Below are 69,193 nucleotides of genomic sequence, written 5' to 3' on the forward strand. Positions count from 1 at the left end.
CTGCAGCTCACTTATTCTAGTGCTAAGCTCACCACCACATAAAAGCTGAATCTGGGACACCCTGCAGCAGCCTACCTCTTAAGCAATAAAGGCCCATCAGACATATTACATCTGTGTTCTGACTCCATTTGCTCCACACATTTAAAAAACCTGGTCATAATGTACAAGGACCGTAATATGTTGGGGCCTAGGTACCTCAGAGATGACCTCATTATATGCTCTCCAGTGGGATGCTACAGCTGGAGGGACCCAAAATAAGACTCTCAGATGTAGGAGACAGAGCATTCTTAGCACTGGACCCATGGTTATGGAATCCCTTTCTTGTCACAGGAGAGTTGACTGAGACAAAGCCTGAACTTTCAGACTGAAATGTAAGATTAACTTTTAAAGTATTCCCCAAGTAATAATTTTCTTAAAAAAAAAAAAAAGAAAGAAAGAGGGACACTAACCAAACAACACTCCCTGAAACCAGGAGACTCGTGTGGGAGACTTGTGCTTTTTACAGAACTTCTTTTCAGTGCTTAGGTACCGAGGTGAAAGGCACCTTCGAAATAAAATAGATAAGCAGACAGGCCCTTGTCACCGCCATGTGTGACCCCTTTTAACTCCAGCCCAACACTGCACCTCTGGAGAAAGTGCATGCATCCTGAGAATAAGGTATTCTGGGATATTCAGGGTAGCGATGAAAAGCTGCTAATGCAAAAGGGTTAGTTCAACAAAAACTGGGCCTGCATCATCATTTATTTTCATAATAAAATAGCTTCTCCAAGACACCAGACCAAGAACATACCATTCCACTGCAGGCTGCAGGTTTGGGGGATTAATTCCCACTATCCCTGAAACATTCTAAAATACAATACAAGGAAAATATATCCTCCCCAGGAGAATCCTTAGGTCTTAGGTCCAAAGGGTTTTATCTGAAATCAGATTGCTGATTGCAATAGTTCTAAATACACTGTGTTTTTGGCTGAGCAAAGTGAGGCCCTACATTCAAGTTGCACAGAGACCTGGGAATGTGGGGGAAGGGTGGAATGGGGGTCACACAGAGCCCCTGACATGTGGGAAAGGGAGAAATGGGATGGAAGTGGGGAATGGGGAGGCACACAGAGGTGAATAAAGGGAACCTGGGGGTCATGGGAGAAGGAATGGGGAAGCAATTGGGGAAATGGGAGGCACACAGAGCCCCAGCCATGGAGAAGGGGAAATGTGGGACAATGGAATGGGTGCAGGGCGGTGTGGGGAATACACTGAGCCTCTGACATGTGGCAGAAGGGGTATGGAGGAATAGGGGGGCACAGAGAACTGCTGCCCTGGGGGAGGGGAATGAGGAGTTGCAGGGAGTCACTGAAATAGACAGGAATGGGAGAGTGACACAGGCAGCTTGCAGGAGGTGAAATGGAGGGATACAAGGAGCCCCTGGTGAATGCAGTGAGCTCGTCCTATCCAAACTAGGAAATGTGTGACTGCCCCCCACAAGCCCCAGTGTGAAGAAGACAGCTTAGGTCCTTTTTCCAGTAAGATACCCTCCCCTACAGGGTCCCCTCTCTGATGCTGCCTTGCAAAACCTCCTTTGAGGGATGCTCACAGTTCAAGGAATGAAGCCTCGGGAAAACAAAAGGACAAAACTTTGTGGCTGGAATCAAACTGAGGCTGAATTAGTTCTACTCTTGCAGGAAACGCTGGCACATTTCATTGGCCCCTTTCAGTGAAGCTGCAGCCCGGCCCCACCCCTCCCACTCCCCGAGTAGGTCACTTCTCAGTAACAAAAAGAGACATGCTTTCCAGGAAAGTGAAGGCTGCTTGCACACCACCCACAGTGCAGTGACCCAGGAAAGGATGCCAGCACATGCTGTGCACTTCCATTCTCACGCTGCAAGCACTGGGCAAGAGGTAATTCTGTCTATGAATGTAAGGCAGTGCTGAACAGCATCATAGAGCATCCAGGATCACTTACAAGCTGGGTTAGGAAGAAGGAGAAACATTAAGGGGCTGTACAACAGGTAATGGGGGAGGCTGCTCTTCTAAAGTCTCCTACATGGCAAGCACTACCAATTCATCTCGTTTCTATCCTGCAATAACCCCTGCTAGCCCACTCTTCCCCCTAGTCCCAGCATACAGCTCTGCCAAGGCATCTCATCCCTTTCCTAGAGCACCCCCTGCTTTTCCAGTCTGGACCCCATGCATGCATATGGGGCTCCTTTAATGGACTTCAATCCTGATCTGCAGCACCCGCTTTCATATGGAATGGCAGAGAGTGAAGACTTGTCTTCAGCGAAGGGTGAGCTTGAAGTAGAACTCATATGTTGCCCCAACCTGACTCCTATCCACACACACATTCTCTAGGTCAAGTTAAATGGTGCTTTAAACTCAAACTAGCTGGCTTGCCAGGGGATATATTTTGAAGCTCAAGTGTTCCTTACATCCAAACTAGTGATGCAGTAGGACTCAGCCAATCTGTGCTCCTAATCCAATTGCTCTGTGCTGCTGGATGTTATTTTTCACCATGGCCATTCTCAAGATAGGCTAACTTGAGTGTGGGTAACTCAAGATGACTCTGCAGTGAAGACATAGCCTGAGAGAGTTACCAAAGTGGGTACTGACTGGAGCTGTGTACATCTTATGGATTGCAGTTCACATGAATTTCAATTAATAGATTTTATTGCGCGAACTGGATAATCTAAGCCTCACACCCCTTATCAGGCAGTCACCCAGGATGCCCCTTTTAGAGATATAGTTTTAAACAAGAAGGGATTAAAATCTGTGGGGAGGTTCTCAGTCCTCTGTTATACAGATCAGACTCAATGATCTGGTCCCTTCTGGCCTGGGAATCTATGTGGTCTTCCATTTAGGAACTTTTACATGACATACAGACACAGTCATTCAGAGGAGTGCTAAGCAAATCTAATTAGGGCCTTTTATAAAATGTGACATTTCCTCATTTTTAAAATATAGCCACATGATATTTTTTTAAAATGAAAGTTTAGATTCTGGAACACAATTAAGTCTCTTGTCCTGTCAGTTGCAAAAAACTGAAGGTAAAATGATCTAGTGATATATGTCTGAGTGTGCAGACAGCCTGAAACACTAGCTCAGAAATGTTAACTGCTCCAATCCATGTAAACAAGCTGTTGATTCTAAAACCTAGTGATGACTATTTAAATGTCAATATTGTTAACTATTTCACTGCTGATCATTTCAGCAGAAATGTCAGGCTAATATGCTTAGTTGTTATTCCTGGATATAGCGACAGATATTTGGGGAGGGCACAGTGTGACACCCTGAGGTCTTTTTTTTAAATTATTATTATTTATCTTGGGGCCAGGCAGGCTCCCAGACAACCACAAAACAAAGGAGGCACAAAGCTGGCATAAAGCCACCTTTGCCTCCACCTCCATTCTTGTGCTGAGTGGAGCTTGGTTAGAATGGAAAATTGGGGCCTTTTTTTGCGTTATATTTCAGACTAATATAGACCCAAAGTGCTTTACACAAAGAGAATCATACAGCCCTAAGAATTCTCCCAGAAGAACCACAGAAGAAAACCCACCAAAAAACTCACAAGGTGCATTTTATATTTACTAATATGTCTAAACCCAAATTAATTAACAAAATATACTAAAGGAAAATGGTGTCACCAGAACGTTCTTACATGTTAAAAACAATATAAAACCAGGTAATTCCACTCTTCCCTAACTGCTTCTGTTCTAAAGCAACATTTCTGAAAACTGTCTCTGCACTTTGGTTTACACTAAAATAGCTTGTTGATAGAGGGAAACAAAATACGGGGACAGGCACTAGACTTTCTTAAGTGGCAGACAAAGGAATTGTATGCAGACTTCAAAAAAATATTCACAAGTTTTAAGTGGAATACAGAACAGATCAGTTTTCCATGTGAGTTGCATAGGCACTGTACTTTTATATTAATATTAAATAATCCCCCCTGCACTTGTGGGATTTTATTGACACTCACATTTGTACAGGTTATCATCAATTCTGTTACACTACCGTGAGTATGTAGCAATAAAACTACCATCACAGTCAATCTTCGGCATGAAGCAAATAGATTGACTTCAGCACAAGCCAAATTTGCTCTTTTTAGACTCAAACATACTGGGAATCGGGGGAGGGAGCAGGGAAAATTCTTGCACACACATTAAAAGTGAGAGGTCAAAGGTCCAAATAGTATCAATCAAATCAGAACAAGGGCAGGTTACTGCTAATCACAAAGAGATCAATGATAAATTTTTGAAATTCTACTGGGCTCTTTACAATAATGATTTACCACCTGACGCAGAAGAACTGAATAATTTTGTTAAAACTCTTAACCTCCCACAAATCTCAGAAGAGCAGCAGCCAGGCTGGCCTCTCCATTGCAATCAGAGGGAATAAACAAGGCCATGGAGAAAATTAGTCCAGGCAAGACCCTGAGCCCTGATGACTACTGATAGAAGTTGATCAAAGTCTCAAAGGAATTCTGGTCCCTAAGCTGTTCTACATTTACAAAGATGCCTTAAAGAAATGTATCTTACCTCCAGTTATGAGGGAAGCCCTAAATTACTATGCTACTTAAACTGGGTAAGGATGCACAAAAAAGTCTACTAGCTACAGACTCACCTCTTTTGTCAATATGGATATAAAAACATTTTAAAAAATACTGGCACAGAGGCTTGAAAAAGTAACAAGTGATACGGTTCACCCCAGTCAAGTGTCATTTATTAAAAGAAAGGCATGGTTCAGATAACACGTCAGTTTATTAATGTTATGGCATTCCACCAACATTCTAGAAATTCCCATGCAATCATTTCACTCATGCAAAGAAAGCCTTATCTAGCAATATTTGTTCCTTACCCTGGATAAATTTGGGTTGGGGAAATCATGGATTCATCTGTTAATATCCAACCCCACCTCCCCTATCCTAAAGGATAGCACAATATCTCCCACCTTTGATCTGTTTTGCAGAACTAGACTGGAATGCCCTCTGCCCACTTCTGTTCAATCTAGCATTAGAACTACTTGCACTACTAAGCCCTGGTCTACACTAGGAGTTGAGGTTGAATTTAGCAGTGTTAAATCGATTTAACCCTGCACCCGTCCACACGACAAAGCCCTTTTTTTCAACTTAAAGGACTCTTAAAATCGATTTCCTTACTCCACCCCCGACAAGGGGATTAGCGCTGAAATCGGCCTTGCTGGGTCAAATTTGGGGTACTGTGGACGCAATTAGACGGTATTGGCCTTCGGGAGCTATCCCAGAGTGCTCCATTCCTGCAGCTTTTGAAACAGACCAGAGTTTCTGAAGATGCGAGCTTCATATACCTTTCCCGGCCATCCGACGTTGATGTTGGTGAAACGTCCCTTGTGATCCACCAGTGCTGGCAGCACTATTGAAAACTATTGCGGTTTATGTACTCGCTGGCTTGGTGCTCCAGTGCCAAGATAGGGATATGGGTTCCATCTATGGCCCCACCAGAGTTAGGGAATCCCATTGCAGCAAAGCCATCCACTATGACCTGCACATTTCCCAGGGTCACTACCCTTGATATCAGTAGATCTTTGATTGCATTGGCTACTTGCATCACAGCAGCCCCCACAGTAGATTTGCCCACTCCAAATTGATTCCCAACTGACCGGTAGCTGTCTGGCATTGCAAGCTTCCACAGGGCTATTGCCACTCGCTTCTCAACTGTGAGGGCTGCTCTCATCTTGGCATTCATGCGCTTCAGGGCAGGGGAAAGCAAGTCACAAAGTTCCATGAAAGTGCCCTTACGCATGCAAAAGTTTCACAGCCACTGGGAATCGTCCCAGACCTGCAACACTATGCGGTCCCACCAGTCTGTGCTTGTTTCCTGGGTCCAGAATCAGCGTTCCATGGCATGAACCTGCCCCATTAGCACCATGATGCCTGCATTGCCAGGGCCCATACTTTGAGAGAAGTCTGTGTCCATGTCCTCATCACTTTTGTCACTGCGCTGACGTCGCCTCCTCGCCCGGTTTCGCTTTGCCAGGTTCTGGTGCTGCATATACTGCTGGATAATGCGCGTGGTGTTTAATGTGTTCCTAATTGCCAAAGCGATCTGAGCGGGCTCCATGCTTGCCGTGGTATGGCGTCTGCACAGAAAAAAGGCGCGGAACGATTGTCTGCCGTTGCTCTGACGGAGGGAGGGGCGACTGACGACATGGTTTACAGGGTTGGCTTACAGGGAATTAAAATCAACAAAGGGGGAGGCTTTATATCAAGGAGAAACAAAAACAACTGTCACACAGAATGGCCCCCTCAAGGATTAAATTCAAACCCCTGTGTTTAGCAGGCCAATGCTCAACCCACTAAGCTATCCCTCCCTCTAGTATTTCAGGCAGGACTTCATGGAGGGAGGGAGGGAGGGGGGAGCAAATGAATACAAAACAAATCTGGTCTATTTCTTGTTTTGATCCACTCCATCTATCTTTTACATCTTTGGCTGGCAGCAGACGGTGCAGAAGGACTGCAAGCCATCCACATCTCCTGGCTGCTCGGCAGAAGATGGTACAATAGGACTGCCTGCAGGACTAAAGAGAATGACCTGGTTGAGTCACTCCTAATTTAGTCCCTGCACCCATATCTGCTCAGGCGCTCCTGACCGACCTCACCGAGGCAGCCAGGAGCATCTCAGACATGATAAGGATGGTTTTCAGGCCTATTGTACTGTCTGCTGCCACAAGGCAATGGGTTGCTGCTGCTATGTAGCAATGCAGTACCACATCTGCCAGCACCTAGGAGACATACGGTGACGGTTAGCTGAGCAGGCTCCATGCTTGCCGTGGTGTGGCGTCTGCACAGGTAACTCAGGAAAAAAGGCGCAAAACGATCGTCTGCCCTTGCTTTCACGGAGGGAGGGAGGGAACGGGGGCCTGACGATATGTACCCAGAACCACCCGCGACAATGTTTTAGCCCCATCAGGCACTGGGATTTCTACCCAGAATTCAAATGGACGGCGGAGACTGCAGGAACTGTGGGATAGCCACCCATGGTGCAATGCTCCAGAAGTCGACGGTGGCCTTGGTACTGTGGACACTCTCCGCCGACTACAGGCACTTAGAGCATTTGTGTGGGGACGCACACAATCGACTGTATAAAACCGCTTTCTACAAAACCGACTTCTATAAATTCAACCTAATTTTGTAGTGTAGACATACCCTAATTAGGGAACACCAAGGTATTCAAGGGATCAAATCAGGCACTCAGGAAACAAAAATCCTTCTATATGCAGATGACATCCTCCTATATATTAAAAATCTAGATCAATCTATTCTGAATATCCTACCAACAGTAGATAACTTTGGTAAATTCTCTGGCTACAAGATAAATTGTGATATGTCAGAAGCAATGAAGATCTCAATGGATCTAGTTGGAAGTGGCTCTCCTATAGGGATATTTAGATGGCAACAGACAAACCTCAGATATCTTGGCATCTCTGTTCCTTAAGGAAATTAAGAACATAGTCAAGGTCAGGGGTGGCCAACCTGTGGCTCCGGAGCCACATGGGGCTCTTCAGAAGTTAACATGCAGCTCCTTGTACACGCACTGACTCTGGAGCTGGAGCTACAGGCGCCATCGTTCCAGTGTGCGGGGGGTGCTCACTGCTCAACTGCCACAGGCCCTGCCCCCACTCCACCCCTTCCTGCCCCCTCCCCTGAGCCTGCTATGCCCTTGCTCTTCCCCCTCCTCCCCAGAGCCTCCTGCACACCATGAAACATGATTGGGAGGTGTGGGGAGGGAGGGGGAGGTGCTGATTGGCAGGGCTGCCGGTGGGTGGGAGGCACTGGGAGTGGCGGGGAGCTGATGGGGGCCTGCTGACATATTACTGTGGCTCTTTGGCAATGTACATTGGTAAATTCTGGCTACTTCTCTGGCTCAGGTTGGCCACCCCTGGTCAAGGTTAACTTAGCCCCATTAATCATGCAGTCAGAAAATGATTTAAACAAATGGAAGGCACTACCCCCCTCCCTTTGGGGAAAAACAAAATGAATGCCCTTCCCAGGATCCTTTGTATTCTAAATTCACTTCCCATCCATGTTCCTTCCTTTTATTTTGCTGAAATCGACATGTTCAGGTCTTTCTTGGGGGCTGCTGGTAACAAGCCCAGAACATCCTTACAAAGATTACAGCCCCGTCAATACAGGTGGGTTAAAATTTCCCAACTTCAAACTTTACCATTAGGCAATAATTTTTAACCAAACAGCACAATGGCTTGTTACCTCATGCTGGAGCCTTGGATTGAATCCAGCGGGAAGCAGAATTGGTTGCTCCTTAACCCCTCTCCATTGCAATGCACTCAGATTAATACAGATTCCCTAAAGAACAATTTCCAGTTATTGTGGCAGCCAAAAATATTTGGAGTACAATGATTATTAAATTTAACAACCATCCCCTTCTACATATCAAGGCCTCTATCTAGGGGTAATTTGAAACTCTGTATAACAGGAAACCCCATAATTTGGCCAGATAGGATTAGGAGGGATAGAATACAGAAGGACCTAGACAAATTGGAGGATTGGGCCAAAAGAAATCTGATGAGGTTCAATAAGGATAAGTGCAGGGTCCTGCACTTAGGATGGAAGAACCCAATGCACAGCTACAGACTAGGGACCGAATGGCTAGGCAGCAGTTCTGCGGAAAAGGACCTAGGGGTGACAGTGGACGAGAAGCTGGATATGAGTCAGCAGTGTGCCCTTGTTGCCAAGAAGGCCAATGGCATTTTGGGATGTATAAGTAGGGGCATAGCGAGCAGATCGAGGGACGTGATCGTTCCCCTCTATTCGACATTGGTGAGGCCTCATCTGGAGTACTGTGTCCAGTTTTGGGCCCCACACTTCAAGAAGGATGTGGATAAATTGGAGAGAGTCCAGCGAAGGGCAACACAAATGATTAGGGGACTGGAACACATGAGTTATGAGGAGAGGCTGAGGGAGCTGGGATTGTTTAGCCTGCAGAAGAGAAGAATGAGGGGGGATTTGATAGCTGCTTTCAACTACCTGAAAGGGGGTTCCAAAGAGGATGGCTCTAGACTGTTCTCAATGGTAGCAGATGACAGAACGAGGAGTAATGGTCTCAAGTTGCAGTGGGGGAGGTTTAGATTGGATATTAGGAAAAACTTTTTCACTAAGAGGGTGGTGAAACACTGGAATGCGTTACCTAGGGAGGTGGTAGAATCTCCTTCCTTAGAGGTTTTTAAGGTCAGGCTTGACAAAGCCCTGGCTGGGATGATTTAACTGGGAATTGGTCCTGCTTTGAGCAGGGGGTTGGACTAGATGACCTTCTGGGGTCCCTTCCAACCCTGATATTCTATGATTCTATGAAAGGGATTTTGACCATCAGTCAATTTATTGCTTACATTGTCCAACTCCTGATGGCACTTCCTAGGCTGGTCAGGGAAAATCATGTTCTCCCTCTCAGTCCCTCTTGGTCATCCTTACTCTGGCTCCCAGCCCTATTACTCCATTCCTAGTCTGCCCCAGACCCCTCCCCCGCTGGTCTTGGGCTGGTGTCCTAGCCCCTCTTGCAGGAGGTCTGAGAAACCCACTCAGTCTCTCCCCAGAACTATGGGCCAAGGCAAGCCCTTGGCTACCCTGACATGCAGTTGAGCTCTCCAACCACATGCCTCCACATCAACTTCTGCAGTGGGATAGATGCGGGTCTCGACATGAATACAGGAGACAAGAACTGGGAGGTAGGTGTCAATCCAGACTATTCAACCTCCCCAGGTCTTCCTGAACCAGAGTACACTCGCAACCTGAGTCTATGAGTCCCTTAACTACAGTTCCTCTCACCCTAACTGCTACTACCCACAGCAGAGCCCTCTGATTTTTGGAGCTGACCCCCACCGCTTGGGCCCATTGTAGTAACAATTGCGGTATCACATTCCATAATCAGGCAATTTTTTTTTTAATATGCCCAGATTGACCGCAACTGAAGCAAACCACAGGGCCCCGTGGTCCACTTCCACCAGTATTTCCAGTAGACCGCAGGGCTCCCCGGGTCCTTTGTAGGTGCTGTGCACCCCTCCCCCCCACACACAATGTTTAGGACGCTTGGGGTCTTTCCCCTTGAGGACTTCCATGGGTCACCCCTGGTGAACTCCACTCGGTTTACCATACTTCCCTGGCCGCTTGTCTCCTTCAGCCTCAAAGAAGGCTTCAGCTTGCTCCATGGCTTCCCCCCATGAGGCCAGCTGGAAGTGCCCCACCCAGCTCTGCACCCCCAGGTAGAACCTTCAGGAACTGTTCCAGGACACCTGATCCAGAACTTTCTCCACTGAACTGGTCTCTGGGCAGAGCGCCCACGTCACGAGGTCCCGTGGTTTCTGGGCCACTACCCACGGTCGTGCCCCTTGCAGGAACAGTTCTACCTGGACCCTGCGCCCATAAGCCCCCGGAGTCGGCCCTAACCGGTCTAGGATGGCTGCCCTCACCACTGGATAGGAGTCTGCCTGTTCATCGCTCACTGCCTGGTTAGCCGCCTGTGCCTCACCTGTCAGGAGCGGTGCTATGCAGGCTGCCCAAGTCAAATCCTCCCAGTCCGCTGCCTTTACCACCCACTCAAGTGTCCAGAGAAAACCCTGGGGATCATCCTCTGGTCTGAGCTTCGCCAGGCCCAGAGCCAACTGGCCCCCAGTCCCATCACCAACTGCATTACCAGGCATGGCACGGCCCAACCGCTTCTGTATCCACACCTACTGTTTGGAGTGAACTTCTTGCCAATGGGCCTCCTGCTGTTTCTGTTGATTCTCCTTCAACTGCATCAGCAGGGCCTGGGTCAGCTGCTGCAGTTGCCCTGCCACTAACAGGCACATCACCTCCTCCATCTCTCCCCTTAGTCTAGGGGTGGGCTGAGATCCCACTTTTGGTACCAGGGGTCAGAGGCAGCCACCACTGCCCAACTCCAAGCATGCACTGCCAGGCCCAGTCTCACGGGGGTTTATTATTCCTTTATCACAAAGGTTAGCAAACAAGCAGAATGCCATCTTAATTCAATACCTGGCCCCAGGCTTCAGGGCCATCCTTCCCAAGAGGCTCTGGTAGGGTTTCCAACTTTCTAATTGCACCAAACCGAATACTCTAGCCCCACCCCTTCCCCAAAGCCCTGCCCTCTGCTCACAACATTCCCCCTCCCTCGGTGGCTTGCTCTCCCCAACCCTCACTCATTTACACTGGGCTGGGGCAGGGGGTTGAGGTGCGGGAGAGGGTGCGGGCTCCAGGGTGGGGCCAGAAATGAGGGGTTGAGGGTGCAGGAGAGGGCTCCAGGCTGGGCAGGGGGTTGGGGGGCAGAGGGGTGAGGGCTCTGTCTGGGGGTGCAGGCTCTGGGGTGGGGCCAGGGATAAGGGGTTTGAGGCGTATGAGGGGGTTCTAGGCTGTGGGGTGGAGCAGAGGGGTTCACGGTGTGGGAGGGGGCTGTGGGCTGGGGCAGGAGGTTGGAGTGCCGGGGGCGGTGAGGGCTCCATCTGGGGGTGCAGGCTCTGGGGTGGGGCCAGGGAGGAGGGATTTGGGGTGCAGGAGGGTGCTCCAGGTTTGGGGGGGGCTCAGGGCTGGGGCAGAGGGTTGGGTCAGGGGCTTACCTTGGGTGGCTCCCAGTCAGCAGCACAGCAGGGCTAAGGCAGGCCCCCTGCTTGTCTTGGCTCCATGCTGCACCCCAAAAGCAGCCAGCAGGTCTGGCTCCTAGGTGGAGGCGCGGCAGGTGGGTGTGCATGCTGCTCTCACCCAGAGGCACCACCCCTGCAGTTCCCATTGGCCATGGTTCCCAGCCACTGGGAGTGCAGAGCCGGTGCTCGGGGCAGGGACAGTGTGCGGAGTCCCATGCCCCCTCCTCCTAGGAGCCAGAGCTGCTGGCTGCTTCCAGGGTGCAGCACGGAGCCAGGACAGGTAGGGACTTGCCTGCCTTAGCACCACTGACTGGACTTTTAATGGCCCAGTTGGCAGTGCTGACCGGAGCCGCCAGGGTCCCTTTTTGACCGGGTGTTCTGGTCGAAAACCGGACACCTGGTCACCCTAAGGCAGCTTATGTCAACCTAACCATGTAGCGTAGACCAGGCCACAGTCTCCTGCTGTCAAAGTGCAGACATTTCTGAAAAAAGAAAAGGAGGACTTGTGGCACCTTGGAGACTAACCAATTTATTTGAGCATAAGCTTTTGTGAGCTACAGCTCACTTCATGGGATGCATAAAGTGGAAAATACAGTGAGGAGATTTATATACACACAGACCATGAAAAAATACACATTGTAAGGAGAGTGATCACTTAAGATGCGCTATTACCAGCAGGAGAGTGGGGTGGGGGGAGAGAAAACCTTTTGAAGCGATAATCAAGGTGGGCCATTTCCAGGAGTTAACAAGAACGTCTGAGGAGGGAGGAATAAACAAGGGGAAATAGTTTTACTTAGTAGAATGACTCAACCATGTCTGAGCCGTGAAGCTGCAGGTCTCAGGTGTGTCCTAGAGGGGGTGCTGCAGGCCAGGCTGTCCTTTGGCTGCCATTGTGCTTCTAGTCACCAGGGGTGGCTGTTCCTGGGCGATGGGGCGCGCTCCTGGGAAGAGTTTAAAATCAGAACACAGCGATACACACGCCGCGCGGCTGCTCCCTTGCAGTCACGAGCGGGCTAATTACGGAGCACAGGGGGGGGTGAGGTAATCTCCTTTACTTCCCGGGCTAACTGCTGCTGGTGAGCGGGAAAGGCGTCCACGCTTACCCGGAGCTCTTCACCCGCAGCAGCAGCTGGTCGCATGAAAGATATCCCCTCACCCGCCCGGTCTCGCGCATGTCCTGGGGCTGGCCCAGCGCCAACAACGCTGCATAAGAGGGATCGTGTTACTGAGCCCGGGGGCCTTACTGCTGCCCGGGCTCGGTTCTTGTTCGGGCGGGGGCCGCCTCCCCTGAAGCGGGCGCGGGCTGCGGCAGGCTTCCCTCGCGCCCTGCCCGGCGCTCGCGGCGCGCTCCTCAAGAGCAGCGGCCGCAGCCCGGAGCCGCGGTGGCCGCGTTTCAGCAGCGGGAGAAACGCCCCCGTTCGACGACGCGGGGCACAGAGAAGCAGGCTCCCTTCTGCAAGGACGGGGCCACAGCAATGTAAGGCCCGGTTATCACCGCGCCTGCTGTACATCACTTTTACATCCTGGAGGAGCGCTGGAGAAGGGGCAGGGTTAGGTCCCTTTAAGCGTTGCATCCACAGGGGGAGGGCACCGTCTGTGTGGTTCCGGCTGCAACTACTAGGAAGCGGCTGTCTCAGTCCTCCCCTCTCTGCACCGAGCCGACTCAGGCCTCGGCCTGTGCAGCTGCTTGTGGCTTTGACGCAGCTGTGCGGACTCCTGGAGGTATGTGAGCAGCCGCTGCACAGGTGCCTTCTGATCTCCTTCCCCCTTGGTGTGGTTCTTACCTAGCTTCCTCCTTTTAGAAATCTCCTCTTTGTACTGACTGAGTGAGGCTAGTGCTGGGGAGGATGCCAGAGGGGAAGCCTGGCTTCTGGTTTCCAGGATAAATACGGGCTGGGTGGGTAGCAACGGAGTTTCCCACTGTGCCTCAGCCCAGGGGGACCACGGCTAAGGGGTCAGTTCATTCTCCCTGGCGCTCTCAGTCCTTGGCCTGTTTGCGGAGACTGCAAAGGCAGGGGACGGATGGGCAGGATGCTGGGGTTTGTTATTTGGACTCGTCCTGCTGGGAATCAGACCAGATCCTACCAGAGAGCTTTTGTGAAACAAATTGGGAATGACTTTGGCCTAATCTGCATTAGAAAAGGTTTGCCACTACTAGAGTTACGCCAGCAAACCCTCCTCGCACAGACCTAGCTTATATTGGCCGGGAGCGTTTTTTGCCAGGCGAGTGTATGCCGCTGGCACTAATGAAATCAGCTATCCTGGTAAAGTCACTTTTTGCCAATATAACTGATTCTACACTAGGGCTTTTGGTGGAATAGAAATGTTGCAAAAAAAAATCCCACCCCTAACTGACATTGCTGTACTGACAAAAGTTTCTAGTACAGCCCTGGTCAAGGACGCATCCAACCAGGGGCTGGAACTGGACCAACACCCTAGTGCTGAGAGGCTGTGTGTCCCTTGTCTCAAGCGGTCTGGCTTCTTGAAGCTTAAGGGCCATGTCTGCAGTGAGGGTAAACTTGCATGTTTGCTTTATACCAGCAAATGTTCTGGCCTTAAGTGTCTTACTCTAGGGGCAGTTCTACACTAGGGACTTCTACCAGCACAGCTGTTAGTCTGGAGTGTGAAGAGCTGTGATCTGACATAGCTGGGTTGGGAGAAGTCCCTAGGCTAGGGGCAGCTATGCCAGCAAAGATGTGCCTTGCCCAGTATAGCTTGTTTCGCTCATGGGGCGATTTTATTATGCCGGTAACAGCTTTGCCAGTAGAGCTACTGCCACACTAGGAGCGCTTTGCTGGTACGGTGTGCCGGTATCTCTATACCAGTAAGCTTTCCTTCTCCTCGCAAGAATATTATAGAATATTTTGTTTGCTGGTAAGTGGGGCTGAACCACTCTCTGACTTCTCAGACTGAAGATATGTCTACACTGTGGAGACTATGCCAATGTAATGATGTCAGCATAGTCCACTAGCGCAGATGCAGCCTACACCGACAGAAGAAGTTTTTCCATCAGTGTAGGAACACCGCCGCCCTGAATGACATTAGCTCCATTGACAGAGGCCCTCTTCTGTCAACATAGCTGCATCTATACTGGGGGTGTTGTCGGTATAGCTATGTTGGTCAGGGTGTGGTTTTTCCAGACCCCCTGACCAGTGTAGCTATGCCAATATCACTTTTCTGCGTGGGGCCTGGGCTAAGCCTAAAAGGCCTGGGCTCCTCACGCAAGTGCAGCCTCTGCTCCGATATGCTCTTGAATGGGTGGAGAGAGCAGAAAGCCTCTTCCCAGCCCACACATAGAGCCCAGATGAGGTGGCAGCAATGGGGGAGCAACAATGATCAGGGGATCCTGAGAGCAGAGGTAATAGAGCCTCTGAAATTAATGGAGATTACCATGCCGAGTCAGATAGTCTGGTCCCATAGCCTCTCTCTGACTGGCCAATACCAGCCTTGGCTCTGTCAATACCCCTCAATCCTTACAGGCACTACTTCCTGCTATTCTAGTTGTGGGATTTCTTCATGCAGCAGCTCTGACATTTCTCATGATCTTCAGCATCTCCAGCCATTTCGCAGAAGCAGCTGATTGAATTCAATTAAATGAGACTTCATTGGCATGGCAAGCTATTCAAGTATCCTACATTGTGTCCAGAGGTGTGATGATTTTGCCATGGCGGATAGGGTCTATGGTAGAGGAGCCCACGGTGGATGATGAATAGGGAGCTGTTTCCTTGGAGATGCTAATAAGCACTGTGTGACAGGAGTGTCTTCTGTGACAAGGTCCATGAGGGAGGTGGAACAGACTCCAGCAATCTGGCATCAGGTTCTGGAGCAACTATAGTGCTGAAGGAGAAAGGTCTGGGTCTGCCTCCCCTTGCTCACTGTTTCTAGTAGGCTGTGTTCCCCTTTTCTTCTAAGGCTCCAGGAGACAGAGAAGACGAGATGCCCTCAGTGCTGAAATGGTCTTCTCTGCCAGTGGCAGGTAGGTCTCTGTGTTGCTAACCAAGGGGAATCTACTGCTGAGATCCAGGTTTGATTCCCACTCCAGATCTTCTGTGTCTGTGGCCAGCTGGGTTAGCAGGTGCTGCAGAGCCAGGAGAGGACTGGGAGAGGGGAATTCCTTCTGTTGCTTTATCGTGAACCCCTCCCCTTCCTGGCAGTTAAGGAGCATCACTGGCATGTTGCCCTGGAAGGTGCAGTTGTGCTGATGGTGCTAGCTATCAGACAGGGCAGCTGCTACTGACCTAGAGGAGGGGGAATCCCAAAGGAAAGGCCTCTGGGGGTCAGAACTTACCAGAAAGAAACTCCAAAATAGCTCAGGAAATAACCTCTGTGATTAAAAGGAGTAAGATCCTGGCTCCAGCTCATCACTCACTGGACAGCTGGTGGAACTGGGGGAGCTGGGATGTGGGAGGAAGAGGAGGGACATGAGTGCAAGGCGGTACATGCACTGGGTGGGGCAAGGACTAGTGAGAGGCCAAGAGCTCATGGGGTGGGGGTGGCAAACAGTTTTAAAAATTGTATTAAGATGATGATTTTAAAAAGTGAACAGTACAGAGTTTAAGCATAGAAGTTTCTGGTTATCAAGGAATAACGTACAGATTATCAAGGGGTGCAAAGTTCCGTTTAAGATCGGATGGGGTAAGGAATACATAATCTGCAGTATCCCTGATTTAGGGTAAAAGGTTAACGGGTCAAAGTACAGACATTAAGATATGAGGGTATGTTGTTCATATAATGGCTATGTTCAGGTGTGGAGTATAAGCAAAGGCTGGAGTTTGCTAGGTGACTAACAGCTGGCACCTGTGTAACTCTTTACCTGTTCTGAGTGCTGAGTGATGACTCTCACAGCACCCAAACTGAGCAATGAGGCTGCAGCGTTCGGGTGATGTAATTTGCTGTTGTATGTTGTATTTCAGGCATGGTCTCGGAGATGAAGTTCCCAGTTCCTTGGGGCCACATTGCAGCCAAGGCCTGGGGATCCCCGCAAGGCCATCCCATGCTCTGCTTGCATGGCTGGCTGGACAATGCCAACACCTTCAACAGACTCATCCCATTGCTCCCTAAAGGTGGGGCAGATCAGCCTCTGGTTCGCTGTTGTGGGGAGGGAGGCTACTCTGTGACTTACTGTCTCGCCTGCCTCTCTTTCAGATTACTGTTACATGGCCATGGATTTTGGGGGCCATGGCCTGTCATCCCATCGGCCCGCAGGCTTTCCTTACCACTTCCTGGACTATGTGAGCGAGGTCCGCAGGGTGACAGCAGGTGAGCAGGCTGGGAGGACTCGCAGGGCAGGGAGCTTCGTGTTCCTGGCTCCATATCCAAAAAGGACTCCCCTTCCCCTCCCCCTTCCTGTCCCCTCCTCCCCAGGCACCCTAGCAGTGACCAGTTATCCTCTGCTTCCTCCTGGCCTCACCATGATCCATCCTCTGGATAGTCCCCTAGGCCAGACTCCTTCTTGACTTTGGCTTTAGCCAGACTGAGCCCCAGGCTCCCTCAAAGAGCACTTCATCCAGAAAGTGCACTAGGTGCAGAGGGGGGATAATGCTGCTTATCTGGGCTCCAGGTACCATGGGACCCCAGTCAGGAGCTGAGTTTTGACTGCAGCAGGAGCCAGACCCCTCAGCAACCAAGGTGCAGGCACAAGAGGGTCCCTTCTCAAGAGCTGGAGGTCCACCAGCACCCAAGAGTGGCGCTCTGCACCCGCAGCCTGGATGAAGAGCCCAGTTTCTGACACTTTCTCCAGAGTGAGAAACATGAAACCATGTGATAGAAATAAAACCCCGTAAGAGCAGCAGTTACTGACCTGCTGATGTGTCCGATGGATCTGTGTACTTACTGCCAGGCTCACTCCCTCTTACCAACCCGCCCCCAGGCTTCAACAGTTTGTGCTCTGCTCCCCGGCTCAGACCAGTGTTAGAAGAGTCTCTAAATTCTTCCTACCATACCTTTCTCTGTGGCTCATCAGTGGGTGCATGGAGTCCGTTTTTGTGTGTTACAACAGGGTCAGCCATAAACAAAAGCAGGCGTGACCAGGACTCTGCAAATCCTCCGCGCCACCTGGTCCAATTTCCTGCCTGGTAGTGGAACTGGAAAAGCAGCTGTCTGCTGCTCAGTGCCACCATCCATCTCCCCAGAGACGAAGGAGCACACACCACTTTCCTTTGAAGTGCTGCAATGCAAACCCTGTCTTGAACATGCCAGGGCACATTTCTAGGAGCAGGATGGATGGGGCTGTAACTTCCAGGCTGATTTCCACAAACCTAAAGGGCTGTTATGAAAATGCATCATGTGATTTAGGATCCTGGCATGCTGAATTATGCCATGGAATTTCACTAAGAGTAATAGTCCTTCCCCTGTACCACGGCCCCATCTGCCCTGTTCCCTATGAATACTCCACAGGAGAGCATTCAGAGGCTCGTTTTTCCTACAGTGCAGAACACAGCCAGGCTCCTTTGTCTGATTGATGGTCCCAAGGACTTGCCCCGAATGGGAACAGCTGTGGCAGCTGAGATCTGTGAGCCAAAGGGAACTGCCTGGTACCAGCTCACAGGCAGTGAGAAGCTGAGGCAGGAGGAGGTTGGTCCCTCTAAACCTGGCCTATTAATCCATCCTATTTCCTGACGAGGAAGCAAAACATCAGAAAGGCTCTCTTTAGGTCCCTGTGTGTAGAGAAGTGGTGAGTTGCAAAACATCACTGCTGCTGTATTTAATCCAGCATCACTTGCCCCATAACCTCAGCCGTGCAGAACACAATGCCATCCACAGCCTCAGAAACAACTCTGACATCATAATCAAAAAGGCTGACAAAGGAGGTGCTGTCGTCATCGTGAATAGGTCGGAATATGAACAAGAGGCTGTTAGGCAGCTCTCCAAGACCACTTTCTACAAGCCATTACCCTCTGATCCCACTGAGGGTTACCAAAAGAAACTACAGCATGTGCTCAAGAAACTCCCTGAAAAAGCACAAGAACAAACCCACACAGACACCCCTGGAAACCCGACCCGGGGTATTGTATCTGCTACCCAAAATCCATAAACCTGGAAATCCTGGACGCCCCATCATCTCAGGCATTGGCACCCTGACAGCAGGATTGTCTGGCTATGTAGACTTCCTCCTCAGGCCCTACACTACCAGCACTCCCAGCTATCTTTGAGACACCACTGACTTCCTGAGGAAACTACAATCCATCGGTGATCTTCCTGATAACAACATCCTGGCCACTATGGATGTAGAAGCCCTCTACACCAACATTCCACACAAAGATGGACTACAAGCCGTCAAGAACTGTGGCGGTTCAACGACAAGACAGAACACAGCTTTTAGCAAGCAAACGGCTCGTCTGCTAACAGGCTTCTGCCTGTCAGCTTTCCACCTTCCCCTTTATTCTTTCTCTCCCCCCGCGCATTACATTCTCCAACAGATAAAAGGACAGTCTCTACGTAAAAGAATAAATGGACACAAATCTGATGTCAAGAATTATAACATTCATAAACCAGTCGGAGAACACTTCAATCTCTCTGGTCACGCGATTACAGACATGAAAGTTGCGATATTACAACAAAAAAAACTTCAAATCCAAACTCCAGCGAGAGACTGCTGAATTGGAATTCATTTGCAAATTGGATACAATTAACTTAGGCTTGAATAGAGACTGAGAGTGGCTAAGTCATTATGCAAGGTAACCTATTTCCCCTTGTTTTTTCCTCCCCCCGCCCGACGTTCTTGTTAAACCCTGGATTTGTGCTGGAAATGGCCCACCTTGATTATCATACACATTGTAAGGAGAGTGATCACTTTAGATAAGCTATTACCAGCAGGAGAGTGGGGTGGGGGGAGGTATTTTTTCATGCTTTGTGTGTATAATAAGATCTTCTAAACTTTCCACAGTATGCATCCGATGAAGTGAGCTGTAGCTCATGAAAGCTTATGCTCAAATAAATTGGTTAGTCTAAGGTGCCACAAGTACTCCTTTTCTTCTGGCTCTGTCAATCTGTTTCTTCACTTCAGCAGGTGGGTATTGTAGTTGTAAGAATGCTTGATAGAGATCCTGTAGGTATCTGTCTCTGTCTGAGGGGTTGGAGCAAATGCGGTTGTATCGCAGAGCTTGGCTGTAGACAATGGATCGTGTGGTGTGGTCTGGATGAAAGCTGGAGGCATGTAGGTAGGAATAGCGGTCAGTAGGTTTCCGGCATAGGGTGGTGTTTATGTGACCATTGCCTATTAGCACCTTAGTGTCCAGGAAATGGATCTCTTGTGTGGACTGGTCCAGGCTGAGGTTGATGGTTGGATGGAAATTGTTGAAATCATGGTGGAATTCCTCAAGGGCTTCTTTTCCATGGGTCCAGATGATGAAGATGTCATCAGTGTAGCGCAAGTAGAGTAGGGGCATTAGGGGACGAGAGCTGAGGAAGCATTGTTCTAAGTCAGCCATAAAAATGTTGGTATACTGTGGGGCCATGCGGGTACCCATAGCAGTGCCGCTGATTTGAAGGTATACATTGTCTCCAAATGTGAAATAGTTACGGGTGAGGACAAAATCATAAAGTTTAGCCACCAGGTTAGCCGTGACATTATCGGGGATAGTCTAGAGCCAGAAGAGTACCCAGAAGTCGCAACAAAGAAAATGTTTGTTTGTTCGCCCCTCTGCCATGTACATTGGTCGAACTGGACAGTCTCTACGTAAAAGAATAAATGGACACAAATCAGACGTCAAGAATTATAACATTCAAAAACCAGTTGGAGAACACTTCAATCTCTCTGGTCACTCGATTACAGACCTAAAAGTGGCAATACTTCAACAAAAAAACTTCAAAAACAGACTCCAACGAGAGACTGCTGAATTGGAATTCATTTGCAAACTGGATACAATTAACTTAGGCTTGAATAGAGACTGGGAGTGGATGGGTCATTACATAAAGTAAAACTATTTCCCCATGTTTATCCACCCCCACCCCGCACTGTTCCTCAGAGGTTCTTGTCAACTGCTGGAAAGGCCCACCTTGATTATCACTACAAAAGGATTCCCCTCCCCCCACTCTCCTGCTGGTAATAGCTCACCTTAAGTGATCACTCTGGTTACAGTGTGTATGTAACACCCATTGTTTCATGTTCTCTATGTATATAAATCTCCCCACTGTATTTTCCACTGAATGCAGCCGATGAAGTGAGCTGTAGCTCATGAAAGCTTATACTCAAATAAATTTGTTAGTCTCTAAGGTGCCAAAAGTACTCCTTTTCTTTTTGCGAATACAGACTAACAGGGCTGCTACTCTGAAACCAATGTTTTATCTTTTTAGCCTTGAAGTGGAGTCGATTTACTCTGATGGGCCACAGTTTGGGTAAGTGACTCTTGTGCCAATGGCAGTTTGACACCAGCAAACATTGGTGAATGATTAACTTGCATCACTTTCTTTTGGGAGAGAATAGACTGCAGTATTTTCTCTTAAAATGCCGAGCACCCCCCCCACTTGATGCAATTATGTGGCAAACACCCCATTCGAATTACACACGATCATCTAAGCACTCCTTTAAAAAGAACTAAATGACTAAAAAGAACTCTAGGCCTCTTGAGTACAAGAAAAACAGTCAAAATGCAAAGTGGGTTTTGATCAACACAGTGCTGTCTTCCTGAGTTGGCAGAGAGCCTGAAACAACGGCTCTGTGAGGTGTAACCTCCTGGAACCCTCTTATTGATCTCATCAGGATGTTAACTTTAAATCCTAAGGATGACACTTTACATATCACTAACTCTTTAGTTGCTCATCACTTTGGGCTTGTCTACACTGACACTTGACTGTGCTGCAACTTTCTCGCTCAGGGCTGTGAAAAAACACCACCCTGAGCGCAGCAAGTTTCAGCGCTGTACAGCGCCGGTGTAGACAGTGCCCCAGCGCTGGGAGCTGCGCCTTCCATGGAGGTTGTTTTTTTTTTTTCGAGCTCTCTCCCAGCGCTCTGCTGCGACCATACAAGGCACATTAAAGTGCTGCTGCGTTGCCAGTGTAGACTAGCCCTTTGTCAGATGGGATGGGAAATGGGGTGGGTATGAAGTTCATGGGGGAACTGAGACATGCTGCAGGAAAGGAACGGCTCCTTCTTCTCCCTCCTTCTCATTTTTCCTCTGGAGAAAGAAGGGGAGATACAAAGGGAAGGAGAACAGGAAAGGGAAGGAACACGAAGGAAGCATGGAGGCATAAAGGTGACAGTATTCTCCCCCTGAGTGATGCTGAACGTAACTAACAGGACTTCCTGATATCCTCACTGTTATGACATACAGTCCATATTCTATCCTTGATTGCCATCGGTGGGAGAAATGCTGTGAATTGAGGGGATCAAGTATCCCATAACTTATCCCTCAGGCCACGGACCATAATTAAAAATGTTCCTCTCCCCAGTGGGTTTGACACCCCAGATCTGATCTATCCCTTCTGTGACCACATCTCCCTGGTCCCAAAGCACTGTACCATTTTTGCTGGCAGCTCCCCACTAGCCCGGGCTTCCCGCTGAGGCAGACTGGGTGTGGTGTCTGAAGGGAACTCCCCCACAGCCAGTATCCCTGCCCTACTTCCTACAGTGCCCCCTGCTGGGAGACTCACTGACCTGTGGCTTGGGATTCAAACCTCAGGTGAGATTGTTGCCTCCTTGTCAAGTGAGCGCTTCTAGGCCACCCCACCAAATCTCCCAGGCACCCTCCTGGTAGCTGTCACTCTGGGGAAGGGTGTTGCCCTGTATTGTCTTTACTGTATATAAGCCAAGTGTGGTCCTCTCTCTCACAGGTGGAAGTGTCGCAGGAATGGTGAGTACAGCAGCCTTTATTCATGGGGTTGACTCAGCTGGAAGGGTGATGACTCCTATAGGCTGGGGGAATTAAGGGGCAGCCTGCATGGGACAGAAACAAATTTGTGTCAAAGATGAGAGGAAGCCCCTCCCGATACAGGACACTTAAGAGAATTGTGTACATTCTGGGCCAGCTAAGAACGTGACCCTTCTCTCTTCCTCCTTCTCACAATATTTCTGACTCTTTCCAGTTCTCCTGCATTTTCCCTGAGATGGTAGATAAGCTGATCCTGGTGGAATCTTATGGCTTCTTCCCAGCTCCTCAGGTTAGATTTTTCCCTTTGGCAGACACAGAAGAGAGAAACGACACGGTAAAGCAAACCCCCTCAGAAGGCTCATTCCTTGTACTGCCACTGGGGGAGCATGTTTCTCAGTGGTCTTCCCTTCAGGAGGTCATGGGCCCATTTCCGATTGCAGCGGGTAAAGGAACAAGAGGTTGAGAGATGTAAGACAACTAGAAGAGTTCCCATCTTTTCCCCAGGCACAGTGCTGGTCAGAACAGATCTAAATGAACAATAAATGTCTGGAGCCGCCTGGGGCTTCAGGAGTTCATAGTGAAAAAACAATGCTCTTGTTTGTTATTCGTAATCATGTTCCTTAGGGTAGTACCTAAGGGCTAACCAGAAATGGGGCCCCATTGTGCTAGGCCCTGGACAAACACAGTAGCAGACTGTCCCAGGGCTGGATGGCTCAGGGAACTGATGATGGGGCATGAAGACTTTCATTTCTAGTTCAGTGGTTCCAATCTGATCAGATTCAGTATTGCCAACCCCAAATGTTCAAAAATCACAAGTCACCAAAAACCATGAGGTTGGCTTTAGAATCATGGGATGATGTAAAATAATAGATTTGGTGTTTTTTATTTGCCTTTTGCTTTCTGAGTTTTTAGGCTGCACTGGGTGTGTGTGTGTGTGTGTGTGTGTCACATTTTGAAGCTTTCTCCACAACCACAAGGGCTAGAAACTTTTCTTTAAGAACAAAGACTGAAATCTTCACATAGCCACTTGGCTCCAGGAGCTGGGGCTTTAAGGAAAACAAGAATTATCACAAGACTCTTGACAAAACCGTGAGAGTTGGCAACACTTTTGAAACATAGCCTCTCTCCGGGTATGTCTATAGTACAGAGCCTATGTCAGCACAGCCACTTAGTGTAGGCGTAGCATACGCCAATGGGAGTTTGTCTTTCAGAGTAGGAACACCAGCTCCCTGACAACATTAGCCATGTTGACAGAAGCCCTCTTCTATCGACATAGTTATGTCCACACTGGGAGGTTTGTTGGCATAGCTATGCTAATCAGGGGTATCATTTTTTTCACACCCCAACTGATGTAGCTTTGCCAACATCACTTTTAAGTGAAGACCAAGCCTCTGCGCACACAATCCCTTGCATGCTCAAATTTCACAGTCAGTTGTGCCAGGGCAGAATTTACTTGTTCCAAACCCATCTGGACACAACAGTGAAGTGCAGGTTAATCGCAAATGGGCTCTGAAGGTGTAAATTCTCCACTTGTCTATACATGCACGAAGTTGTACAGATGGGGACCATTCTGAGGCCCTTTGACAATGTCACCTTAGGGCCATTCCTTTCACATAGGTCACCAAAATAGTCATTGGAAAGGATTTGGTGGATCTCATTCCAGTTCCTAGTGGGACAGGCATTCACCTCACACCAATGACCATCACCACTAATTGGCTCTCTTGCTGGCAGGGTCAGGACAAAGGCCCAGGATTAGGGAGGGAAAGGACGTTGAACTCTCCTCTTCCCTCTAGAGATGAGCCATCCAAGTCAGAGGTGAGATACTAAAGAATTCATAGTATTTTGTTCGTAAGAGGAGTAGTGTCCTTGGCAATAATTTGTCCTTCCCTGATCACCACTTCCACTGCTGTATAGTGCTGCCATTCACTCCACCCCAGCATCCATGGTTGTTCAGATGAGCTGTATGTAGTTGGTAAAGTGCTTTGAGATCTTTCAGGGTGAAAGGTGCTATAGAAACATAAAATCACTTCTGTTGCCCCCATCTCTGATTTCTAGGAAAGTGGTACATGGTTGGACTCTAAGAGGAAGGTGATTGAAAGTCTCCTGAGTCTGGAGGAGAACAAGCCCCAGCCCCCTAAAGTACGCAGTCCCCAAGAAGCGCTGCAGAGGTGGGTGTCCCCCCCCCCGCCCCATCTTTGGTCTCTGTTGGAGATGGTGCCACCTCTGCTCTCACAGAGCTCTTGCAGTAGGTGGGTGTTCTCCTGGACAGAATTCTTGGGGGCCAGAACCATGAGATGCAGCTGACCCCTTTGTACTTTCCCCTCCCTTCAAAATCCATAATTCATTTTCTTCCAGAATCTGAGCAGGGGCTTGTACCCCACTGCCAGCCTCCTGCTTCCTGTGGGACTGGAATATGTTGGCTAATGTGCAAGAGCTGAACTACTGTCACTTGTCCTAGTTAGGTTTCAGAGTAGCAGCCGTGTTAGTCTGTATTCGCAAAAAGAAAAGGGGGACTTGTGGCACCTTAGAGACTAACCAGTTTATTTGAGCATAAGCTTTCGTGAGCTACAGCTCACTTCATCGGATGCTCACGAAAGCTTATGCTCAAATAAACTGGTTAGTCTTTAAGGTGCCACAAGTACTCCTTTTCTTCTTCCTAGTTAGGTTGTTTGCCTCCCACCTCGTCTCTCTCTATCATCCTCTCTGTTGATGCCTTCCACCCCCTACTTCTCCAACAGCACATGCTGTGTCTTCCCCAGGCTATTACAAGCCAACAGTCACCTGACAGAGGAGAGTGGGAGGATCTTACTGCAGCGAGGAGCGACTGAGGTGCTGGGAGGTGAGATGCCTCAGCTGCTCAGGGAAGTGATGGCCAGCTGGCTACAGAGCCATGCTGCCTTTGGGCTTCAAGGCATGGGGAGTGCCATCTGCTCCCTGGCCTACGCCCAAGGCCTGGGGTAGCCTGGGTGTGAAGAGCCCCTGAGGTTTGAAAGAGTGACTACATTTGGAGGGTGGAGCTTCCTGTACCTGACAACTGAGGTCCAAGCCCACCTTTCCCTTCAGGCCATGGAGCTTGATTCATTTAACACTTGAGAAAAAAGAAGAAACCTCCAATCCATCGTTCCTCCCCTTCCCCCTAGATATGATCCTGGGTAGCTAAAAAGCAGAGGGGGAGCTGGAACCCCGTGTGAATTCCTACCCTATGGGGTGTAAATAACACTCTCTCCTTTCTTCCCAGGCCTGGTGTATAACAGAGACATGAGAGTCCTTAAGGTGAGTGCTGACGTTCTCTCTTGCCCCTTACTCTGACGGGGCCCTTTGCTGAGAGGGAAAAGACCTTCCCGTTTTAGGTCACATTGCATCTGGGTTCCATTTACCACCACCCTAAACCCCAAGCCATAGGTGCTGGAACTAGGGGTATGGTTTCTATTATATCCAGGGTTTACAGTTTGATTCAATGGCTCTCAGCACCCCCACTATACAAATTGTTCCAGCACCCCTGCCCCAGGCTTGTTCAGTGCTTTCCCCCCAGTTTTAAGTTATATAAGTGGCAAAGTTTCCTTGGAGAGACTGGCTTGTACAGCCTGCGCCACTGTCTGTGTCATAGAATCATAGAATATCAGGGTTGGAAGGGACCTCAGGAGGTCATCTAGTCCAACCCCCTGCTCAAAGCAGGACCGATTCCCAATTAAATCATCCCAGCCAGGGCTTTGTCAAGCCTGACCTTAAAAACTTCTAAGGAAGGAGATTCCACCACCTCCCTAGGTAACGCATTCCAGTGTTTCACCACCCTCCTAGTGAAAAAGTTTTTCCTAATATCCATCCTAAATCTCCCCCACTGCAACTTGAGAATAGTCTAGATCCAGCCACATCTTCCCTGCATTTTTAGTCACACTAGCTAGATTAAAGTTAGTGTGCATGTCAGTATGTGCCCTGCAATCTAGACCCACACTGCAAAACCCTGTTGCACTGATGGTAAGCCCCACCCAGGCCCCAGCATAGCCAATAGGGTGTAGTGTCAAATGTCAGATTCCCTGCCAACCGGGGAGTGCATTGCCCCCCAACCCCGCCCCCCTGGAATTTACTGATGGCTGTGTCTCCATTTGTCTTTGCATCTGCAGCACAATCTAGACCCCCTGACTCTGGAGCAATTTGTGAGCTTCTTGAGAAAAATCCAGGCCAGTGTCCTAATGATCATGTGAGTGAAGCACAAGCATAATCAATACCTACCATCGGCCCCTTTCCATTTGCCGACGCCCAGGGTGCGTGTGCACTTCAGGGAAGGTGTGAATAAAAACCCTTTCCATGTGTGGATAGTAGAGTTAAGGATTTAATACTGATAGGAATTAAATAAGCTTGGTGTATAACAGCTCCATGACACCCTGCCAAACACAAACAAAGCTAGCCCCCTGCTCAGCTGCTTTTGACAGGGCGGTAGTCTCACTTCCTGGAGCAAGCCTCATTCCCCTTCCATGGGTTCCTTCACCTACTCCACGGCAGGTGTGTGTTCACCTACAGAAAAGTGCATGGACACCAGTTCTCTCTTGCTTGCTGATCCCTCATAATTAAGGCTACGTTTTAGTCATGGGTATTTTTAGTAAAAGTCATGGACAGTCACAGGGAGTAAACAAAAATTCACAGGCCGTGACCTGTCCATAACTTTTACTATATACCGCTAACTAAAACTTGGGCCAGGGGCCCGTGGGGGCTCTGGGGGAAGGGGGGTCCGGGGCACTGCTGGGGGTGGTGGCCCAGGACCCCCACTGGGTGGGGTGGGGGTGGGGGGGCACGGCAGGCAGTGGCACACAGTCCAGGGCCCCTACTGGGGGCGGGTTGGCTGGGCTCACAGGCTCCCTACCTGGCTCCCCATGTCCCTGCAGTTTCTAGGCGGTGGAGGGGCCAGGGGGCTCTGTGCACTGCTCCCACCACAAGTGCCGGCTACGCAGCTCCCATTGGCTGGGAACAGCAGCCAATGGGAGTTGCGGGGGCAGGGTCTGCGGGCACGGGCAGAGCCCCCTGGCCCCTCTGGCTAGGAGCTGCAGGGCCATGCCAGCGGGAGCTGGGGAGCCTCCGACCCCGAGGTAAGCACCCCCCACTTCCCAACCCCCTGCCCCTAGTCTGGAGCCCCCTCCCACACACCCAAACTGCTGCTGGCCCAGAGGCTGCCTGGCTCAGGCAGCCCCTGAACCAGCACCAGCTGCTGCAGAAATCACGAAAGTGATGGAGTCCGTGACCTCCATGACAGACTTACAGCCTTACTCATTACTAACAGGAAGAAGCTGAGTCAAGGAGCCCTTCACAACTGGCTAGCACTGCTGGACACTCAGGGAGGGAGAGTTTCTAGACTGTCAGAGAGAACCCCCAGTGTAGTATTCATGCTTCTTCTGATCATCTACCCCACGGGAAGCCTGCACTTCCCAACCCATGCAAGGGGCTGCCACCATCACTCCTGTTAAAGGTGGATTTTCTTATCCTTTGTCCCAAGGCTCAGGCTTTCTTCCCCTTCTGCAGGATTCTCCCCACTTTCTTGGAGACTCCTGCTCACTGGGTCTTTCAAAGCTTGTATTGTGCACTTGTGTGCACAGGCTCCCAAGGGGTCACTAATGTGGGCCCTATGCTGTAACCTTTGTTACCCTGCTCAGAAATGGGAGCGAGAGAGAGAAATACTTGTAGTGGAAAGACCCATTGTATAACATTGCTCAATTCCTGTGGTGTGTATGTTTCACTCCCACCTGCTGCTCTCTGCTGCCAGCTTGCTCCTCCTCTCAATCCAACCCAACCCAACTCCCAGTTCACCCTGGCACCGCATGAGTGGGCTGGAATAACAGTGGGAGAAGCCTGATTTATAAAAGAGCAGGTGTGTGTGTGTGTGTGTGTGTGTGTGTGAAATGACCAAAGATTCTAAAATGGCTGAGTAGGAGAGCTGCTTTCTGGAGTCTGCCTTTAACAAGAAAAATAAGCACACAGCTCTCATCCAGTCTGGATTGCATGCATCCTAGAGCATTATGGCAATGAACTATCAACTTTACTCTAGGCACTACCGTAATACAAATAATAATATTTTCAAAATAGTAGGGGAAAGTTTGTTTCTCTCTTTTCTTATCCTTCTACGGGGATCTCTTTCATAAGGGGAGGAGGCACTAAACACGGCAATGCAGACACAAAGTGCGGGTAATAAAGTTAAATAACACTATTGGGCCCTACGCTAATAGCAATAAGCCACCCTCAGGTGTGTATGAAAGAAGGGTGTCAGTACATTTCTCAGGTTTAGGTGACACACACAGACATCTGAGGCTGGTGCAATAACCTGCTAGGGTGCCCCCCGTGATGGCTTATTGCTGTGATCAATGGCAATGTCTCACAAGGGAAGCTTTCGGAGAGGAGCTGGTGTTAAACTCAGAACAGGTGGCAGACAGCACACTGAAGACCTAGCACTGCTCCCCTTGAAGTGTATGACAGAGATATTCATGTCACTGGGAGCCCAACTGGGCCCTAAGTATATAGATTATACTGTACCAACTAATAGTGAGGGAGGATGAGGCAACCCAAGAAGGAGACACTAAGGAGTTAGCTCGGAAGTGGATCTCCTTATAATAATACCTACCTCTTTTATAAAGCACTCATCATCAGTAGATCTTAAATGCTTTACAAAGGAACTTAATATCATAATATCAAGAAACCTGAGAAGGTCTTTAAAACTCTGCCTTTAACTACTTCTCATTGCCTAATTCTCTCTCCACCAGTGAGGCTAGCCTGGCTTACCCGTATCTCCACTCCTCCCAGGGTTGGAAAACCCATCCCCAAAACTAATCTAAAACTATTACCACTGCCTCCCTCAAAGCTCTCAATTGCCCGCTTTTATCACAGCTCCTCTTAAGAAGAGGCAGCTGGGCATAAATTGATGATAATTTAAACAAGGCAAAACAAGTAAATTATAAACATTATATTCCCCTGCTCACTTCTGTATGTTGCTCCTCTTCTTAAAGGACAAGATCTGCAGGGCTGATGTCATGTCCACTTAACCTGTCTCTCATCCGATTGGGACCTCAGAGCACCTCTATAAAATATAAAATAAAACCCCACTAGAAGTTGAGGGGGGAAATGGAGGAGGAGAAACTAACTGCAGAGCTGGCTTAGCCTCCTTCTGTTACAGAAATAGAACCCTGGGCACTTTTACCTCAGGAGAACATGTTCTTAAGTGTCTAGCTGTTTCTTCTGGATCCAGTAGAAACCAAGAACATTCTGGAGACATCTTGAAAATGTGGGGCGGGAGAGGACTTGTAATCTCACATTGCACCACCTTGTGGAAGAAATGCAGTGTTACAGCCTCCCATAATCGTTAAAACTGGGAAACTGTGAAAAACTGGACTTGTTTGTGGGGTTTGTTTTGTTCTCTCTAATTTGTCTGTGTTTGCATTTCCTGACTGGCTGCTCTTGTAGCCCCTTGTGCCCTACTGGCCAGAGGAGGCTAATGCCGGGGATTGTTTAATGGATAAAACCAAACATGCACATGCACAAAGGGGGAGGAGGGGAAGCCACCAGGGAGAGATGGAAGGGCTGCTTGGGTGAAAGCACCAATTAAGCTGGGTTTCAGACCCTAAGCAAAGCTGTCCTGGCCTTGGCTCTCCTAAGAACTTGACCTTCACATAACTGAGCCCTGGGAAGGGTAATTTCCTGAGCTTATGCACCATGATCAATCCACTCTTTCAGCAGGGGCTTTGATAGATAATGGACCCCTGAGTTTGGTCCTTCCTCTTCTCACTCAACTAAGTGAGTCTAACCCTTGGTGTCCACAACACAGTCATATAGTCCAGTCCCAGCCTACACATATGTGACTCTGGAAAGCAAGATGAGCTGGTTCAGTTTCTCTGACTGTGTCTGGTCTCTGTGATTCGCATCTCAGGGAAGGAGAGCAGCTAAGATCTGTGGAGATGTGGCCCAAGACACACTGTGTGTTACATGGAACTTTGTGATTGTTTTCTAGAGCACAGGATGGAATATTTAATCCTGAAGCTGAAAACATGAGCCGGTACTTTGTGAAGCCCCTGCAGGAAGCATTCCAGTCAAACCTGAAGGTGAGAGCAAGCACCAGCCAGACATGCCCAGTCACTGTGGGTTTGTGCACACAGGGAAATAGCATTCTGGAGTCGGACACTCTTATTCCAAAATAAGCATCCACCTTGGGAGTTCTACTGGACTAGCTTTAGTGCCTTAAGCTCACACCCTTCATCGTTCTGGTTGTCTCCTTTATTTGAAGCATTAGGCTGCCCCACTTAGCAACTGCGAGGCCAAGTCCTTCTCCACTTCCAGTTATTCCCACCCTCACCAGCAGCCTGATGCCTCAAATGAAGGAGATCCCCTGCCCCCTCAGAGGGTGCGTCGGACAATCTGCCACCCTAGGCACTACATCAGTGCTCCACCTACCCCATGGTTACAGTTCCTTAACATAGGCAGAGCCAGGTTTGTACCATTTTTGATGAGGCTAAGCCCACAGCAGGGAACTTGTGAGGGGGGCAAGGGGGAAGCCCCCATTTAGGCACAAAAATTGAAAATAAGGGCACAAGGTAAAGTCTCGTCTACATGCATTGGATCAACCTCTGGGGCTAAGCCTGCCTATAGCCCTGGCCTGGGTGGGTGGATGAGTAAGTGACCCCAGCCCAGGGTCTGATATAAAGATGTGTAGGACCTAAAGGACTCTTTTGGAACAGCACCCACATTTCAAAGGGGACACCCCATGCAGAGACAGGAGTGACTCCCTGCAACTTCCTGACTGACCCCCCCCCCCCCTTTCAGGGCCACGGTGCAACACGTAAAGCAGTGTGCTCCTCCATAAATAGGCTGCCCTGGAAGGATCCAGCACTGGGATTCCCCCATCCTGAGGAACCAGCAGCCCTGCGTTAGGGATCTAGCTGAGAGCACCGTGTGCTGGGACTCGTGGCATAGGGGTCCATCCATCCGCCCTCCCCCAAGCAAACCCTTCTGGGTGTCAATCCAAAGGGAACCCTACGTTTCAGGGGGAGTTGCACCAGGCCAGTGGGGACTCCCAACATGAAGGCACGGGGCATGGGGGTATGCAGTACATGGGTGGAACAATGTATCATTGCTGTGTACTGTATTGTTTGTTTAAAACTTATACTGTGTGTGTATAGATATATATATTTCCCTGGAACCTAGCCCCCCCCCCCCTTACATTAATTCTTATGGGGAAATTGGATTCACTTATCATTTCGCTTAAAGTAGCATTTTTCAGGAACATAACTATAACGTTAAGTGAGAAGTTACTGTAGGTTAGTATTTGTATGGGAGAGCTGCATAGACCAAACAATGGTGGGGGATAATAAAGGGAGACTGGAGTCTGGATGAGTGGGACTGGGAGGCCAGGACCTGGGCATCTGTGAAGACAGATTCCCAGGGTTCCCAGATTCCCAGGGTTGTGAGTTCAATCCTTGCGGGGGCCATTTAGGGATCTGGGCCAAAAATTGGGGATTGGTCCTGCTTTGAGCAGGGGGTTGGACTAGATGACCTCCTGATGTCCCTTCCAACCCTAACCTTCTATGATTCTATGAAGACCAGGATAGAGAGGAGACAAATGGGGTATGGAGGGTGGGGTAGGAAAACAGGGTCAGGGAGCAGCTCCTGGGGCAGGTGGGGAGAGTAGGAGGACATGGTGAGGTGGGGCAAACCTCAGCGGGTAAGGACTGGGGAAAGGGACAGACCCCAGGGGATCAAGGGCTTGGAAATTGGAAGGAAGTTCGGGGAGCGAAGCCCTGACCATCCTGGACCCTTTGAGGGAGCCCCCCAGTCTGAAGCCCCTACTTCACCCTCCCAGCTGGCAATCCTGAGGCCCTTGAGTGATGGATCCAACCTGCTTCCCAGATGAGCCACCGTGCCCTTTCAGCAGCCAGCAGGTGAGAGTTCAGCTGCTGGCATGAAGCAGAGTGGGACCCAGGGGTCAGCCAGGCCAGGCTGCAGCTTGCTCCAGCCCAGCCAGGTTTTAAAAGTGTCTCAGGGCAAGCTCTTCGGCCTCTGTCTCCAGTGCTTATGGAGGCAGATGAGCTGGGATAGATAGGGGGCAGAATGCCAGGTGGAAGATGGGCTAGCTACATAGGACGGAGATCAGGGACAGGAAGGCTAGGATGGTGGGGGGGTTAGGATATGGGAAAATGGGGGCAGGATCCCAGGCGGGCAGGGGTATCTGGGGTTGGAGTAGACACCAAGGATAGAGAGGAACAGGATACTAGGACAGGAGGGGCAGGCAGGGGGTGCCACATACCTGTCACTGGGGGCCCCCTCATTCTTTGGCTCATCCAGGGACAGGCCACCAGGGGCTAAGATGAGCCCTCCAGCTACATGGTCCGTGGCTCATGTGCTAATGTGCCCAGGGTGCTGCTGACATGCATTAACAGTTTGTTAATGTGCTTTGATCTTTGCTTTGAAACCAGACAAGATCAAAGTGCTTTAAGGAACCAGTAATGGATGCAGGATCCACAGACAGCCCACACCGCAGCAGTTAGTGTGGGGCAGATTACACCCCAGCATGCGGTGAATCTGCTGCCCTAAGCAGCTGCCTCAGTTGCCTGCCCCTACTGCAGCCTCTGTCCCCATGTTTAGTACCGCTCATTGCAGAAGCCATCTCCCTGTCCAACTCAGTTGATCATTTGACAACCTTGCAGAATGAGATGATTATGCTTATTTTAATTTGCATGTCCACAGCATCTGCTAATGAAGTTATCCCTTTCTTCAAGAAAAGCATTTAGCCTCAGCATTTAGCTTGATGATCTCCACGCAGTCTGTAGAACTCACTGCAACAGGAAAAGTATTTCCTCCAGTTCACGTCTCCGTGTTCTCTCTCTGCCTCTCTCTAGCACTTTCAGTTAGCCAAGGTGACTGGTAATCATTTTGTCCACCTGAATGACCCTGAAGTAGTGGCTGGGCTCATCAACATCTTCCTAAAGAGGGAACAGAACTCCAAAGCCAGGCTGTAGCCTGGATTCCTGCATCAGGGCTTGGCTCCCAGCTTCCTAGGGCAGACAGCAGCAGTGACAAGAGGACAAGGAGCTTAATAGTCTTGCATGCAAGATGAGACAACACCACACCGTTACCTGGCTGGACCCTAAAGCTTTCCTCATTATATGGTTTTCATCCTTTTGAGCCCAGTGGCTTGGAATGGCAAAAGAACCTGTCTAAGCAAACAGGCGCTGAGGACTCTTCTCAAAGAAGAGTGGCGCAAATTGTTTTGTGTTCAAAAGGAGATGGGGAGGAGTCCCTCCTCATGCCTCCACTTCACAGGTTACAGCAGCAGCTTCTGGATTTAAGGTCCGCTTTCCTGTTAAACCTGGTGCAGTCTGATCAGCAGGAAGCAAACCCCCTTGCTTTGTTCTGATGATGTGCTGCCTTGGAAAGGACTGGGAGGGGTAAACCAGGCACTTCAGGCACCACTACTGACAGCTTATGATATACATAAACACTATATCTATACACAAGTGAGTTCTTTGATATTGTATGACATTCCACCTCTCTTCACCCTGTAACTGCCTCCTACAACAATTCTGCATCGCTCTTATTTCATTGAGCATTTTAGCCAGGACTGACATGAATTTATTCTGGCACCAGCTGCAGTCTCAGCTGCTGGGTGCACAATGCAGGTTCTGCTCCTTAGCAAGTTACAAGAGATAGGGGGGGGGGGGGGGGTTGGAGGAAAGAATACCAAGACTAATTGAGTTCCATGAATCAATGTTCATGCAGAGCCAAGACACCAGAGCACTTCTTGCACTGGGAAAGGCTGCTGCAGCTTGCCCTTTCCCAGAAGGCAGGTGTCAGGGGCATCTGAGGAGAGTACAGCATTTGAGCAAAAAGCCACGATCTGGTATTACGATGGGAGTAAAGGGTGGCATTGTTTGAGGGAGACAGACAACCCTGTAGGAATACACAGAGTTAAGCTATGAGCAGCAGCCATTGTGATGCATTTTCTAGCATCTACTCAAAGCTGAGCTATCCATTAGCTTGTAAATGACCCCAGAGGTGATCAAAAGAGGTCACACTCTTCCCATGCACTAACCAAGCAATAGCCTAATTGTAATAAAGGGGGCCACTTCTCCAAAAGAGACCTGGACTGTTAAAACAGATTCACTCTTATTTGAAAGAAAGGGTATGAGGGGCTTGTAGGGGGAGAATCATGGGCCTGCAGGGGTTCCCTCCCCCAGACAAAGCTCTACAGCGAGGCCTCCTCAAGCACCAGCCCTTTGGTCAGAAACACGAGATGCTTTGACACTGTTTTCTTGTGAATTTACTGAAACAGAGGAAAAGCCAGAGTAGCTCAGTACCCTAAAGGCAACAAGCAGGAGGCCCATGGGGGACTCTAGTGCTCCACATCCCTGACAGCAGGGAGGGAAGCAGGAGCACCTGCCCTGTGAGCCTGTAAGCACCAGCACAGTGCTCACACCCAGCTGTTTCTGAAAAACTGCCACAGGGCAAGGCCTAAGGGGGACAGGAGCATTTCCCCCTGCAACCACCAGCCCTCACGTCCCCTCCCCCGACTTTCCAAACAAGAGCAGTTTCTGTGAAAGAGCAACTCTGCCCAAACCCTGAGTCACAAGTGCCCATCTCAGTGAGAGAGGGGGAGGAGCCTCACCATGGCAGGCAATACACTAGCTTGGCCTCCCGCCCTGTCATCCACTCAAGCAGGCATGTGGAGAGCTGCGAGCTGAGGGTTGACAAAGGCAATAGGGCGGCACATAGGAAAAGGGCAGTTTATTTACAATTCATGTACAGTGGACTTCTGCTGCCTTTGATTCAGCAGCAGTCCCCCTGCAGTCATCCAGGAGTGGGGGTGGGTCTCGTCCCTTACTGGGGGATCTGGTATAACGGGTGTCCAGAGGAGACAGTGCACTAAGAGAAAACATGAAGGCTGGTTATAGGAGGGGCGGCAGCCTGTGAACTGCACATGAGTCATGCTAATTGGAGTCTCTGTGCTGGGCTTGCTGCCACTAGAGGCATGTTCAGCAGATGAAGACCTCCACCCGACCCACCACTTGTAACCACCAGGGATTTCCCATTTAGGGCCCAGGTTACAGCAGAGGGAACAAATCGGTGTCACTGCACTTCCTAGAGGCCCCTCAACGTGCTCCGTCTGTAAACTTCTCAACGCGCCCTTCCGCGGAAACATCCAAGGACGTGGCAGCGCCCAGAGTGGCTCAGTATGGCCGGAACTTGCGCTGGGCCCGCATCAGTGCAATCCTCTGCTTGTCCTCCTCAAACTTCTTCCTCAGCTGGGCTATGTCTGAAAGGATGAAGAGGGGGGTTGGGTATGACCACATTACCAAGAGCAACAAATTTACCTTTCTCAAGAGCTTTGTACCCTGGCAGCTCTCAAAAGCTCTTTACTGACTGGGAAGCAAGTTTAGTCCCAGCACAAGCAGGCTCAGCCACTCAAGTTAAGTGGATGCAATTCCTGTTGCATCAGTGCTGAATTTGGTGCTGCATATACAGGGACTCACTTGTCTACCGCTGCGCTGCAGTTCCATCTGGGGTGGACCATGACACTGTTTACTTTTATACAGTTGCCTGTACGCAGCCAGTGAAAATTATATTCATTGGCAATTCAAGGGGGAACTGAGAACACAGCCACCTAAACAGGAATTTGGAAAGGAGACAGAGGCTATAGCAAACATGTTCTTACAAAGACTAGCATGGAATCAAATCAAGAAGAACAAGACAGCAAGGATCTCATGATCATGTCCCATTCAGACAGCAACCTAAGCACCCCACAACACTCTGCTTGGTATTACTTCTGCACTAACTAGGAAGGGGAAAATGTGACCATCTGAATCAACACCACTTCTCTGGGTTTTCCTCATAGGTCTCCCATCCAAATACTGACCAGAGAACCAACCCCGTTTAGCTTCCAAGATCTGACAGGATCGCAGCCTGAAGTGGTGCTGCTGGCTGTCCTGCAGCTGTGCCTGGAATTCGGGAGAGCAGTGGTGGCCACTCTCACCCATCACAGTGTTGGTGACAAAACAACCCAGACTGGAGGGTGTTCAGACTGTGACGCTTGGGAACAAGGAGATAGTCACCCCCTGCCTACACAACTCACTTTCTCTCTTGGTCTCACGATGCTGCCAGGCATAGAAGTTGAGTAGCTCCTTGCGCGCTCTTTTTCGCTTCTCCCTCTCCAGCACCCTCAAGCTGGCAGCCTCTGTCCGGGGGAGTCCAGGCCTTCGGCCTTTCCGTGTCACCTTCACCCAACCCTCCTCATCTGGAACACCCTCCTCCTTCTCTGCTTTGGCTTCTTCCTACGTGAGGAGAATGAGGGAGAAAATGCAGCTTAGTCCAAACCTGTCATGAGCCAACTGGTCCCATTCCACAACAGCTTCCTGAGGCTGTCACCCAGCAAACACCTCCCTCACACCCCAAGGGCGTGGAGAATCCCAGCACCTGCTGCTCTGCCATGCAAGAAGGCCCAGGGTGGTGTTCTGGGGAGCTACAGAATTGTGATGCAAAGTGGCTGAGGATGTGAGCACTACAATCCCAGCCAGTGGGTCATCCAAGAGCTGGTCTGTTTGTGGTAACTATACCACAGCTTGTGGGGAGGGTAATGGAACCTGGTCAGACCTAGTGCCTGGGCGCTGCCTGCCAGCAACTGGGAGACAGCAACCCTGGGCCCGAACAGGAGGCCTTGCCCAGCCAGCTACCCCAATAAAGAGCACGGACAAACTGACAGGGGAGGGATAGCTCAGTGGTTTGAGCATTGGCCTGCTAAACACAGGGTTGTGAGTTCAATCCTTGAGGGGGCCATTTAGGGATCTGGGGCAAAAATTGGGGATTGGCCCTGCTTTGAGCAGGGAGTTTGACTAGATGACCTCCTGAGATCCCCTCCAGCCCTGATATTCTTTGATTCTACGACAGCATGTGACATACTGGAAGACTGAGGCATTCCTGCTGCTGCACAAAGAGCTGCTTTGTCGAACAGGAACAGGCCAGTCAGCAATGACAATCCCCAAGGAGTTGCAAGGCACAGAGAATCCTTTAAGAAAGCACATGCCTGGTTTATCTCATCAGCCCTTCCTACCTCTGCTATTTTCTGATCATAGGCTTGCATGAAGGTGTCCACTTCAGCCTTCAGCTCCGCCGGATCCACCACTCCAGCTGCATAACTGGCGATCCACTCTGAGACAAGGAGGGAAGAGGTCAGCGGCTGCCTCTGCAGTGAGCCTACCCCCAACAAGATACCTCAATGCAACCCTGGACAGAACAACTCTAGGGACCAGAGAGGGGGTCAGTCTCCACGTCATTACTCCAGGGCCTGCCTGCTGAGATAGCCAGCAAGGGAGCCAATGAGTGACAAACATGGCCACAGTGGTTTGTGGGACCTAGGCACCTTTCTCACCGTGATCTGGGCTGATGCCTGCCAGCTCTTTTCATGCAGGCCAACAAACAGCTGTGAGAGGAGAATAGCGGAGAGCCATTCACATCTAGGGCCAGGGCGAATCCCATGTCAGAGCAGAGTGGCTTCATGCCCCACTACACAAGCCAGCCAGGGCCCTAAACATTCAAAGGTCAAATTTAACATCCTCTGCTGTGAGGACCTAACATCTCCTTACAGTGCATCACATCATTCTAAATAAAGTGAGGATGTCAGCATCAGCAAGAGGAGCCACCAAAGCACAGGAAATCCTGGCTCTGCCATAGACTGTGCTCCCAGCTGGATAGTTCATTCATGTCAGTAAAGCACACGGGGATCTTTCAATGCATGGTGCCATAGGAATGGGGACTAGTCTCATTCTCAGTTGTAAGCAAGTCAAGGCCAACTCCCCCAAACCAGAGAAGATACTGAAAGACTATGGATAAGGGCCGCACAACCATTTGAGTGACCAAGGCACCATACAAGGGTGACAACTGCAACTCCCTTGTAGACCTCCCCACCCCTTCCAGAGTAGCTGGTTATGGAGCCTGTGATCAGGAACTAAGTCCTCCCACTAGCATGAGACGCTCCATGTGGGATGAGTGAGGAATACAGGGAATGCAGAACAAAAGGAGAAGGGATGGGAAATGCTAGACAACTCCCAGCTCAACCTGCGGCACGTGAGAATCACTGTTGAGGGGTGATTGACACACAACCTGGATGGCACTTTTATGGCACGGGGTATAGCCAAGATGAGACACCCCTCCAATATACCCTCCCCCCGACAAGTCTGGAGAGCACCAGATGACTTACTGCAGATACCGGTTTTCACAGGGTGACTCTCTGAAGATATCATCAGAGGGCCCTGCAGTGATAGGGACTTGGCTGCCTGTATCCCAGCTGGATTCTTAAACACCACGTAAGCCACTCGGAATCCCTAGGGAAAAGGCAGCACATTGGTACAGTCAGTGACAATCAGCACCCTCAGAGCGAGCAGTTCCACAGAACGAGCAGCTTTATTAGAGAAATAAGGCTCCAGCCAGCACTGGGGTTGCCAGGAGATAGTTAAAAAAAATTGAAGAATCCCTCAGGAGGCCTCTTTCACCACCACCACCTCAGGTTTCTTCCCATCCTAGCTCCTACAGCATGCCCCCTTTCCCTCTGCTCCTCTCAGAGTCTCCCTTGAGCTTTACCGGAACTGTCTTGAGATTGAAGAATTTGGTCTTGGACGCCTCTGGTTTCTCTCGTGGCCCCGGTTTCTCACACACGTTCACAGATTGGACAGATGAGCAGCAAGAAAACAGCCTGGACAGACATGCCTTAATACAAGGGAGAGAGAGAAAAGTGACCAGGGCTCACCTGTGTGCCCTCCTGTGGGGAGATGGAGGCTACCCACTCCACTGTACCCATTTCCCTCCTACTTGCAAAGATTCCACACTGCAGCCATCACCATCCTCCCAGCTGAGGATGGTTTATAACTCTCTCCCTGTACTCATCTGCAGCTGTCAACGCTGAGTGACAAGGAAGCCCTCTGATATTCCCCTCACAGGCAGAGTTTGATGCCTCACAATGTTTCCTGCAACTGGTGGATCAAGGAGCAAGCCCCCCTCGCCTGGGTCTCCCATCTGGTAGCGCACCTACCACTAGGGAGCCAGACCTAGCCTCTGCAGCACCCCCAGCCCACAAGGGAGTGCACACACTCATGTTTTGTACCTGTTTTCAAATAGTGATACAACTGCTCTGGGATAAATTATAGTGAGCACAGGACTCACATGTTTTCATCACTGTTAGAAAAGATTTGCTCACAGCAGATTTTCAGAACACAGTGCCAAGAACTCCTGAGCTGTGTCTGTATCAGCTTATCCTTCTGTGTAGCTGCATCGTGGCCAAAAAACATGCACAAACTTTTGAAGCACAGACACATTTTAGGAGTGAGATTGGAATGAAGATCAAACCCAGCTCCTGTGAAGCCCTGCTAATCCTTTGGTCAGTGAGATGGCCTATCAGTTGGACCTTTAAATGCAATGATATCCTACACCTCTGTGCTGATTGAACAAGCTTACACCAGTTTCCTTGTGGAACTGGTGTAACAGAGTCCCTAGTAGAATCAATAAGCTCCAGAAGCACTGCAGCTCCCTTGAGATGGTTGCATGGGCAAATCTGTGGCAACTTCCCATGGTTACTGGATTTGTCACAAAATGGGAGGAGCACCAGGCAAAATTATCTTTCTTACAGGCAAGAAAGACAGACATGGGCTTCAGTGATCCCCCTGTAACTAGTAACGAGGACAAAGGGTGATTTTACAAAAACTCGTTAGCTAGTCAAGGTGAACTTTTGGCTCCACACTATCGTTGTCTTTGACTAGCTAACCTGGGTTTAAAAGGTATTAAACTGCATCTATACTAGATCCCAAGTGGCATTTCAAATGGGGTTATAGCTAACAAACAAAACACATTTTTCCTTATTCTAGACAAAGCCTCAGAGGGAAGCACGACCTTTACTATGTCATCGTCACCCTCTCCCTGCACCACCGTTTGGACCGTGCAGCTCTCCCATACAAGTACTAACATACAGTAACTCCTCACTTCATGTTGTAGTTATGTTCCTGAAAAATGGTACTTTAAGTGAAACAATGTTAAGTGAATCTAATTTCCCCATAAGAATTAATGTAAAGGGGGGGGAGGGGTTAGGTTCCAGAGAAATAAATAAATATATACACACACACACAGTATAAGTTTTAAACAAACAATTTAATACTGTACATAGCAATGATTATTGTGAAGCTTGGTTGAGGTAGTGGAGTCAGAGGGTGGGATATTGCCCAGGGAATGCCTTACTGCTAAATGATGAACTAGCACGTGGCTGAGCCCTCAAGGGTTAACACATTGCTGTTAATGTAGCCTCACACTCTACAAGGCAGCACAAACGGAGGGAGGAAACACAATAGATGCATGGCAGTGGCTGCAAACATTCCCTGCGGAAACTGAACCCATGCTAACGAACCCACACTATACCACTGGAGTGCACCACTCCCTCCACTTTCCAAAGTGCTATGGTGTGCGTGCACGTGTGTGAGAGAGACAGAGAGACACACCGTGTGTGTGCATGCACGTGTGTGAGAGACGCATTGCCCCTTTAAATATGCTGACCCCACTCTGAGTACACTGCCTTTTTAAGTAGATCAGCAAGTTCCCTCCATCTTGAGCCCTATCTTGTGTCCCCGTGCTCTGTGGGGACGGGATAAAGGACTGGAGGGAGGGGGACACCCTGGCATTAGCACCGCTCTTCCCCTCCCCTCCCCTCTTGCAAGCAAGCAGGAGGCTCCCAGGAGAAGCTCCAAGGCAGAAGCAGCACATGGCAGTGGGGGGGAGGGACAGCTGAACTGCCTGGCAATTAATAGCCTGCTGGGCAGCTGCCGCACGGGGCATTTAGGGGAGTGGGGTGCTGATAGGGGGGCTGCCAGTCCACCCTGGTTCCAAGCCCCCACCAGCTAGCTGCAATGGGCTACTCTTTCTGCAAGCAGTGGACAAAGCAGACAGCTGCTAAACGTTCTAAGGGAGCATTGCGCAACTTTAAATGAGCATGTTCTCTAATTGATCAGCAACATAACAACAAAACAACCTTAACCAGGATGACATTAAGTGAGGAGTTCGGGTACTTGTTACAGCATCCCTCTCTGCTCTTCTGGTTATGCTTCAGCCCCCAGTAAAAAGACCACATTCACATATTCCTTTCATAACTCTTCCAGCCCAACAACTAGGATTGTCTTCCAGGATTGTCCTGGAGTCTCCAGGAATTAAAGATTATATCATGTGATGAAATCTCCAGGAATTTGTCCAACCAAAGTTGGCAACCCTACCAACAACTTACCTTTGTGCAATACGGGGGGATATTTAGGACAAAGAGAGTACGGTGTGGAGGGTAGGTATTATCGGTGCCTTCTCTGACTTTGTGCTCCTTCACATACAGGTAGTGAGGTGACTGTTGCTTCTCAGAAAGCTTAACTGGAACGGCTAAAAGGGACAATTTTAAAGAGATGTAGCAATTTACAGCAACTGACTTCAGCAGAGCATCAAGTTCCAGAAAGCATTTTAGGAAGCAACACCATCAGTTGCTGACTTCATTGCCTAACTAGGTTCTACCTGGCTCCCACAAATAAATCTTTGGATCTCCCTCAACACCCACCAGTCCTGACCAGTCAGGAAAGTGTGTCAAGGTGCAAAGTGCTTTACTCATAACCAGCGATCCTAGAAATCCATTTGCCATGGAAAAAACACAGAATTTGCATTTTTACAGACTCTTTAAATTTTACATTTTGTGAAAAAATAAAAAAACATATATTAACTACATTTTACTGGAAGTACCAGTATCACATATTCCATAGGTTCTCAAACTGCGGGGTGGTGGGGGTGTGTGTGTGTGGGGTGCCTGGAATGTATTCTGGAGGGGAGGAGAGCATGAAAAGCTGCTGGCAGCAGTGCCACCTTCAGAGCTGGGTGCTTGGCCAGCAGCTGCCACCCTCCAGCCACCCAGCTCCGAAGGCAGAGCGGAGAGCAGCAGCTGCTGGCCTGGCACCCCGCTCTGAAGGCAGCATGGCCGCCAGCAGCACAGAAATAAAGTTGGTTTGGTATGGTATTGCCTTCAGAGCTGGGCGGCCAGAGAGCAAGTCTGTTAATTTTATTGTAATAACTGATGGCAGCTTGTTTAAAAATTGTAAATAAATCAGTAAAACATTGTGTTCAGTTGATACCTGTACATAACGTGGCTAGGGAAACTTAAGCTCAGCGTTTCATTTTAATCATGGCGGGGGGGGGGGGGGGGACACACAGACTTATGGTTTTTTAATCCAAGAATTTTTTTGTGGCGGGGGACCGGGGGGATCACAGAAAACAGGGATCCCTGCTCATGACATTGGGGCGTCTGGCTGTGCTGTGGCACCAGGCCAGGGAGGGGGCCACGGGACCGGTGCCCTGCGGGGCAGGCAGGCAGGCAGGCGCGGGGACGGCAGCGTGCGGAGCAACCCGCGCCCAAGCCAGGGGGCGGCGGCGGCGGCGGCGCGGGGCCGGAGGGTGTAAGAAGCGGGGCCCAGCGGGCTCCTGCGCGTCCGGCGGCGCGTGAGGGGAAAGCTGGGCCTGACCAGCCCCTGTGGCTACGCTGGGGCGGGGGGACCCCGGGGTTTCGGGCTAGACGTTCCCCCCTTTACACCCCTCCCACAGACAGCCCCAGCCCCAGCCCCAGCCCGTTACCCGTGTAGCCTGCCGGGGCCCCGGCCGCTGCGGCAGTCACAGGCTTCCCCTTGCCGGCCGCCATCTTATTCTCCCGGTTGGTGACGTCAGCTCAGCGGGCAGGACACCGGGGCGCGCAGGGGCCGCCGGGAGCTGTAGTCCCTTCGCGGGCCAGCGTTTGCGTCATCCCCCTCGCGCTGGGCGGGGAGGGGGGGAGCCGGCGACAAACAGTGATTGGGTAGGGGGCGGGGCTTCAGAAGAACGGCGCCGTTCGGAGCGCAGCGAGCCGGTCCGTGCGCTCCCCCGCCTGGGCGCGAGGGTGTGTGCGCGGGAGCGCGCGCGGCCAGGGTGCTGCTAAGGCAGGCGCGGCCCTCTCGCCGTGATGGCTTCTGCCAGCGCGGGGCTGGGTGCAGTCAGAGCGTGCACGGGGGGGTCGGGTAAATACAGGGCCCTCACCCCCCACACTTCCTAAAGACTGGCTACAGCGCTTCTGACTGCGCCCCGAGGTGCGAAAGAAGGAACACAGCTGCAGACCGGCTCCTGCCCCACAAGGCCTCATCCACCCTGTTCAGCGAATGCATTAGCATGGCCCTTTCCATAATTACAGCAATTTCCATGCTAGGGCAATTTCATCAGGGGATTTTGCTGCTTCAGAGGACTCCGCTGAGCCCCACAACAATCCTGCCGTAGCCAAGTATGATCACTGCTTTACAGATGGGGAAATTAAGACAGAAGATTAAGTACTGTGGCCAAAGTTGCACAGAAAAGCTGTGACAATTTGGAAGACACTAGAGCTCTAGGTGTAGGCAGCACAGCATGCTCCCTCCCTTCTGTTTCCAACATGTTAATTTTACTTAAAAAAAAAATTCTGATTGGTGAAAGAAGGTAAATGTAAAGCCCTGGAGTCTAAAAGCACCTCTCTGTCCCCCTAAGAGGTGCAGCACAGCCCCAGGGAACACAACTTCTTTCCAAATCACTCTTCCTCTGTCTTCCCCACTATTGTCCACATCTCAATTCCCAGTGGAGTGCAACCCTAGGGATGAGAGGAATTTTCTGTTACCTATCTTTGCAGACAGTTGTGATGTGAAGATTTGGGCCACTGGAAACTGGACTTGAACCACCACCTCATTTCACACAAACCATTGCTTTAAAAGTCTCTAACAACCCAATCTAACCTGTCATTGGAAGATACTAAATCACTGAGGTGGCAGAATGCTTAAAGACAATCAATAAAAAAGATGGAATCCTATGAAATGAGCAGCTGAATCTAAGGCTCTGCCCCATTCCCTCACTCTCTTTAACACGAGAATCCCAGCTCCCATGGGACAAATTGTTATCTTTAAAAAGAGAGATTTTTTTCAACTGACCGAGTCAAAGCGCTCTCTCAGCCATTTTAACTTCTGCTTGCCACAGATATGAGAGCCATTTAGAGAGGTAGGGATGAGCTGTGATAGGAAGCCTAAAGCAGTTGGGTAGATTCTCTAAATCACCAAGATGAACAGAACAGGCTGATCCAGTAAGGATGGCAAGATGTGGTTTATTTAAATTATGAATAAAAATTGGATACGGATAAATGATTGAACACCTTGTAGACATCATGGGAAAGGTGACCTTCATTAGACTTAGAGTATAGTCTGAGAAATGACCAAGGTCAAGATCCCCCACTGCTATGCCTTTACAGGTAACACATGATAAATGCTTTTTATTTTTTGGTAACTTTCTAATTATATTAGAGTTCTACAAATAAGGTCTGTTAGCAGAACTCACCTTTGACCCAGGCTTTCCATTACAGTATATGTATAACCCGAACATTCTGAATGGTCAGCCTTGAGCTCCTGGGCTGTAGGGAAATAGAAGTGTGCCAGGGCCTTCTAAATAAATTTCCATGTCAGTTAAATTATCCAGGTTTGACCTATGATCACAATGTCAATAATGTGACCATTCTTAATATAAACCTCTTCCTTCAACAAGTACTAGTAAAGCATGTGTCTACATTCACAGCATAACAGTAAAGGAACTTCCTATGCCAAAAATATGGAGATTAGTGATCCACCTAGTCCTGTAACCTTTCTCTAGCTATGGCTGAGGCTTAGTGTATAAAACCAGAAAGCTCCTGGTTAACTGCATAATAATTCACTATGGGAAACATTTTTAGACAGAGACAGACCAGAACATACCATGCCTTGCTGCCTTTGGAACTAACTAGATCAACAGGGCAACAGTCCTCTAAAAGGATTAGTGTTACTGCAGGTTTGTGTCCATGAAGCAGTACTCACGGTCATGACAAACCCTTTTGGAGCCATGAGGCTGCATTTTTATCAGGAAGATAGACCTTTAAAGCCTGTCACCATGTAGGTTCTGTTTACATGCTTGTGAAGTGGTCAGTGACAGTTCTAGGGCTTGTTGCTCCACACAGTCCTGATAGCCTTAGCCAGGCTAAAGACCACAATGTTTCTTGTCAAATGGGAAAAGGAAGGTAAGCATCCACGTAAAGAGGCTTTGCAATGCAGTGGCAATGCAGACAACTGAAGTCTCCTGTCCTAAAGAGGCCATGATGGGCTGGGTAAATATACCACCACAGAGCATATGGATGTTTAAAAGTAAGGATGCAGCACAGGAATTCTTGTGGTTATCATCAAACACACACACTCCACCACTTGGAAGATCAGTGGCCTTACAGACATTTCATCTGTCCTGAAAAAAAATGATTATTATTGGGGGAAAAGGACAGACAAAAGTTTACCGAGCCAGGCAGGAGAGTTGTGCTACTGTTTAAGGTTCCCAAAAACTCTTGTAGCCTTATTTATATTGCAGTAGCACTGAAAGACCTTACTCAGGTTCTGCGCCCATTGGGCTCCGTGCTGACCCTGCTCCAAAAAGATTACCGTGTAAATGAACACTGGAACATATTTTCCCCTCCACTGTTACAACTGTTGTAGACCTTCATGAAGTGAGAATTGCCAAAACGGCCTGACAGTGCATAGTTAGGATCTACTCTTTTAATTAAATGTTTGTTGTGAGCTTAGAGCTCTTGAGAGATGCCTAAAAGACCTGTAAACTGAAGGCCTCTCTCACAACAGGTACGGAGGAGACAGCAGCAACACAAGCTTCTCCACATCGTCTCACTAGTATATTTCAACCCTGGGGGTTGTTCAGTCTCAAAGCTCCATTCATTCATTTGCCTCTAAGTTGCCAATAATGTGGACTGACCGTGTCCATTTTGGTAGTAAGAAAAGGAGTACTTATGGCACCTTAGAGACTAACAAATTTATTAGAGCATAAGCTTTCGTGAGCTACAGCTCACTTCATTGGATGCATACAGTGGAAAATATAGTGGGGAGATTTTATATACACAGAGAACATGAAACAATGGGTGTTACCATACAGACTGGAACAAGAGTGATCAAGAAAGGTGAGCTATTACCAGCGGGGAGGGAGGGGGGAAGAGGAGGAGGAAAAGAGAAGAGACAGAACCTTTTGTAGTGATAATCAAGGTGGGCCATTTCCAGCACTTTACAAGAACAGTAGGTGGGGAAATAAACAAGGGGAAATAGTTTTACTTTGTGTAATGACACATCCACTCCCAGTCTTTATTCAAGCCTAAGTTAATTGTATCCAGTTTGCAAATTAATTCCAATTCAGCAGTCTCTCCTTGGAGTCTGTTTTTGAAGTTTTTTGTTGAAGAATTGCCACTTTTAGGTCTGTAAGTGAGTGACCAAAGAGATAGAAGTGTTCTCCAGCTAGTTTTTGAATGTTATAATTCTTGACCTCTGATTTGTGTCCATTTATTCTTTTACGTAGAGACTGTCCAGTTTGGCCAATGTACATGGCAGAGGGGCATTGCTGGCACATGATGGCATATATCACATTGGTAGATGCGCAGGTGAACGAGCCTCTGATAGTGTGGCTGATGTGATTAGGCCCTATGATGGTGTCCCCTGAATAGATATGTGGACACAGTTAGCAACGGGCTTTGTTGCAAGGATAGGTTCCTGGGTTAGTGGTTCTGTTGTGTGGTGTGTGGTTGCTGGTGAGTATTTGCTTCAGGTTGGGGGGTTGTCTGTAAGCAAGGACTGGCCTGTCTCCCAAGATCTGTGAGAGTGATGGGTCATCCTTCAGGATAGGTTGTAGGTCCTTGATGATATGTTGGAGAGGTTTTAGTTCAGGGCTGAAGGTGACGGCTAGTGGCATTCTGTTATTTTCTTTGTTGGGCCTGTCCTGTAGTAGGTGACTTCTGGGTACTCTTCTGGCTCTGTCAATCTGTTTCTTCATTTCAGCAGGTGGGTACTGTAGTTGTAAGAATGCTTGATAGAGATCGTGTAGTTCTTTGTCTGAGGGGTTGGAGCAAATGCGGTTGTATCGCAGAGCTTGGCTGTAGACAATGGATCGTGTGGTGTGGTCTGGATGAAAGCTCCAACCCCTCAGACAGAGACAAACACCTACAAGTTCTCTATCAAGCTTTCTTACAACTACAATACCCACCTGCTGAAGTGAAGAAACAGACTGACAGACCCAGAAGAGTACCCAGAAGTTACCTACTACACCTATCCTTGCAACAAAGCCCATTGCCCCCTCCGCTGGTAATAGCTCACCTTTCTTGATCACTCTTGTTCCAGTCTGTATGGTAACACCCATTGTTTCATGTTCTCTGTGTATATAAAATCTCCCCACTATATTTTCCACTGTATGCATCCAATGAAGTGAGCTGTAGCTCACAAAAGCTTATGCTCTAATAAATTTGTTAGTCTCTAACATGCCACAAGTACTCCTTTTCTTTTTACGGATACAGACTAACACGGCTGCTACTCTGAAACCTGTCATTTTGGTAGTGTGATACCTATCTACTAAAAACTACACCAAGACTACCGATCTCATTTCACATCATAGGACAGCAGCCAGCTATCAGCTGGTAATAATGTTGATGACATAGTGAGCTGGGCTGAACTTCAGCACCAAAGCTGTAAGGCTTTGTCATATTAGTACCAATTGCCTCAGCTGAGCCCCACCTTGTGCTTAACTATGTATGGCATTCATCACTGAACCAACACTACTAATTTGAGACTTCCCAAGTTCTTTCTACCACTGAAGCAGCAGGCTTGATTCAAAGTTCAACTGACCTGGTCTCTGTCAACTTCCCAGTGTCTTAAGAAGTTTAGAATCCAATCTCTGTATAACAAACATTTATTCTGAAACAGATAATACATAGTCTTCTCCAATCCCTAACACTCCCTTTTCCCACCCCCTTTTATTAAAACACAGATGTCTGATGGGTGATCTAAAAGAGGAACAATTGCAGTCTTAAACCCTTCCCCCACACACCTGCAGTTCACAAGAAGAATCCCCGATAACTGCAGTTATTCTTCAGATACAATTGCTACAGAAAAGCAAGTTCTGTGAGTCCTCAGTTCTTTCCATGGCTACGAGCAATATAAAATGAGAGAGGAATGGTTTGTACCCGCCAGACAGAACAAAGTTTGCACAAAACAAGAGTGCAAAAGAAACACAGGGTCCACCAAGAAATGGAGTCTCAATCTACAATGGTACTGGACAGAGTTCACTAAGGAATGTCGGCAGGGCTGAACAGAATTGGTTAGTTTCATAGCTGGAAGGATTAAGTTCAAACTTCAGCCAGATTTTGGGGTGGTTTTCACTTCCCTCTTTTCTCATAATACAATTGAAACTAATACAATTAGAGCTACCTGGACTTCCCAGTTTTCACTGGGTTAATGCTATGCTAACAAAGGGAACATAGCAAGTGCCACCTAGTGGCCAATGGCTCATCACAGACAAACAGTCCCTGCTTGGAAGGTACATTCTTGTGGCTCGACCTGGGGCTTGCTTGGTTTCCATGCTCCCCTCTCTGCTGTATCCCTTACACTGGTTTCCCAACAGCCATCCCTCTGAGGCCATGAAGTGCCTCCACCATCCTTCCAGCCCATGTACATGAGCAGCTGTTCTGCAAAGCAGCCAAGCATAGCTCACATGGAGCCCTTTTACAATTGATACTCCTTGAGAGCAGGTGGACAAGAGGATTACTTCCTACATATTAGTACATAACTTACTCCCCAGCCCACTCCTCTCCATAAAATTGGAATGGGGATGATAGAGGAACTTCCCAGTCCCCACCTCACGCAATAAAAAACTCATGTCCCTATATTGACAGCAGGGGTTGGGAGAACATGATATGATTCAACCTAAGGGGAAGGGAAACACTCGATTTCTTGTATTTCTGGTCAAAGTCCCTGCTCTCATATGAAGTCAGTCCAGAAAGAGGGAAGAAAGGGCAGATCACCTTGGGGTACCCTAAGGAGCTGATATATTCACATTACACAGAAGCCTGAGCTATTTTCTCCCCCTCTGTGCGTTACTGAAAACTGAACTTCACCAGGATAATAGCAGAGGCTTATCTGTGACAGCAGATAAGATGCTGTATGTCTGCACCTGTGCATATATCCTCCCCCCAGCCAAAACTCTTCCATCGGCTGATAAGCAGGGGAGCCAGATTCTTCTCAGTGCTTCCAAGTGTCACAGCTGCTGATCAGCAAAGCATCTAACAGCCAGGCAGAAGTTGTATCCTACCAGGTGCACATGATATAAAACTGTCAAAACGCCACTTGCTTCCGAGCATCACACCTGGCTCCACCCCAAATGCAGCAGCTTTAAAAATTAAATCTGGTATCAAGGGACAATAACAGAGGGACTTCACCGTTCAGTCAGAGGTTGTTAGCTTGAGGACAAGAGGTGCTGTTTATCATTCCCCTTCCCTCAAAATCTCTGGTTGCACTTTTAATAGCTGGCCACAAGGGGGCGTGGAGCAAACGAGGGAGTTACATGGGTCTATGCTTGGTAATATATCTCACTGGCAGAAGGGGGAGGTTATTTTCTTGGAAAAATGTGGAAGAAAACTCCAACTATGAAAACAGAAAATACACACATGAGAGGGAACACTACTGTACAGGAAGGCAGCGATCATAGAAAACAAAAAAGCACAAGGTGGGCAACCACAGTAACACCTGCGCTCCCACGCGATTCTCCCCATTTCATGCCTTCAGCAAGTTTTCCAGTCCACTGCTCGCCTCCACTCTTCTCAGAGTTTGATTTTGAATTCTGTGGGCTGCACAGAGACAGAGGCCGCCGAGGATTTGAAGAGCGCCTTCAAAATGGTGTCAGGGTCCACCTCAGCTGGCGGATTTGAGGAGGCACCTGCACTCGACCGCCGTGGTTCTACTTCCTTTTTCACAGAGGGGGTGTCGCTTAATCGACTGCATGATGAAAAACAGACACAACAGTTAACATCACACCATAAGTCTAGGGCAGGCTCAGAGGCTACAGTTCCCCCTCCATGACATTGGGTACGTGGCTTAAGATATGCTTTTGGCCATGCAGGGATTCCTTGTCCCAGCAGGAGCTAGGGATCCTATGGAAACAGACTACAGCACACTCAACTCAGGTGCATGCGAAGGAAACGCACTGCATTGCTCAGGAGCAATCCTGCAGTCAGTCAGGCTAGCACTGATGGGCTCTGGAAGGAGTCTCATCTTGTTTTCCTTGAGTGGAAAGGTAGCATCTGCAACCCAGGGCTAGATGCAGCTGAAGGGGTGTAGGTGAGAGAGGGATACAGAGGATTTTCTTGTGAGAAAAATTTACCATGGAAAAATTTTTCTTCTGCACCTCACCTCAAAAGTCCTCCCCAAAACAGAACCTGCAAATTCTTTTGGCTCTTCCACCCTGAGCACTTACAGCAAGATTGGCTGATCTGATGTGATGACATTCCCATTCATGTGAAGGTTGCACTTCATTGGCTGCCCTAAAAAAAATCCAAAGCCAAATTTCATATCCCCATAGACCCCAGAAGCATTAGACTAGCGTGCAGACAGAGGTGAGCAGACGCAGCCCCACACATTGGGGAATTGTGGGGAACCATTAGAGACCGTCGCTTCACTCGAGTCATGGCAAAGTCAGAGCACTTGCAAGCAGCAGCAGAGCTACCATAAGAGGTTAATGCAATTACAACACTTTAGCACCAAGATAACAGCTGGCTGAGCAATTACAGAGTAGTTGCAGAGTAGGCTGCAATGGTTTAGCAAAGATGCAGGAGAATCTCTGGTTCTGAGCTGCTTGCATCTTACATGACTTTGCTCGCTAGGATAAAGTTACAAGAGCCATCAATCCTCAAGCTCAAGGGCAAAGAGCAAGTTAAAAGCCATCTAGAGTCAGCAACAAATTTCCATCTACAATTATATATAGGTAAATTGTATTAGCTGAATCACTATACTATTCAAAATCCATACAGAGACTGATATTCATTTTTGCAAATCCCTGATTTCAGAAATGCTTTGATGTGCCTTGAGGCCTTTGCAAAAAACAGGTTCGTTATACTGCACAAGTAGGGACACCATGCCTTCCTGTGAAGTGTCCAGCATTGGCTGGGGTTGGAGACAGCATACTGGCTTAGATGCACCAGTAGTTTTATCTGGTGGGGATAATTTTGTGTTCTTAACTTCAGTGGACGCCAGATTTAAAACTTTTATTAAGATGTTTTAAAAAAAAAGGTGAATGGTACAGAGTTTAAGCGTAGAAGTTTCTGGTTATCAGGGAATTACGTACAGATTATCAAGGGGGATTATCAAGGGGTGTGAAGTTCGGTTTAAGATAGGATGGGGTAAGGAATACATAATCTGCAATATCCCTGATTGGAGGCAAAAGATTAATGGGTCAAAGTACAGACACTGAGATATGAGGGTATGTTCTTCATACAATGGCTACGTTCAGGTGTGGAGTATAACGAGTGGATATGATGCTGAGGATGGATTGACCCTCATTTGGTGAGATTTAAGGTTCAGTGAGTTTATGGTTCCAGTTCATATGGTCCAAAAGAAAAAAAAAGTCTCTCGGTCCCTTCCTTGTACTACCTTTGAGCTAGACCTCTCCCCTAGAGAAATCGATTTTGAAAACAACACTGATGGACAGTGGAGATACTCAACTACCTACATAAAACCTATAGCACTGAACCCCAATCCCCTTTGTCCAGCTATCAGTAGCATTCCCTGACACACACTCTCCTTGAGCAGCACAAGACGACTCTGAATTACCTTCTGAAATCTGCACTGAGCTGGAAAGCCTTTGATTGATTCATGCACCCCACCTTGAACTCCAGCCTCAAACTTACCATCTAAGCATCTGTTGTTGTATTTCTTATATGCTGTGATGGCATCTTCCTTCTTCACAAAGACCACCTCAGCCACTCCAGGGTGCACAAGACGGGCTCGCTTTAGAGCGCCACACACACAGAACAGCTCCTGAGGACAGACAGCAAGTCATGGCTATGGTTGCTGTCAGTGACACATTAGAATTACTGCTTTGATCTGACAGTCTTATCATGGGTGGGCTAAACTCGGAAAGAGGGCCCCCACATCCACAGTTAAGTAGTTCAAGATTCTGGGAGTGAAATAGCTAGCAGTCTAGAGGTACCTACCTGGTATAAGTCAGTAGTGGGCAACCTGCAGCCTATCAGGGTAATCTGATTGCGGGCAGCGAGACATTTTGCTGATGTTGACTGTCCACAGGCATGGCCCTCCGCAAGTTCACCGTTCCTAGCCAATGGGAGCTGCAGGAAGCGGCGCGGGGGCCACCGGAACATGCTGGCCATTGCTTCCCGCAGCTCCCATTGTTCGGGAACGGGAAACCCGGCCACTGGGGGCCATGCCTGCGGACGGTCAATATCAGCAAAATGTCTCACGGCCCATAATCAGATTATCCTGATGGGCTGCAGGTTGCTCACCACTGGTATAAGTACTTGGTGTCTGATAGTAATCAACCTATTTTGCAACCTGTAATAACACTACTGAAGGATGAAGAGTTCAAGGCTACTTCAGTCATAGCACAAGAATTAATAGCACAGGAAATACCTGGAGTTAAACCCGGTAACCCCTCTCTGTCTAACTGAAGGAGAGAGGAAGGTTTTTCCAAAGTGGGATTAAATGGATTTCCTTATTTTCCTTTTCTGAAAAGAACATGAATTAAAATTCTAACCAGCTGGGGTGCCAGGAGGGGGCCTATGTTTAGTGCTCAGGGGCTGGGAGCACAAGGGAGACTTACTATGTACAAATGCTGTGGAGGTTTTGGGTGTGGAGGGTAGGCAGTAGAAGGGTAAGAACAATGCCATGTATCCCTTGATATCAACTTCTCTAGCCAATCAGAGATGGTCTCAATGCACCCTAAAAGGGATTTTTCTTCAGCATAAAGGTTAAGAAGTGGAAGGTAGGGAACCCTCAGAACTCTTCCAAAAAAACAAATGCCAACCCCTACCCCAACACAAAATGTGGCTAGTGCAATCAAACCTATGGAGAGGGGCATGGGGGAAATTCTAGCCACACAGAGCCCAGCAATAAATGGCACTCACAACAATGTCTTCCTCTGTGACTCGGGGGTGCAGATTGTTCACAGTCATCTTTGTACCTTCCAAAGGGCTGAACACCGGCTGCCAACACAAAGAAGAGTATATCATATGCAGAAGGACAGAGCAAAACCTATCAGAGAAGACATCATGGCAGAGAAAGCATGAATAAACTGAAGCAAATAGGGCCCTAGGGAAGGCAAATGGGAGAAGGGAGAGGGAAAACAATGCTGAGAAGCTAAGAGGGTACTAAGCTCCCTCAAACTCAGCCCAACTGATCTTTACAGATAAAGCCCATCTTTCCTGCTGATAGGTCTCTGAAGTAATTTTTCCATCCCAACCCAAAGTGTGACAATTAGTTTAGCCCTGCACATGTAAACAATCAGTCAGTTAAACCTTAAATCCCACTGGTCTCTCAAGTCATCATTGGTGTCCAAGTAACCACCCATTTCTTAACTTTTATCCTAGTAACAAGGATTCTGCTAGGACTTTTGGGGGACAGAAAATTCAACAAAAGCATCGAGATGGGAAGCCCACACGTTCCCTCTTCTTACTGTTTAGCAGTAAATGAGGATTCATAGACAGATTCAGCTTTAAAATGCCTGGAAGTGGGTTCTAGATTCCAGATTGGCTTGACCCTCTAAGTAACAAATCCCACGTTGAGGGTGTGGGAGGGATATGTGGAGGCAAACTCTCCATCCAGTTCATCTAGACAGATTTTAGAGGTTTGGAAGGTCTCCACTAGAAGGCAGACCCCTTTTCTTGTACTCACCTCAACAGGTGCTGGTTCTTTTGGTGGTTCCTCCTTGGTCACCAAGGTCCGGGACATGTTTGTCAGGGCCTTTGTCCGAATGGGAGAGAGAGGTGCTGGGGGGGCTGTATAGGAGTCATTCTGGACCACTTTGGTGAGGGGGACGGTCTTGGAAAGAGAGAACTTATTGCCACTCAGCCCAGCCTAAACAAAGGGTGAATAACAGCATACTTGAAAGATGTAACCTTTTCAAGCAGAAACCCCTTTTCAAGCTGCAATGGCCAAGGAGAGTTACCAACACACACTGAGGTGCTGTCACACCCTCCCAGTCTGATGACTTTATGAGCTATTGGAGGCTCTCAGCAGCTCCACCCCTGGCTGGGGAAATCAGCTAAAGCACTCAGGGATGCATTTAGCCCTAAAGACAGTCGTCACCGCTCCTTGCAGACAAGCATTGTTAAAAGGTACTTGTTTGCACATTGCAGTAGTAAAGCTCGGTTAAGAAGGATTTTCATTTTCCATTATCCATCCTGAAGATCCCAAAGCACTTTGCAAACTGCCTGCAGAGATCACTCATCCATTAAGATTTAACTATCTATGGGATAGAATGCAGTGGCCAATCTTCTTCAGAAACACTAACCTAGTATCACAGGAAGAGATGTGAAGAATAACATCTCCATTTGGGGGCTGCTTGGGGAGTTTTAGGTCAGCAGAATATAATGATCATGGTTGGAATGTGATCAGTGTATTGGAACTAACATCTCTACTCTTGCAAAAAAAAAATCCAGGAATTTTTAATGACCACAAGTGGTCAGGAGCTCAGTTTTAAATCTTAGTCAGATGCTGGCAACTCCAGGAGTTCAGTGGCATTGATTCAGCACTGACTTAGATGGACCAAACCAGGTTGTGCTCGCCAGAACAGCCACATCTATTTGCCTTCTTTTCCACCCTCCCCCAGATGGTTGGTGCCTGCTGATAGGCAGCAATCTGCTATTTTGCAATGCAAGAGGATCTCTTTCTCTAGTTGTCCAGTCTTGGATCAGTGGGACCAGCAAGTTTCCACTACTCGCATGCTCAGGCAATGATGAGCCAGGTTCAAGGAACTATTCCCCACAAGGGGAAGACAGCCAAAAGCCAACATGCAGGAATCTCCTGCCAGTGACGGTAAGCAGTCATTCTGGCTGCAAAAGGCTTGTAAAACTGTATGGAGCCCAAAGGGGATTCCTTTGACCTGCAAGATAAAGCTGGAAGCACAGGCATGACGGGAGGGGAGGGGCTGAGGGCAAACACTTTCCAAGGGGATCTTTTACATACTTCAAAAGAACATAAACCCTGTAAAGCTGCAGCCTGCATGTCCACCCAAGGTGAGCATGGTGTGCTGGGGACTGTTGAGGCACTCCCTTACCGCGTTGTGTAGGAAGCTGTTTGTGGTCGTGATTTTCATCTGTTTGCTAGGAAGGGGAGATACGCTTTCATCATCATCTTCCATATCATACAGGCCCTAAAGACAAACAGCAAGCAAAGAGAAGTCTCACAATGGCGTGGTTTTACTTTAGATGACACCAGTCCCGTCACCTTCCTCTCCCCAACTCCAGCCTCCTCAGGAACAGACCTGCTCACTGTCAGAGGGATGGTAGCAACAGCCCCTCTCTGTGCCTTGCTCCTGCCCTCACAACTCAGTGACAAAGAGCTGAGGTTGGACAAATCTGATTAAAAAAGCAAGTGTACACAAGAACGCCCTCACGCTGTGACCTTTTTCTCAGGGATGCCACGGCACAGAGAGTTCTCCAGAAATACTGCAGCTACATACGTATTTCTGAATCTCTAGACGTTATGTGGACTCATGGACAACATTAACAGAGTGAAAATTTAGTGCCTGCTGTTCCTTAGCATCCTGCCAGCTATCAGCCTAAAGCATATGTACATGACTTTTTGGTAAGCAGATGGCTGACAAATGCATGAGAGTCCAAAATTCCTTTTGAATAAACTGTGTTCTTCAACACACTAGATGCCTGTCCGCTCCCAGAAAACACTGTGCTGAGGAGGTGGACATACTTTGTTGCTGAATGATCAATTAATTTCCAAGATTTGTTAGATGCTTTGAATCCCTACCCTCAACACTGCGGAGAACTCCAAAACAAATACTTGCATTTCATTGTAGCCAATATTGTTTTTAAGGGGAAGCATAAATGCATATGGCTGTTTCCAAAACACAAAGCCAAGATACCTGCCTAAAGAGCCTATAATTCAACTCAAACACAAAGATATATGTTAGCTATATGGTACACCTCTACCCCGATATAATGTGGTCCAATAGAATGCGAATTCGGATAGAACGCGGTTCAGTAGTACTCCGGGGAGTGGTGCTGCTTTACCTCGTTATATCCGAATTTGTGTTACTGCAAGCGGTTCTTCTGTGCCGCCACCCCCACCCATAGCTGATTGGCGTGGCAAGCCTGGAAGGGAGGAAGGGGGGGAGAAGCGGAGCGGCGGTGGCGCGTTCAGGGGAGGAGGCGGAGCGGAGATGAGCTGGGGTGGGGAGAGGTTCCTCTACTTACCCCGGTTTAATTCAGTCTCATCTATAAGACGGTAAGATTTTTTGGCTCCTGAGGATCGTGTTATATCGGGGTAGAGGTGTATATCTTGACTTTAGTAAAGCTTTTGATACTGTCTCGCATGACCTTCTCATAAACCAACTAGGAAAATGCAACCTAGATGGAGCTATTATAAGGTTCGTGCAAAACTGGTTGGAAAACCATTCCCAGAGAGTAGTTATCAGTGGTTCACAGTCATGCTGGAAGGGCATAACAAGTAGGGTCCCACAGGGATCAGTTCTGGGTCCGGTTCTGTTCAATATCTTCTTCAAGGTTTTAGATAATGACATACAGAGTACACTTATAAAGTTTGCAGACGATACCAAGCTGGGAGGGGTTGCAAGTGCTTTGGAGGATAGGGTTAAAATTCAAAATGATATGGACAAACTGGAGAAATGGTCTGAAGTACATAGGATGAAATTCAATAAGGACAAATGCAAAGTACTCCATTTAGAAAGGAACAGTAAGTTGCACACATACAAAATGGGAAATGACTGCCTAGGAAGGAGTACTGTGGAAAGGGATCTGGGGGTCACAGTGGATCACAAGCTAATTATGAGTCAACAGTGTAACACTGTTGCAAAAAAAAAGCAAACATCATTCTTGGATGTATTAGCAGGAGTGTTGTAAGCAAGACACGAGAAGTAATTCTTCTACTCTACTCCGTGCTGATTAGGCCTCAACTGGAGTATTGCGTCCAGTTCTGGGCGCTACATTTTAGGAAGGATGTGGACAAATTGGAGAGACTCCAAAGAGTGACAAAAATGATTAAAGGTCTAGAAAACATGACCTATGAGGGAAGATTGAAAAAACTGGGTTTGTTTAGTCTGGAAAAGAGAAGACTGAGAGGAGACATGATAACAGTTTTCAAGTACGTAAAAGGTTGTTACAAGGAAGAGGAAGAAAAATTGTTCTTCTTAACCTCTGAGGATAGGAGAAGCAGCAATGGGCTTAAATTGCAGCAAGGGAGGTTTAGGTTGGACATTAGGAAAAACATCCTGTCAGGGTGGTTAAGCACTGGAATAAATTGCCTAGGGAGGTTTTGGAATCTCCATCATTGGAGATTTTTAAGAGCAGGTTAGACAAACACCTGTCAGAAATGTTCTAGATAATACCTCATCCTGCCACGAGTGCAGGGGACTGGACTAGATAACCTCTTGAGGTCCCTTGCAGTTCTATGATTCTATACTCAGGGAAACAGTTCACAAAGTGTGGAGATCAGTGAAGAAAGGATCTGCAAAAGAAGGGATTTAAAGAGGACCCGGGTTCTGGTTGGGACACAGGAAATGGGAGGCTGTTCCAAGCATAAGATGCAGTAATGAAGAAAACATGAAGGCAAGAGATGCAGCAGCAATGTAAAAAGAGGGATGGTTGGATGAAATGAGAGCAGAAGTGTTGGTAGGGATGGAGTTGTGAGGAACACTGAGGATGAGGACAAGGGGCTTGTATCTGACATGGATGGAAAGAGAAAGCTGGTGAAGGGATTCATGGAGTGCAGCAACATTGCCAGAAGAAAGGAAGAAAGAAATGTTCTAAGCAATGGCATTCTGGGCAGATGAGTCTGGGGAGTAAATTAAGAGGTAAGACCAAAGGAGGCCAGAGAGAAGGTAATTACACTAATCAAGGCAAGAGATGACCAAGACATGGAAAAGGTTTTACCATAGCTATGAAGAGGAAAAAACAGATTTGAGAGCTATTGTAGAGGAAAACCCCAAAAGAAACAAGAGCCTGGGTACAGAAGAAGAAAGAGTTACAAGGCTGGCTGGCGCTAAAGCTTTCAAATGCAAATATGGTAAAGAAAGGGACAGCGCAGAGTGTCAGATGTCTCCCTCAGACCTCCAGAGGAGGTGTGCTCAGTTAATGAACACAGGAACTACCCGGCTAAATCACAACTCTGGTCAACCTAATCCAGCATCCTGCCTCATCAGGAACCAGTATTCAGAACTTCTGAGACAGGTGAACCCCCCACATAACGCACCTGGTCACTTATAAACAGATCACAATCAGATTCAGCCTAGCAGGCTGGATGTTGGACAAATGGACTGCATGATCTGGTGCAATATTACCAATGATTTTATGACAAGAGTCTGGAGGGAAGGAACACAGGAGAGGATTCTGCAAAGAAACTTTAAAACTCAGAAAGGCAAAGGTTGGAAATACCACACTGTGTTCTCAGAACTGTCATGTAAGATAGCTAAAATATAAAAGGCCCCCTCTATTAGGCCTCTCCTCCTTCTACCTTTCTCACAAAAACACACACAAGAGTCAAGCTGTGAAACAACTTTCAAATTCCTCTCTTTCCAAGATACTGGAACCCAGAGGAAAATGAAAGGTGCCCCCGTCACATTTACTAATCCTTGGGGAAAACACACAACAACAAGTGGATAGTACCAGTACTGCCAGTGAATGGAACTCACCTGTCTCTGTGTGTGGTTGTTCACTACATTGATCCTCATTCCTGCAGAATGAGAGTGTCCTGGGGCTGCAGCCTTCTGCTGTGGTATCAGAGGAAAGAAACAGTTCAAAGTATGCATCCGATGAAGTGAGTTGTAGTTCATGAAAGCTTACGCTCAAATAAATTGGTTAGTCTCTAAGGTGCCACAAGTACGCCTTTTCTTTTTGCAAATACAGACTAACACGGCTGTTACTCTGAAACCAAAGTATTAACACCAGAATCTGCCATTCCCAGTCTCAAAACAGGGCAGCCATTCGTTCATTCCAAGAATACTTAAAGAAGACTCACACCCCTGCTCTCATATACACCATGGCATGACATGGTAGGACATAGAGACAAAGCCTCAGTTAGAAGCATGGAAGAAACAGAATAATGCAGAATCAATTTTTTTTTTCTGCAGTAGGTGTTCAGCATGACATACCAAGCCAAAACAACAAAGGAATTAAGAGCTGAGGCCTAGGTAGAGGATTTATAACTTCCAATTATGTGTGCTTTGGCTCAAGATTAGTGGGAGATTAATTTAAAACCTGCAGGGCTAAGATCAGACTTGTGCATATATAAATATTAAACACAGTTAAGTGACAGGATCTGCTGACTGCCCTTCTTGGTGCTGTGAGACTGGAATAAACCCAGGGTCTACAACTTCACCGTTCCATAACTGTGTTGGATCATATTAAAGAAGTTCTGAAATAAAATCACAAATGAGTTTGATTCCCCATAGTTTAAATTCCAGGGTATTACTAATTGAGAGGAAGGTCTCTTGGTTTTTGGCTGCTAATTGTGTTAGTACATCCTAAGATAGTGTCTGTTCTCAAAGCAATACTTTGTAACAACAGAAACAGCACACAGAGACTCCCCGCCCTTTTGTTGTATTTATCTCTCTTTGTTAACAATTGTGATTAAAATAGAGATATAGGATGTATGTGGATGGATGCTTGGTGCGGATAATAACTGAATGATCAGGGAGGTGCCAGCCTAAGAATCCAGTGTCGATCTGCGGAAGAAGGCGTCAAGTGGAAACAACCAGAGGACCCCCAGAGGGCAGACTGGAATCCACCCAACAGCCTCAAGGATGGGAGAACTGAAGAACAAGATAACATCTGGCAGCACGGAGCAGTCAGGAATGTGACATCTGCTGATTGATTCAGCAGCAGCATGATGAAGCAATTCCCATAGACTGGCACAGGAATCAATTCCTATAAAAATGGACTCTAGAAAGTGAGAACTTTGGGGTCTGATTCTGCAAACCAACTTCCAGGAGCAACAGATGAGCATCTGACAAGGCCCTGCTCCCGCCTCATGTCCAGGCCACCTGGCCAGTGGCTTGGCACTAGCAACTCTAAGGCTGGTAACTATGATAATAACCTTGCAGAACCTGTGTGTGTGTGTGTGTGTAAATATGAATGAATGTGTGAATAAATATGAAATTGAATGGAATGTTATAGCTATAACTAACTGCTTACTATGATTCTTTCTGTATTCACAATAAATGTGGCATTTTGCCTTTTCCCCTCTAATAAGATCCTACTGTTTTTTATTTTATTGCTATAACAACTGAAGGTTCCTTTTCCGGAATACTGGGTCTCTTAACAGTTTAGCAGCCATCTTGAGAGCAGTATGTAACTTGTCCAGGACAGTGCGGCTAATACTCCTCTTGCAAAATTAGCATGGGAACTTTTAATACTCACAACCAGTCAGAGCCTCAGTTTTGCATTTCTAGAAGGGAGCATCTCCAACAGCACAGCTCCCTCTAGCTCCATACTCTACCACTGATTCAGATTCAGAGAGAATGTCTTTCCTACTAAACCACCACCACCACTTCCTGCAGCACCTTGAGGTTTCCTTGGAGGCCTCTCATTCAGGTAATGATCAATCTTCCATTCATTTCGGAGATCTGACAAGACTGCATCCCAAGGCAACATGGCTGTCTGTCTGATGGGAACAGGACAGTTTAGTTTGTGGTTGTGAGCAGGGGCGTTTGCAAACAGCCGGGAATTTTGGCAAAACCTGTGAAGAATCTTAGACCACATGTAGGATTTCCTCTGTGGTTTTAGTTATGATGATTTTATGTTCAGTTTTTAACTCTACTATGCAAAATTCCAGTGGTTCTCAAATTGTGGGTCGGGACCCCAAAGTGGGTTGCAACCCCATTTTAATGGGGTCACCAGGGCCAACATTAGACTTGCTGGGACCTAGGGCTGAAGCTGAAGTCTAAGCTCCTCCCCCCCGCTCTCCCCCCACACACACGGGGCAGCAGGGCTCAGGCTCCACCCCTCCCACCCCCGAGGTCATGTAGTAATTTTGTTGTCATAAGGGGATCACAGTGCAATGAAGTTTGAGAACCGCTGCACTACTACTTAGTCTGAATACCAGATAGCTCTGTAGGGCAAGAGGAGTCAGTCAAAAATATCAGTAAAGTCATTAAAGTAGACCAAGTTTTCAGAAGCCACTTAAATCTTACAGCTGCAAGAGTCTAATGCCTCACAGCTGAGAGCTCTGTACACATTCCTTTACCTTAACTGTTAAGGATTGCTGTAAGTGTCAACTATCTGAATAATCAAAGACTATGGGAAGTTTTACTGTACTGTAATTAATGCATCACACTATCATGTGAGAGAGCCAGCTTCTATTCTTTGGTCCAGTCTCTCACTCCCCAGGCTGGCAAGGACTAGGAACTCTGCAGAGGTAATATGCAATTTCGCTGGTCTTTCTAAGGAAGCAGCATGTTAGGATGCTCTGAAGCAAAACCTGTAGCTGAGAAAAGAGCCAGATCAATGGGCTCCAAAAAAAGTCCTATTCAGTCCTCCAAATTCAAGGGGAAAATGGCTTTTCCTAGCAGTCATGGGAAGCAGTTGAGAAGAGTGGTCAGGTAAGAGATTCAGCAAAAGGTTTTGGTAGCTGTGGTGCTCATCCTAGGGAGGATGACAGTTTAGCAGACAGAAGGGGTCAGGATCAGGTTGTAAGTGCCAGTTATTATGTACATGTGGGGTGGTTTGCTGCTCTCCTCCAGCTCCTTTCCTTTTAGCTGTCCAACATCCTCACTTCCTTTACAGTGACATCTGGGTCTACTCACTGCACTCAGTACACATGTAGTTCACTGGGGAGCCTGGTAGGTGAGAGGTGGCACTGGGGTCCAGCAGAGTTAGCTGAGATTCAAGTTACCTTAGGGCAGTGGTCAATTACCACACAGGCCCAGAGGGCCTGTGCCCAGAAGCCCCGGCCAATTTGGGGGCCTCCGGAGGAGCACCGGAACTCTGGCCCTGCCCCCTGCTTCTCCTCTCCCTCCAGGGTCCTGCCACCCTGCTCCTCCTCTTTCCCAAGGCCCCGCCAGCTGGCCAGGCTGGCAGCCAAAGCCCAATGAGCAAATTCCCCACTGCCTCTCTGGGCGAGGCTGGCCCGGGCCCTGCTGCTCACCCCCAAATACTGCCACTCCACCACTCCGTCCCTTTTTGTCAAAACTGGCCATTTATCCCATTTACTCTTGCCAACTGATCATCAGTTGGCAAGAAAAAATGGGACAAATGCCCAGTTTTGCCAAAAAAAACCACAAAAAAACAAAACAAAAAAAACAACAACAACAACAACACCACCACACCTCAGGACATCCAGGGCAGGTCTTAAAAATGGGACTGCCCCAGCCAAAATGGGATGTATGATCACCCTAGGCTGTACGAAGAGCCACCCAGGGAGCCTGGGCAGCTGTGGGGTGTCCTGGACTCTTCACTTACCCTGGGCAGGGGGGCCAGGACTCCCCACAGCAGCCTGGCTTCCAGCCAGGCTACAGGGCCTTGGGGGGAAAGGGAGGACCATGAGGCAGAGCCCCTTAGCAGGGAGCAGCATGGGGGGCCCAAATGTTCTTTGTGCCCAGGGCCCCAATAAATCTTAATCCATCTCTGCCTGAGGGTGGATGGGAAAGGTTGTTCCCATGGCAAGGGGGTAAAGTCAGAGTTCAGTGTGCAGATGAAAGATGGCAAGCCAATCAGTTGGTTATATTGAAACTGGGACAAAACCGTAGTTTCATCATTTGTCAAGTAACTAGGCCACTTCCTGAAAACGAGAACTTTCCTGCTAAAACAGGTCACCATCAGCTTGTGCTGGAAAAGGGCTAGAATAGAAGAGTAGATGGGGGAAATGAAGACCAAAAATGTAGATATCTGCTATAAATGCAAATAACTGCATATTCTAACTTGTAATCTTATTCTTGCGGACAGTCCTATCCAATTAACAGAACATCCAAGCACGCTGTCCAGATGGGTGTTTTGCTATGATGATCAGCAGTGTAGACGTTAATGACGATGCTTATATTTTCCTCAGACTTTTTCTGGGCAAGATGGGGATGCTTCATACCTCTCAGTGTTACTACTTCAGTCTGTCTGAAGACTCAGAACACAGCCTTAGTCACATGTAGAAGGTTTTGTTAGCAACTAGAAGGACTAGAATCACTTTTGCTTACATGAAAGCTCATATTTTGCAGAAAACACTCTGAATCCCAAAAATCCACAGACATCATAAAACCAGGCATGCCTATTTCAGTGTCTGGGTTAAAATTCATCACTATGGTTCCCACACTCCTCCTCTCTAATCATTTGGATTCATCTATCCAACCGTTATCATTGTAACTGGCCTGTCATAGCACAGATGGTGGGGATCAAGTGATAGGATAGCAGTAACTACCTACCTGAATTGTTTTGGTGATCTTCATGGCCGGGGTCACTGTCCCCACAGCTGGACTTACAATTGCAGCACTAGGAGCACTCCTTTTCAAGCTGATCTTCTCTCTGGCATCTATCACTTTGGTCACCTTCTCAGCAGGCATGCTCTGCTGCTTGCGGGAATTCAGCATTTCCCGGGCATCCTGCACTTTCCCTTTGATTTTGAACCGAGCATCTTTCTGAAGCAGTTTCTCCCGAGCATCTTTAACTCCCAGTTTGTGTCGGGCATCAGTGAGGCCAATCTTTTGCCGGGCATCAAATGTCCGTTGGAAGCTGATGGTTGGCGTTGGTCTACTTAGAAGAGTTTGCTGGATCCCAATTCGAGATCGAATGCCTCCAAATACTGGCCTGGTGTTCAGTCTGGAAAAAGAAATTTCGGACTGATAAAGTGGGTTATAACATTAATGGAAGCATTTCTGTGGGTGCAAACAAAGCTCTGTATTCCCAAACAGAACCTTGCATATGCACGTGCATATACAGAACAGCAGCAGAGTGATATTCCAATAATCTATTTAATCTAAAGATCCTAGGTGTTTTATAAGATGATTTATAAACTATATATATAAATATATATATGAAATGCAAAAGGCAAAACGACAAGATTTTTTAAAACGGGTTCCTAAGTCCATACTTAGGCAGCTATAAATGCTGAGCATACAGCAGCTCCCATCGAAGCCCTTATGACTTCAAGGGTTGTTTATTTTGGGGGAACCATGCAAGGACCAAAAGGACAGAAACAGCTTTCCATGCTTTTGGATTCAGCTTGTTCTTCAATATGTTCTTTGTAACACAATATGCCCTGGTAGGAAGAAAACAAGATTAACCTGTATTGACATCTTTTCAAGAATTCCTGTCAGACAGACACAAGTTACGTTTTCTTGAAGTGCATGACCCTCAGATGTTAGGATGTGTGAGTGGCTTATGCCATTCTCACTTCAATTCACCCAATTCCAGTGTTAGCATCTGAGCAGAATTATACAGACTGCTATCTACTTAACGCTGTTGAAATCAGTCAGGATTCTCTGTACTGAGGATTAAGTTAAATCAGTGTTTTCAAGAGAGCAATGATTAAAAAAAAAAGGAGGTGGTATAATGACTGTCACTTTTCTGTAGAGAATCACTCCTGTAGTCATTGAATGATGCCCTAATACAGGAGAAACCAGTAACCACATCACTCCATATAACTCTGTTCCTGTTATTACAACTTCTACTTAACAGCTTGATTGTGACAAATAAAATAAGAGTTATCGCTTTCATAATGTTTGAGTGGGCAAGCAGATTTTATGCCTAGATTTTTTAATTTTCATGACAATCTTGCAAGGCTGTATTATTGAACAGCATTATATAGTAATACAAATTTCTTCTGCTTGCCAAATACCAAGTAAGGCATATTAGCTGGATCAGAGAGTTTACCATCTACGTCAGACACCATGAACAAGAAATAGATAAGGCACAAATGTTCAAGTAAGGGATGCTGTTGACAGATTACTGCTGAGCAAATGAAGGTTGTAAGGATTCCTGTTAAGAAGGGTTTTGAAAGAGAGAGGAAGTGCTTGGTGTAATAAACAGCATAAGACTGTTCCGAGCATGCAGGAAAGCATTAATGAAGGGACAAAGCCAAGGCTTTAGCTAGATTAGGATTTAAAAGTGTGTTAAAATATACTATCCCAGTAGTTCTCAATCTTTTGTGGCTCAGGATCCAACTGTAAATGTTTATGACCTGTCGCACCCCAGTAAATATTCTGGACGTTGAGGTCCTGGGGTGGTTTCAGTCAGATCCTGACTGCGCGGGGGGGAAGCGGGGGTGTCGGGTCCTGCCCAGTACTCACAGCACAGTGGCAGCTCCTGTGCTGTTGGGCTGGCTGGGCTTGGCTCTCCGCCCCAGGCATTGCTACCTCTGGGGTTGCAGCGCTGCTCAGGTTTGCTCCCACTCCCCTGACTGAACCAAATTTGTGAGTAGAATTCTGACCTGGCTCATGGGTTTACAGTGCGACTCACTCAAATTTGGCCTATTGAGGCTCTCATCATCATGACATCTGGACCAAACCTGAGTGGCATTGTGACTCCAGAGGTTGTAGTGCCTGGAGCAGGGAGGAGAGCCCAATTTCTTGCAACCCAACCCACGGGTTGAGAAACTCTGCACTAGTCAATGTGTGTAAGCTAACCTGTTTTAGAAGATGATGCTAGACAAGACAAAGTAGACTTTAACTCATCCACCTTAGCACATGTTCAAATCTAACCTCTCCCCAAACTAAAACCATGGAAGTGGATTGGATTGCCTAGGAAGAGCACAGAGAGACAGAAGAGAGTCATGGACAGGGTCTTGAGGGGCATCAAGTGTCTGAGGCAAAGAGGAAGGTCAAAAGCTGCCAGAGAAGAAGGTAGCTGGGCAGGAGAATCGAGAGGGCACACAGGGCAGGAGAATCGAGAGGGCACATAGGTCTTGTCTATACTAGATATACTTGCTATGCTAAAAGAAAAGGAGGACTTGTGGCACCTTAGAGACTAACAAATTTATTTGAGCAAATAAATTTGTTAGTCTCTAAGGTGCCACAAGTCCTCCTTTTCTTTTTGTGGATACAGATTAACACGGCTGCTACTCTGAAACTTTCTATGCTAAGAATCATTCTCACCTCTTAACTACCTTATAACACACTTCACATCCACAAGTACTCTGAATAGTTTTGCATATGTGCTACCAAATATACGAAGGAGACTATGATTTTTCAGATCTAAATATCAGTTTAGTCTGAATCATTTCAGCCTGAACTCCTGCCAGTGTGGGTGCAGACTAGCCCAAATGGTTAAACTAGTCCTTCCATTACTGTCACACTGCTTCTGGGAGCTGTGCTGGGAACGACAGGCAGGGTACCCAAGAACACTGTACATGTCAAGTCCTACACGTAAAACAGTGTATGCAGGTGTGGCTGCAAGGCAAAGCTAGTGTGGACTTGCTGAACCCTTTATGCTTAGCCTGGTTCAGTTCTCCGGTGTAGACAAAGCCGAAGTAGCGGAGGCTGAGAGACGAGGAAAGCATCGGATCAGCAGTGTCAGCAGGGGGATAAAAGCCCCAAGCAAAGCCCTTTGCCCTGGTGGGGAGGGGGCTTGCCCAGGCGGAGGCAGGAAGCTGGAGGAGAGCCTAGGTGGGCACTGGGAGAGGGCAGGGCACCCCAAAGCACCCCGTGGCAGCCTCCGCCTCTCGCCCGAGGGCGCAGCCCCCCGCGCCAGGGGCTCAGTGGCCCCCACGGCACAGCCACAGCCAGGCTGCCGGCCCCAGACGGGAGAGGCCGGCTCCGCGCGCGGGGGGGTGGGGTGCTGTACCCCGGGGTGCCGGCGAAGAAGCTGCCGCCCTCCCCCCCCGCAGCACGGCCCCAGGCTGCCTCCGCCCCGATTCTCCATCCCCCCCATCCGGCCCTGACTGACAGCAAGGCCAGCTAATGAGCATCAAGATAGGAGTCCCAGGGGAGAGCGACTCAGCCAATGAGAAGTCGGAGGAGGCGGGTGCTGAGGGAACAGGCCGGGGCCGGGGCGATAGTGGGGCTCGGGGTCCCGCCGGTGACTCCCCGCCCCGGCGCGCTGCGGCCCGGGCCCCCGGCCGCGCTCACCTCCCCTTCACAGTCACGCCGCGCTTCCGGATGAGCTCGTCCAGGGACAGGTCCGCCATCTTGTCGCGGGGCCCAGAGACCAGACGCAGCGAGCGAGGCCCGGACATGAGACTAAACTGCTTCCGCTTCCCCTCCCAGCTCCGCGCGGCCACGGCGGTGCGTCGCGCGACCCCTCCCGGGCGCGCGCGCCGCAAAAAAGGGAGAGAAGGAAAGGCCCGCGGTTCCCACGATCCTGTGCGGCCGAAGCCTCGTCATTTGCATACAAGGGGCCGGTTACCATGGCGGATTTATACCCGGAAAACAACGCTCCCGCTAAAAAGAGACACGAGTGGAAGCCTCAGGAGGGTCTACGACCGCGGCCTGGCTTGACCTGGATCCGGGGTGGAACTGCCACCTTGCTCACCCTGACTGTTATAGCTCCCCTCTCGGCTCCCCCGTCCGGCCGCGCCGCTTTTTCGGTATGCCTTAAACTTATGAGTAAGGAAAATAACGATCCGGGGTGACGCCCGGGTCCTCACTGCTAATGTGAGAAGAATTTTTGCGCGGGCACAGGTCGCCCCCAGGGTGACTCGCCTACTTAGCGAGATGCCCGGGTGCCGTGATCTGCCCGATCTCACCCCCCTACTGATGTGGCAAAGACAAAATAGCTGCGCGTCCGGCCTGCCCAAGCTGCTCGCTGCAGGGAGCGCTCGTGGTTCAGTGCGCCGGCGACGGAGCGCAGGGTTGGGCACGGCGCTGCATAAAGCTGTTTCGTTCTCCGGTCCGGCTAGGGGGCCAACGAAGCGAACTCGTTATCTCGGCTCCCTCGTATCCGGGCACGGACCCCCGCCGGGGCTGCGCGGGCAAAATTTTGCAGCACAAAAAAGAAAAAAATACATGAACAGACCTGTCCCGTTTTATATATGAACGCCAGTGTTGTGCGAGTCTCCTGAAACAGATCAATGAGCAAAGCAGGAGAAGATCTTTGCCTGCCAGTTAAAAGTGTTTCAGTTCCATTTGCCTTCTCCACGGACTGAACTTCAAACCAAGAGGTATTAGTGGGAAACCTAATATAATGAAATCTACGTCCCAGTCTGTCAAATACAATAAACAACATGCCAACAAAATACTAAATTCAGCCCTAGCATTTTCAGTCTATACATCAATAACCTACAGACCCTATTGGTACAAACTCAGGGCTCCCCCAGAAAGGAAGAAAGAGAGAGAAAAAATAAGTTATGTGGGGCACAGGTGCTGGAACAATTTGTACAGTGTGTGTGTGTGGGGGGGGGGGTGGCTGATAGCTATTGAACCAAACTGTAAACCCTCTATATAATGGAAACCACATCTAGCCGGGGGGGTGGCAGCACCCCCAGCACCCTTAGTTCCAGCACCTATGCTGTGTGGATTTTTTGGTTGTACAATGTGTCTAGGCAAGCCAGGCTACAATAAGTTACAGCAGCTAGAAAGATACTGCAAAACATTAATGGATGCAATATAAACTTTTAAATATTTTTGGGGAAGTTGTGGGGGAGAGGAACCACTCACAATCAGACAAAAAAGGAGATAACTGTGCAAAGCATAAATGTAAATCCAAACTCTGCAAGCTTTTATGGTAAGTCTAGGAGACATTGCATTTCCAATGACACATG

General features: G+C 48.4%; 3 protein-coding genes, 2 long non-coding RNA genes and 1 other non-coding gene across 18 annotated transcripts; 2 read left to right on the forward strand and 4 right to left on the reverse strand.

Annotated features, from left to right (window-relative positions):
- Positions 1-4,693: 4,693 nt before the first annotated feature.
- On the reverse strand, positions 4,694-8,323 carry LOC140906483 (uncharacterized). The gene is made up of 2 exons (XR_012157128.1): positions 8,234-8,323; positions 4,694-6,105 (listed from the first exon to the last, which is right to left on the reverse strand). It is a non-coding gene; the product is annotated as an uncharacterized lncRNA (long non-coding RNA).
- Positions 8,324-12,126: 3,803 nt separating this feature from the next.
- On the reverse strand, positions 12,127-13,372 carry LOC140904915 (uncharacterized). Its single transcript, XR_012156679.1, has 2 exons — positions 12,717-13,372; positions 12,127-12,554 (listed from the first exon to the last, which is right to left on the reverse strand). It is a non-coding gene; the product is annotated as an uncharacterized lncRNA (long non-coding RNA).
- SERHL2 (serine hydrolase like 2) lies at positions 12,638-42,562 on the forward strand. Of its 12 annotated transcripts, XM_073327272.1 has the most exons (15): positions 12,640-13,335; positions 15,526-15,589; positions 16,527-16,676; positions 16,759-16,872; positions 20,908-20,949; positions 22,384-22,403; positions 22,636-22,710; positions 24,153-24,236; positions 24,477-24,589; positions 25,181-25,260; positions 25,660-25,694; positions 26,543-26,619; positions 30,406-30,496; positions 32,251-32,329; positions 33,135-33,209. In XM_073327272.1, exons 1-14 carry the CDS (start codon positions 12,751-12,753, stop codon positions 32,299-32,301), a joined length of 1,581 nt encoding a protein of 526 aa, XP_073183373.1. In that variant the 5' UTR covers positions 12,640-12,750; the 3' UTR covers positions 32,302-32,329; positions 33,135-33,209. The 12 variants fall into 12 exon arrangements, 9 of the variants coding, with proteins under 9 accessions (XP_073183376.1, XP_073183373.1, XP_073183372.1 ...); XM_073327271.1 differs by lacking the exon at positions 32,251-32,329 and having other exon boundaries at positions 33,135-33,279; XM_073327270.1 differs by lacking the exons at positions 32,251-32,329; positions 33,135-33,209 and adding an exon at positions 33,287-33,572 and having other exon boundaries at positions 12,641-13,335.
- On the reverse strand, positions 35,157-43,184 carry RRP7A (ribosomal RNA processing 7 homolog A). The gene is made up of 7 exons (XM_073327282.1): positions 43,071-43,184; positions 41,695-41,837; positions 39,018-39,143; positions 38,638-38,761; positions 37,492-37,589; positions 36,517-36,715; positions 35,157-35,700 (listed from the first exon to the last, which is right to left on the reverse strand). The coding sequence occupies exons 1-7, from the start codon at positions 43,132-43,134 to the stop codon at positions 35,615-35,617; spliced, it is 840 nt and encodes a 279-aa protein (XP_073183383.1). The 5' UTR covers positions 43,135-43,184; the 3' UTR covers positions 35,157-35,614.
- Positions 43,185-48,212: 5,028 nt separating this feature from the next.
- On the reverse strand, positions 48,213-67,750 carry POLDIP3 (DNA polymerase delta interacting protein 3). 2 transcript variants are annotated; one of them, XM_073327281.1, is made up of 9 exons: positions 67,563-67,750; positions 63,924-64,317; positions 59,208-59,282; positions 55,602-55,697; positions 54,218-54,400; positions 53,452-53,529; positions 52,219-52,348; positions 50,790-50,856; positions 48,213-50,311 (listed from the first exon to the last, which is right to left on the reverse strand). In XM_073327281.1, the coding sequence occupies exons 1-9, from the start codon at positions 67,667-67,669 to the stop codon at positions 50,137-50,139; spliced, it is 1,305 nt and encodes a 434-aa protein (XP_073183382.1). In that variant the 5' UTR covers positions 67,670-67,750; the 3' UTR covers positions 48,213-50,136. The 2 variants fall into 2 exon arrangements, with proteins under 2 accessions (XP_073183382.1, XP_073183381.1); XM_073327280.1 differs by having other exon boundaries at positions 59,208-59,285; positions 67,563-67,748.
- Positions 67,751-68,022: 272 nt separating this feature from the next.
- On the forward strand, positions 68,023-68,172 carry LOC140905674 (U12 minor spliceosomal RNA). The gene has a single exon (XR_012156916.1). It is a non-coding gene; the product is annotated as a U12 minor spliceosomal RNA (small nuclear RNA).
- The last annotated feature ends 1,021 nt before the right edge of the window (positions 68,173-69,193 follow it).

This window comes from Lepidochelys kempii, chromosome 1, assembly GCF_965140265.1.
Source record: "Lepidochelys kempii isolate rLepKem1 chromosome 1, rLepKem1.hap2, whole genome shotgun sequence".
In the NCBI taxonomy this organism is placed as follows: Eukaryota; Metazoa; Chordata; order Testudines; family Cheloniidae; genus Lepidochelys; species Lepidochelys kempii.

What these genes read in the sequence shown, in the direction of transcription:
- POLDIP3 (XM_073327280.1), bottom strand. Translation starts at nt 67,669, where the DNA reads ATGTCCGGGCCTCGCTCGCTGCGTCTGGTCTCTGGGCCCCGCGACAAG. An exon ending in TCACAGAGGAAGACATTGTT is followed by an intron (nt 52,349 to 53,451) that starts GTGAGTGCCATT and finishes GTCTGTCCTCAG; the next exon opens with GAGCTGTTCTGTGTGTGTGG. An exon ending in TCAGATCAGCCAATCTTGCT is followed by an intron (nt 50,312 to 50,789) that starts GTAAGTGCTCAG and finishes TTCATCATGCAG; the next exon opens with TCGATTAAGCGACACCCCCT.
- RRP7A (XM_073327282.1), bottom strand. Translation starts at nt 43,134, where the DNA reads ATGGCGGCCGGCAAGGGGAAGCCTGTGACTGCCGCAGCGGCCGGGGCC. An exon ending in ATGATCAGAAAATAGCAGAG is followed by an intron (nt 36,716 to 37,491) that starts GTAGGAAGGGCT and finishes CTCCTCACGTAG; the next exon opens with GAAGAAGCCAAAGCAGAGAA. An exon ending in TCGTGAGACCAAGAGAGAAA is followed by an intron (nt 35,701 to 36,516) that starts GTGAGTTGTGTA and finishes TCATCCTTTCAG; the next exon opens with ACATAGCCCAGCTGAGGAAG.
- SERHL2 (XM_073327270.1), top strand. Translation starts at nt 12,751, where the DNA reads ATGAAAGATATCCCCTCACCCGCCCGGTCTCGCGCATGTCCTGGGGCT. An exon ending in CCCCAAGAAGCGCTGCAGAG is followed by an intron (nt 24,590 to 25,180) that starts GTGGGTGTCCCC and finishes TGTCTTCCCCAG; the next exon opens with GCTATTACAAGCCAACAGTC. An exon ending in CATTCCAGTCAAACCTGAAG is followed by an intron (nt 30,497 to 33,286) that starts GTGAGAGCAAGC and finishes GCCTCTCTCTAG; the next exon opens with CACTTTCAGTTAGCCAAGGT.